This window comes from Miscanthus floridulus, chromosome 19 (assembly GCF_019320115.1).
Source record: "Miscanthus floridulus cultivar M001 chromosome 19, ASM1932011v1, whole genome shotgun sequence".
NCBI classification, from domain to species: Eukaryota; Viridiplantae; Streptophyta; class Magnoliopsida; order Poales; family Poaceae; genus Miscanthus; species Miscanthus floridulus.
This window is the reverse complement of record NC_089598.1, coordinates 72,161,108-72,233,196: the sequence shown is the minus strand read 5'-3', so window position 1 is coordinate 72,233,196 and position 72,089 is coordinate 72,161,108. Positions and strand designations below refer to the sequence as shown.

At 42.5% G+C, this 72,089-nt stretch overlaps 1 protein-coding gene and 1 long non-coding RNA gene across 9 annotated transcripts; one reads left to right on the top strand and one right to left on the bottom strand.

Moving 5' to 3' along the window:
* Positions 1–35,301: 35,301 nt before the first annotated feature.
* On the top strand, positions 35,302–37,233 carry LOC136525290 (uncharacterized). 2 transcript variants are annotated; one of them, XR_010776479.1, is made up of 3 exons: positions 35,302–35,712; positions 36,746–36,826; positions 36,976–37,233. It is a non-coding gene; the product is annotated as an uncharacterized lncRNA (long non-coding RNA). The 2 variants fall into 2 exon arrangements; XR_010776478.1 differs by having other exon boundaries at positions 36,968–37,233.
* A 6,878-nt stretch (positions 37,234–44,111) lies between these two features.
* Positions 44,112–59,765, bottom strand: LOC136528000 (uncharacterized). 7 transcript variants are annotated; one of them, XR_010776961.1, is made up of 4 exons: positions 58,516–59,765; positions 52,554–52,775; positions 52,418–52,487; positions 44,113–44,493 (listed from the first exon to the last, which is right to left on the bottom strand). XR_010776961.1 is itself a non-coding variant. In XM_066520878.1 (2 exons), exon 1 carries the CDS (start codon positions 59,685–59,687, stop codon positions 58,536–58,538), a length of 1,152 nt encoding a protein of 383 aa, XP_066376975.1. In that variant the 5' UTR covers positions 59,688–59,765; the 3' UTR covers positions 44,112–44,493; positions 58,516–58,535. The 7 variants fall into 7 exon arrangements, 3 of the variants coding, with proteins under 3 accessions (XP_066376975.1, XP_066376974.1, XP_066376973.1); XR_010776962.1 differs by having other exon boundaries at positions 52,418–52,480; XR_010776960.1 differs by having other exon boundaries at positions 52,418–52,775.
* Positions 59,766–72,089: the final 12,324 nt, after the last annotated feature.

The following is a 72,089-nucleotide window of genomic DNA, read 5'->3' as shown; positions in this document are numbered from 1 at the left end:
CCAGTTCACACCGGACGCGTCCGGTCGTTGAGTTCGTCGTTAATACCAAACACGTTCGGTCACCATACCGGATGCGTCCGATCACTCTGTGACCAGCACAACTAACTCCTTTTCAACTCTATCTTCTTCACCCTTGCTCAAATGTGCCAACCTCCAAGTGTATCACCTTATGCACATGTGTATTAGCATATTTTCACAAACATTTTCAAGGTTGTTAGCACTCTGCTAGATCCTAAATGCATATGCAATGTGATGAGGACATCACTCCATCGGATGTACCCGCTGATCCTCCAACCGTCATGCAAGGTCCAATGACCCGGGCTCAAATGCGTCAACTCAATTTAGAGGTGAGCTCGTTCTTAAGCGATCCTTTTTGTACTTTTGAGAATAGACTACTACCTAATAATGTTATCTTGCTTAGGAACATTGGAGAGGGTCATGAGGGACTTAGAGGAAGAGGTGGAGGTATTGATGACTAGCAAGTGATGAATACAGGCCCGATCTTCCGAGAGGTAGCCGGTAAGTTCGATTTGTGGAGATCTCGACGTTGGTGATCCGGCTTCAAATCAGACATGATTCGAACCCTGCAACCATTACACCAATGCTCCATTGGTTATCAACCAAGCACAACTTGATTGACCTCGCCAAGAAGGCTTTTCCTGCAAGCGAATCGAAGAGCACAAGCAAGAAGGTAAAACACGCAATCTGAAATTGCAAATATGAATGACGCGAATATCAATAAAGGATTCAAGAACTCGGTTCCAAAGGACTAATCGACACAGTGGAGGAGATCAAGAACGGGGGCCCTAGATCACTGTAAAAGGATTTGTCACCACAGTTACAATGAACGATTCAGTTCCTCGATGGAAAACTAAACTCTAAACAAAACCCAATTGTGTAGCAGCGGTGGTGGCTGTGTTTATAGTTTAAGACTCGACCTAGGGTTGGGGACGGCCAGGGGTTGGGCGCCCACAACTTGGGCTTAAGGCCCGACACGATACATGGCCAAGTTGGCCCAAATAGGTGATGCAGCACCTTGCCATGGTCACACAGAATGATCCACGAACCTTCTGGATCTGGGACCAGATCCAAAACGACAGCGTCGTTGTCCCCTTTCCAACGCATCCAAGAACGGCCTGTTTCGATGTCGTATGAGGAAGTTATGACCAAAATAGTGACGACGTGTCTGCTGAATCCGAGGACGACGTGGCAGCTGAGTTGGAAACGAATTGCAACTTGGGGAAGACCATGGCGTCAATGTGTCCAGCATGGCGATGTCCTCATCATCCTCCCCTTCTCGAATTGGAGTCGTCCTCGACTCCATCTTGGTGATGTCCTCATCATCCCCTCCTTGTAGAATTGGAGTCGTCCTCGACTCCATCTCATCATCAGCAAACTCCTACAAAAGGTTAGTGACAGCAGGCAATGCACCAGACATAAAAGGTTGACAAAACATAGTATAACATGGTGCATCAGGATTATCACATAACTCAGCAGTAGCAGGAGTTGTAGCAAGAAAAGCACCTCCTTTTAACTTAATCCCATTATTGTTAGCAATGTCTGTTGGAGGTTTATTTTTGATCTCATTAGCATGTTTAATAATATCCGTAGGAGACAAAGGCAGCAATGTAATTTTCTTGTCCTTATGTATGATAGTGTATGTATTAGTTCTACCATGGTGTAAAGCATCATTATCAAATTCCCATGGGCGACCTAACAAAATGGAACAAGCTTGCATAGGGACAACATCAAAATCAGCAGTATCATGATAAGAGCCTGTGAAAAAGCTAATGCATGCTGATTTAGTTACCTTAGTCTTACCACTATTATTGAACCATTGAAGTTTATATGGATATGAATGTTGTCGTGTGGTCAAGCCAAGCTTGTCAACCAAATCTAAACTCACCAAGTTGTTGCAACTCCCGCTATCAATGATAAGTGAGAACACGACAACCCTGCACAATGAGATACATGTGGAACAAATTGTGGCGTTGGATCTTCATCTCTTCTTCATGTCCCACACGTGTACTCAACACACGCTGCACAAGAAGGCTAGGGTAGTTCGCGGCAGCAGCCACGGAGTCAATGGTGATGGCCTCCTTGTCTTGATCGCCCTCGGTGGGATCTGCATCAATGTTAGCAGCAAGGGCTAAATCATCTTCAACATCACTTAGCACTTACATATCCATCCTCGGTAGCAATGAAAGCGCGACGACTGGGGCATTCCTTCATGACATGTCCCATGCCTTTGCATCGGTGGCAAATGATTTTAGAGCTGGACAAGGAGGAGCTAGTAGAAGCACCCTGGAGTGCCACCTTTCTTCAGCTGTGGAAACTACACATTAGACAATTTACTTACCCCGGAAGAAAATAGAGGTGTAGATGGCTGTGGTGCAATAGGAAGCTTGGGCGTCTCCGGCTCGGAACGCTGCTGAAAATTCCTCCCATTGTTAGACCTGAAAAGCTGGTGTTGTTTGCGTCCCTGTACTTCTCGTTCTGCCTTAATAGCAAGATGATACAATTGGGAAAAATTGTGCCATTCTTTGTAATCAAGTATGTTCTGTATATCATGGTTTAAACCACCAAAAAATCTAGCACTAGCATCATGATCATCTTCATTTATACCACAACGTGCTAAACCAATAAGCAATTCTTGATAGTATGCTTCTACTCCTTTATCACCTTGTTTTAAAGTTTGTAGTTTCAAACGTAAATCACGTTGGTAATAAGGAGGAACAAAACAAGATGTCATATGTTGCTTTAAAACATTCCAAGTTTGCGGCACAGCAGCAGCATTATTGGCATTGCAAAGATCACTCCACCAGAACAAAGCAAAATTAGTAAACTCACTAGTAGCAAGTCTAACTCTATGCTCAGCAGGAATATTATGAGAATCAAATTTTTGTTGAACAGCAAGCTCCCAATCTAAATATGCCTCTGGATCAACATTACCAGCAAAAGGTGGACTAAATTTAATTTTAGCAAAAGGATCATTATTACCATGATTATTACCTGCCATACCGCGACGATTGAAGTTGAGGCGGCGACGGGCACCACCGTCAGCATACGCATCTTCATCACCAAAAGCATCTGCATCTTCATCATCAGCACGATAAGGTGGAGGGCGTTGCTCAAGCTGTTCAATGCGAGTGACCAGATTGTTCATGTTGCGCGTCAGCTCGGTCATAAGATTGCGTTGTTCAGTCATGAACGTTGCAAGCTCACCCTTGGACACGCACTCATTGAAGTCCATCGGAGTTCCTGCCATGGTTAGAAGATAGAAAAAGACAACACCAAAGTATTATCCCTATCAACTAAAAGGAAACAAGTGATGGTGATGGTGGTGAAAGTGGAATGCAAAATCACAAGCGGCTTACCACCGTCTTGCCTGTATTCTTACCAACGCCAAACAGGAGCAAAACCAAAGTGGTGAAGCAATCTGTTGTTGAGCGTGGGTAACAGTTGCAAGATAAACCTTGTTGACAGAAGAATATGTGGACCTATGGGTAGGCACACAATATGACAGCAAGGATTAGCAATTAACGAGTGCAGAGTAATGATTGTTCAATCCGGATCCAAAGTACAAATCACAGGTGCTGGCTAAGACGTGTCGAGACGTAGCGCAACAAGGTGAAAACAAACGACGATCGAAAGAACTCACAGAACAAGCAAATAGCCCGAATTTCTCCTTTTTCCTGAATTTTTCCCGGATTTTTCCAAAAGGCACTAGTAGGAAACAAACTTTTTTTTCACTATTTTTTTTATACTTTTCTCCAAACAAGGATCACAAAAGATGCAACCACAAAAATTGGCACCTACAACTGAGGTGGAATGTGGTCTACAGAAATTCAGCACGTTCTCTGAAAAGCGTGCAAAAACTTTGACAATTTTTTTCTATATTTTCCTGAATTTTTTTGGCAATTCTGATGAAACCAAACAGGGCGAAGCCGAGTTTGGGTCGGGTCCAAATGGTGTCAAGAAGCTGCACAAAAAATTTCAGATTTTTCTGATAAACGAGCGAAAAGTTATGCCTGTTTTACCGAAGGTATCTCAAGGTATGTTTTCCGGGAGGCACAACACGGCGGCGGCACTTAGGGCAAAGCGTCCCTAAACTCTAACACTGATCACAGCAATAGGTATTCGCCTGATGATGTAAGGAGGGCTACGATGCAGGCAAAATAAGAGTGGCTGGCAACCTATCTAGGGTTTGCGCGGCGGCGAGAAGTTACACAAGGCGGCTAGCGGGGCAAGTCGAGTAATGTGGTGGCTTCGACTTGTTGTTTGGGAACGGTGGATGGGATAGCGGCGGAAAACAAAATCACAGCAATGGGCGATTGAACTATGACCACGAACACAATCCTAAACCAGCAACAAGACTCGACCACGGACACAAACTCAACAACACGAATCTGAAACGAAATTGCAAAGGCACAAAGGGCGATAGGACCGCGGAAATTGAAATATTTTTGGGCTTTTTGTGGACTCTAGGTAATGAACAAATATGAATCTAAGGCAAACGAGATTATACCTCGCGGTAAACCTAAAATATCTGATACCAATTGATGAATACAGGCCCGATCTTCCGAGAGGTAGCCGGTAAGTTTGATTTGTGGAGATCTCAACGTTGGTGATCCGGCTTCAAATCAGACACGATTCGAACCCTGCAACCATTACACCACTGCTCCGTTGGTTATCAACCAAGCACAACTTGATTGACCTCACCAAGGCTTTTCCTGCAAGCGAATCGAAGAGCACAAGCAAGAAGGTAAAACACGCAATCTGAAATTGCAAATATGAATGACGCGAATATTAATAAAGGATTCAAGAACTCGGTTCCAAAGGACTAATCGACACAGTGGAGGAGATCAAGAACGGGGGCCCTAGATCACTGTAAAAGGATTTGTCACCACAGTTACAATGAACGATTCAGTTCCTCGATGGAAAACTAAACTCTAAACAAAACCCAATTGTGTAGCAGCGGTGGCGCCTGTGTTTATAGTTTAAGACTCGACCTAGGGTTGGGGACAGCCAGGGGTTGGGCGCCCACAACTTGGGCTTAAGGCCCGACACGATACATGGCCAAGTTGGCCCAAATAGGTGACGCAGCACCTTGCCATGGTCACATAGAATGATCCATGGACCTTTTGGAGCTGGGACCAGATCCAAAACGACGGCGTCGTCGTCCCCTTTCCAACGCATCCAAGAACGGCCCGTTTCGATGTCGTATGAGGAAGTTATGACCAAAACAGTGACGACGTGTCTGTTGAATCCGAGGACAACGTGGCAGCTGAGTTGGAAATGAATTGCAACTTGGGGAAGACCATGGCGTCGATGTGTCCAGCGTGGTGATCTCCTCATCAGCAAGGATGTTCAACAGAAACCGGATGCTCAGTCCAACATGATTTCGAGTCTGCCTCGGCCTCCAGGATCAGTCTGCCTTAAACTGGTCACCCAGGACGCATCCGGACTCTGTTTTTGACGATCTACATATGGTTGGAAAGCTAATTTGATAAGGAAGCCAATCCAAGTGGTCTCACATCAAAAATCCCTTCAAAATCAATGGAAATCATTGAAACAAGTCAGCATCCAGAATCTGCTAGGGTGCTGCGACACCGTCTTTTGGTCCGATGGACCGTGTATCGTGTTTGGGCCCATTAGGGGGCACGTCTAGGGGTCTTGCACAAACCTAGAGTCTTCATAAACAGCCGCCACCCCTCTATTAGGGTTTGGGTCTTGCTTAGATTAATCTGTCAAGAATAGTTTCGCCGTTCATTGGTTTGTGAGACCCTAACTTCGTGATATTAATCATTCATCTACAATTTGGTTGCTTTCTTTCTTGTTCTTGCTTGTATTCTTCGTTGCGTAGGCAAGGATTAGCCTTCTTGGTGAGGTCAACCAGATACGTGTCTTGATTGATAACCATAGGAGTTGTGGTGCTAAGATTGCAGGGTTCGATCTTTTGATCTGAAGCCAGATCGGTGTGTCATTCTCTGCCACAACGATAGTTACCTGTACCTAACGGAAGATCGGGATCCCCATTCCCATTACAATGAGATAAAGCATCTAGTGGCACTTTGATATCCGCATTTCGATACGAGTTTCACCTCTCTTAATAGTATGGCTATCGAACCTAAATGTGATCACACTCACCAAGTGTCTCGATCACTAAAACAAAATGGCTCCTACCATTTATACCTTTGCCTTGAGCCTTTTGTTTTTCTCTTTCTTCTTTTCAAGTCCAAGCACTTGATCATCACCATGGCATCACCATCATCATGTCATGATCTTCATTTGCTTCACCACTTGGAATATGCTACCTATCTCATAATCACTTTGATAAACTAGGTTAGCACTTAGGGTTTCATCAATTCACCAAAACCAAACTAGAGCTTTCAATCTCCCCCTTTTTGGTAATTGATGACAACCCTTTCACAAAGATATGAATTGAAATTCATTTGAATCCATGTTGCTTGCCCAAGCATATTTATCATGTGTAAAAGGATATGGACAAGTTTCATGAATCCCATATGGTAGCAATTGCTCCCCCTACAATATGTGCTAAGAGTTTGGATTGTAGCTTGCACATATGCTTAGATAGGAAATATAGGAGACAATGTGTACCAAATGATGCTAAGGTATAAAAGATGTACCTTTGAAGCGTGTTACCAATAGGAGTGCACCAACATACCATCCTTAGCACCATGGTTAGCTCGATACCACTTGGAAATGAAATCACTAGATAACATATGCATGCTAGTTTTTTATTTCATCATTCAAACCTACAACTAGTATACACCACACAAGCATGGATATTGAAATTTAAAACTTGTGCCATGCAAGCAAACATATGAAATGCACATTTAAATGCACCATACAAGTTCATGAGCTTGCTCCCCCTACTTGTGTGCTCAAAATTTTAATTGATCCCTTTCCTTTGTCATATCTCTCCCCCTATGTCAAGTTCTCCCCCTTTGTTGTCTTTTCATTATCTTAGTACACTAATATCTTTGATTTTCTCCCCATGTACTAATATCTTTGTTTTTCTCCCCCTTTGTCATCAATGACCACAAAGGTTCAAAATGTAGATATATTGAGATTATCAATGTCAATCAATGGGGTGAGGATCATTTTCCCAAATTTGGTCCAATCTAGAATACTTGCCAAAGACATTTAACTTGGTTTGATCCAAGGACAAGCTTCTTCACACCTCCAAATAAGGGTTATCTTGTACCATGTTGAGTTAAACACTTAGAGCTCATTTTCTAGATCAAACACTAGGTTTACAAGCCCACAAACATGTCATATGCTACCACTAGACCAAAATAAGCATAGAAGCAATAGTGGTACCATACAGTCATCAAATTCATTTGATTTTCATGAATGAGCCTATTAAATATGAAAGATGTCTAGATGCACTAAACAAGTCCTTAGCAAGGATGTATGCCATGCCAATCAACTTTTACCTTGAATTGCTCAAAGGAGAGGCATGTCACATGAGTGGGGGATGCATCAATACATATTTGAGAAATCCAATATGTTCAACTCACTCCTTAGCTTGCAAAACCTTTTCTCATCCAATGGCTTGGTGAATATATCGGCAAGTTGATCTTCGGTGCCTACACTCTCAATGCAAATGTCCCCTTTTTGTTGGTGATCTCTTATGAAATGGTGGCGGACATCAATGTGCTTTATTCTTGCATGTTGAACCAGATTGTTGGTTAGCTTGATTGCACTCTCATTGTCACATAGCAATGGCACTTTCTTGAACTTGATTCCAAAGTCATTCAAGGTGGCCCTCATCCAAAGTATTTGTGCACACAACTACTGGTGGATATGTATTCGGCTTCAGCGGTTGATAATGCAACACTATTTTATTTCTTTGATGACCATGAAACAAGTGATCTTCCCAACAATTGACATGTGCCCGAGGTGCTCTTCCTTTCAACCTTGCATCCCGCATAATCTGAGTTGGAGTAACCAACTAGCTCAAACTTTGCTCCTTTGGGATACCACAAACCAACATTTTGTGTATGCTTCAAGTACCTCAATATTCTTTTTGTAGCCTTCAAATGACTTTCTCTTGGTGAGGCTTGAAATCTTGCACACATGCATACACTAAATATGACATCCCTCCTGGATGTGGTCACATAGAGTAGGCTTCCAATCATAGACTGATACAATTTTTGATCCACCATATTGCCACTTGCATCACTATCCAAGTTGCCATTTGTTCCCATTGGTGTAGTAATGGCTTTGCTATCATTCATGCCAAACTTCTTGATCATGTCCTTGATATACTTGCCTTAACTCATAAATGTACCATTCTTCAATTGCTTGATTTGAAGACCAAGGAAGTAACTTAACTCTCCAATCATGGACATCTCAAACTCATTAGCCATCATCTTTCCAAATTCTTCACAAAAGTCTTGATTGGTTGATCCAAATATGATGTCATCAACATAGATTTGCAACACAAATAAATCTTTTCCAATCTTCTTGATGAAAAGAGTGGTGTCAACCTTCCCCATCATAAACCCTTTAGAGAGTAGGAAGTCCCTCAATCTCTTATACCATGCTCTAGGTGCTTGCTTCAAGCCATACAATGCCACCTTCAACTTGTACACATGGTTGGGCTTCTCATCACTTTCAAAACCGGGAGGTTGCTCAACATATACTTCTTCATTGATGTAACCACTGAGAAATGCACTCCTAACATCCATTTGATAGAGCTTGATGTTGTGGGCACAAGCATAGGCTAGTAAGATTCTAATTGCTTCCAATCTAGCAACTAGGGCATATATTTCTTCAAAGTCAAGACCTTCAACTTGTGTATAGCCTTGTGCTACCAATCTTGCTTTGTTCCTTACCACTATCCCATCTTGATCTTGCTTGTTCCTAAAGACCCATTTGGTTCCAATCCCATTGTGTCCCTTTGGTCTCTCTACTAATTCCCATACTTGATTTCTTGTGAAGTTATTCAATTCTTCATGCATAGCATTCACCCAATCAACACCCTTTAATGCTTCATCTATCTTCTTTGGTTCAATGGATGATACAAATGAGAAATGCTCACAAAATAAAGCCAATCTTGATCTTGTTTGTACACCTCTAGAAATATCACCAATTATAGTGTCCAATGGATGATCCCTTGCAATATTTGTTGGTTGGAGCATTGGAACTTGATTGCTTTCACTTGCTTGATCATTAGGTTGAGATGATGTACTAGCCACTTGATTTTGTTCATTGTCATGAGTGTCACTTGCACTAGCTTTATTTGTATCATCTTGCACATTTGAGTTAGAGAGCACTTGCACTTGATCATCTTCATCATCATCCACTTGCCTAGGCATCAATTCACCAGCATCCATGTTCTTCATGGCATTTGAAAGTTGAATGCCTCTAACATCTTCCAAGTTCTCATTCTCTTCTTGTGAACCCTTGGTTTCATCAAATTCAACATCATGAACTTCCTCAAGAGTACCACTTTCCAAATTCTGAACTCTATATGCTTTGCTAGTGGTTGAGTATCCAAATAGGAATCCTTCATCACATTTCTTGCCAAACCTGCCCAATCTAGTGCCCTTCTTCAAGATATAGCATTTGCAGCCAAAGACCCTAAAATATGCAATGTTGGGCTTTCTACCATTCAAGAGCTCATATGGTGTCTTCTCTTTCAATGGGTGACAATAGAGACGGTTGCTACAATAGCAAGCCGTGTTGATAGCTTTGGCCCAAAAAGATTGACTCACATTGTACTCACTAAGCATAGACCTTGCCATATCAATGAGTGTCCTATTCTTCCTCTCAACAAGGACATTTGATTGTGGAGTGTACTTGGCTAAGAATTGATGTCTAATTCCAAATTCATCACACAACTTATCAATTCTAGTGTTCTTGAACTCACTACCATTGTCACTTCTAACTCTCTTGATGGTTGTTTCAAACTCATTGTGAATGCCTTTGACAAATGATTTGAATGTTGCAAACACATCACTTTTGTCCACTAGAAAAAATACCCAAGTGTATCTAGTGTAATCATCCACTATCACAAAGTCATATTTGTTACCACAAATGCTAGTGTATTGTGTTGGCCCAAACAAATCCATGTGCAATAACTCAAATGCTTTACTAGTGCTCATCATGCTTTTCTTAGGATGGGTGTTTCCAACTTGTTTGCTGGCTTGACAAGAGCTACAAAGCTTATCCTTCTCAAACACAACATCTTTCAAGCCTCTAACCAAGTCATGCTTAACCAATCTATTCAATTGTTTCATTCCAACTTGACTAATCCTTCTATGCCATAACCAACCCATGCTAGACTTAGTGAACAAACATGTAGATAATTTAGCTTCACTAGCATTGAAATCAACCAAGTATAGATTCTTATATCTAAAGCCTTTGAAGATCAAATTAGAGCCATCTACACTTATGATCTCTACATCATCTACCCCAAATATGCATTTGAATCTAAGATCACACAATTGAGCCATGGATAGCAAGTTGAAGTTCAAGCTCTCTACTAGCAACATATTAGAAATGCTCACGGAGTGGACTGGACACTGGTCACATGGTGACCGGATGTTGGGGTCCTGCATCCGGTCAGTGGCAGCAGAGAATGCACAGGCGTCGGTCTTTGATCGGACACTGGCGCTAAAAGTGATCGAACGCTGGCAGGGTGCATTTGGTCAGGCTGACGTACAGTGACATAGGTGACATAGAGAAGTTGGAGAAGGACCGGACGCTGATGTTGTGTCCGATCGTGACTGACCAGACGCGTCCGGTCGGGACTGGATGCTTACTGGAAACGACCGGACGCTGGTGTTGGTGCGTCCGGTCACTTTGAGCAGCTATGTCTAGGCATCACTTGACCATTGAGATCGAGCAACTATGTTTCAACGATGGTGACATGTGGCGAGCATCCATTGACCGGATGCTAAGGTCCTGCGTCCGGTCGATATGACCGGCGCGTCTGGTCAACCCAAAAAACACCTAGTGAGGGGGTAACAGCTAGTTTTGCCTATGGGGCTATAAATAGAAGATGGTCTCGGCCATGGCTGGGGTTGAGCACCTCGGGGAACTTTATGTCCATGCTTGAGAGTGATTCGGAGCCCTCCATCTCACATATGCTTGATAGTGATCATCCTATTATGTGAGAGAGCGATTCTAGTGCGATTGCATCATGAGGTTGCATCGAGTGGCACTAGGTGATCGAGTTGCAAGCCAGTGGTGCTTGTTACTCTTGGAGGTTGCCACCTCCTAGATAGCTTGGTGGTGGTCTCCATCGAAGCCCACAAGAAGCTTGTGCGGTGCTCTGGAGAAGAGCTTTGTGAGGGGCATTGTGCTCGCCCCGCGGCAGCCACGAAGAGCAACTCTAGTTGAGCATGTCATTGAGCTACCCTCACTTTTGGGGTAGGTTCTTGTGGTGCCCGACGTACGGGCTTGGCAGGTGATGCCAATTAGCTACCGAACCACCAAGTGAGTGGTCAACACAACAGGGATGTAGCGTGTTGGCAAGCACGTGAACCTCAGGAGAAAACCACCATGTCAACCTTGTTCTTCCTGTTGGTTTGCAATCCCTTTACACAAGCTTGTGATTACTTTTATATACATTGTGCTTGTGTAGTTGCTCTTGTAATTAGTTAGCTTGTGTAGCTCACTAGTTACCTTCTTGCTTGTGTAGCATAGAAGTAGATCCCTTGTGTGGCTAATTTGGTTTGTGTAACCTTGTTAGTCACATTGCTTAGTTGGTGTAGCTAAGTATTTGTGCTCTCTAATTTGGCATTGGTTGCCTTGTTATTGAGCATTGCTAGTGAGCTTAGTTGGCTTTGTGCTTTTGCTTACTAGCATGTGTAGGAGCTCTCATTGCTTGAAGTACTAGTGGCATAGGTTTGTGTGACCTTGCTCCTAGAATTAGTTAGGTGAGCTCTAGCTAGCCCGGCACCTTTGTTGCTTAATTAGGATCTTAGCGAGGTGCTAGAGAACATAGATAGAAGGGTGTAGTCTTGACTATACCAATAGTTTTAATGCCAAAGTGTTCTTTAGCATCTTCTAGCATGTCAAATAGTTCATCCTTAGTACGTTCATCATCATCACTATCACTATCATTTTCATTTTCATTTTCATTATCATGTTCTTCATCACTTCCATCATCACAAATTTGTACCTTAGTGGCCTTAGTCATGAAGCATGATGGAGTGTCGAAGAGAGAAGGCTTCTCTTTGATAGCAATGCTTGCAAGTGCCTTCTTCTTGGTGGTCTTGTCATCCTCACTATCATCATCATCACTTGAGGAAGCATCACTATCCCAAGTGGCCACATATGAACCACCCTTCTTCTTCTTGAAGGTCATCTTGTCCTTCTTCTCTTTCTTTTCCTTCTTGTCCTTCTTCTTGTTCTTCTTGTCATCATCTTTGTCACTATTGTATGGACATTGAGCAACAAGATGATCTTTGCTTCCACAATTGAAGCATCTTCTTGACTCTTCCTTGTTCTTGGATGAAGACTTCTTTCTTCTAGCACGGTAGCCCTTCTTCATCATGAACTTGCCAAATCTCTTGACAAAGAGAGCCATCTTCTCATCATCATCATCATCCCATGAGCCATCATCTTCACTTGATGTATCTTGCTTTGCCTTGCCCTTGGATGATGTGGCCTTGAATGCCACACTGTTCTTTTTCTCATCCTTCTTCTCATCTTTCTTCTCCTTCTTTTCTTCCTTCTCATCATCATCTCTATATGTATCATTGGTCATTATATCTCCCAACACTTGGTCTGGTGTCATGGTGTCCAAACCACTCCTCACTAGAATAGTGACCAATGTGCCGAATCTTGAAGGCAAACATCTCAAGAACTTGTGGGAGAAGTCCTTGTCCTTTACCTCTTCTCCAAGTGCTTTGAGATCATTGACAAACACTTGAAGCCTATGGAACATCTCTGGCACACTCTCATCCTCCTTCATCTTGAAGCTTGCAAACTTCTCTTTGAGAATGTATGCCTTTGCACCCTTCATGGCTTGAGTGCCCTCAAATGATTCCTCCAATTTTTTCCATGCCTCGTGAGCTCTCTCAATATTCTTGATTTGCTCAAATGTTCTCTCATCTAAAGCATCATGGATGGCACTAAGAGCAATGTCATTATTTTGGAGTAGCATCTCTTCGGCGGGGGTGGGAGCCTCTTCATCCTCAATCTCAATTTTGGTCTCCACCACCTTCCAAACCTTCCTATTGATTGACATGATATAAGTTGTCATCTTAGCTTTCCAATAGGGATAATTTGAGCCATCAAATTGGGGTGGCTTCTTGGTGTTGTTGATTTGGGCCATTTTTACACCGAAGGTTGTTAAGCCTCAAACCACGGTGACCTTGGCTCTAATACCACTTGAAAGGTCCTAATGGCTAGAGTGGGGTGAATAGCCTATTAAAATTTTCTACAACAACACTTAGCAAACCGGTTAGACAATTATGAGGCGAAGCAAGTATTGCGCTAGCCTACTAAAATTGCAAGCCACCTACCACAATTCTAGTTTATATAGTTTCTATCCACACAATAGCTATGTCACTACACTAAGTTTGTGCGCTCTCAAAGCTAACTAAAGAGCCACACTAACCAAACTAACAAACTCTCACAACTAGCTACACTTAAAGAGCTTGACAACTTGTTTGCGGTGTTGTAAAGAGAGTGAGAAAGATAGTTATACCGTCATGTCGAGGAGTGAACCAATCAATCACAAGGATGAATACCAATAAACACCAATCACCTCAGAATCAAATGATGACACAATGATTTTTTACCGAGGTTCACTTGCTTGCCGGCAAGCTAGTCCTCGTTGTGGCGATTCACTCACTTGGAGGTTCACGTGCTAATTGGTATCACACACCAAACCCTCAATAGGGTGTCGCACAACCAACACAAGATGAGGATCACACAAGCCACGAGCAATTCACTAGAGTATCTTTTGGCTCTCTGTCGGGGAAATGTTAAGAACCACTCACAATCACCACAATCGTAGCCAAAGACAATCACCAACCTCCGCTCGATGATCCTCGCTGCTCCAAGCCGTCTAGGTGGTGGCAACCACCAAGAGTAACAAATGAGTCCCATAGCGAAACACAAACACCAAGTGCCTCTAGATGCAAACACTCAAGCAATGCACTTGGATTATCTCCCAATCTCACAAAGATATTGAATCTATGATGGAGATGAGTGGGAGGCTTTGGCTAAGCTCACAAGGTTGCTATGTCAATGCAAAATGGCCAAGAGAGTGAGCTTGAGCTAGCCATGGGGCTTAAATAGAAGCCCCCCATAAAATAGAGTCATTGGCTCAGTTATTGGGCTGACTGCGCATCGACCGGACATGCTGCTCGAGTGCACCGAATGCACCATTCATGAATACCAAACGCATCCAGTTGCTCCCAGATCACCACGTGTCCAGTTCAAATCATAGTATCCATTGCTGCCCACACTTACATGCGATCAGACGTTCAGACCAGACGTTGAAATAGAAATGATCGGACGCTAAGCCGCAATGTCCGGTCGAGTCTAGAGAGTACCCGGGGCCGACCAGATGCGTCTGGTGACTCCAGACCGGACACAGAAGACACAGCGTCTGGTCGAGTCTAGTAAGCACCATGGTCCGACCGGACGCGTCCGGTCACTTCAGATCGGACGCTCCCAGTGTTCGGTCGACTTTTTACTGAACATTGACTTTGCAGATTCACACCGGACGCATCTAGTGTGGCGGACATGTCCGGTCGCTGAGTTTGTTGTTAATACCGGACACATCCGGTCACCATACCGGATGCGTCCGATCACTCTGTGACCAGCGCAACTAACTCCTTTTCCACTCTATCTTCTTCACCCTTGCTCAAATGTGCCAACCTCCAAGTGTATCACCTTGTGCACATGTGTGTTAGCATATTTTCACAAACAATTTCAAGGGTGTTAGCACTCCACTAGATCCTAAATGCATATGCAATGAGTTAAAGCATCTAGTGGCACTTTGATAACCGCATTTCAATACGAGTTTCATCCCTCTTAATAGTACGGCTATCGAACCTAAATGTGATCACACTCACCAAGTGTCTCGGTCACTAAAACAAAATAGCTCCTACCATTTATAGCTTTGTCTTGAGTCTTTTATTTTTCTCTTTCTTCTTTTCAAGTCCAAGCACTTGATCATCACCATCATCATGTCATGATCTTCACTTACTTCACCACTTGGAATGTGCTACCTATCTCATAATCACTTTGATAAACTAGGTTAACACTTAGTGTTTCATCAATTCACCAAAACCAAACTAGAGCTTTCACACTTTTTTTAGTTCTAGTAACACTTCTACATTATGGTAGAGCACAGTATGGAACAAAGGAACACATGGTTTGTAACACTTGTTTATATATATTGTAACATATTTAGATTAGGAAACAAATATTTGTTTCGCCTATATATGTGGCACACGGATTATTATAGAATCACACAAACATGACACATTGCAAAATCACATAAACCACAAATTTCAATAATCATAACAAGATCCACATATAGTAGGATGATTTCAAACATAGTGCTTGTTCATATTAAATCATAGTATTTGCACATAACGATATGGCTCTAGAGAGCAAACACACATAGTCCATACTAGAAAGAAAAATTCAAGAACTAGCTAGGATTCATAAAGTCCATTGCTTCTTCTTCCATTATTCTTTGTACACATCGATGTAGGAATTCAACCATTAATTATTTGAACCTGCAAAGAAAATGTAAGTTGTAATATTACAAATTAGACCACATATGTACAATGATGTAAGTTAAGAAAGCTAGTTTGAACATACAAACATCGAAGGCCAGGCAATTGAGACTCCTTTGGCTTGAGCATCACCAATATTGTTGTACCCAAGCCTAGGCCTCACTAATGGCTCATCTTTTGCTATAGCATGATCGATACGCACTTTGTAGAATTGACTTCCTGTCTTAACTCCACCAATAATGGCTTCTAGATCAGTGCTCAAGTGAGTTGCATAGGCCACATTAGCCTTATTAGGATATTTTGAAGTCATTAGTAGCACCATGGACCCAACCTACATTAATTTGACATATTCTTTTAGTGACCAACAACCCTTGGTTGTACATCAAGATCATGCAATTAGAAAAGTGTATTATGTTCATCTACCTTCATTACAGAAAGTTGTTTAGGTGCTTGACGCTTGTTGCATGTAACCCTATCATGAGCCACCTCCTGGTGTGCAATGGTCGTAGTCTCTCTAGGCCCTCCATGATGACCCTTACACATATAAAATGAAGTATGAAATATTAAGACAAAAATTCCTCTATAAATACATCAAAGTGTGGTTCATATATACCTTTTGTTTTTTTGTTGTTTTACTTGTGGTGGATAAAAGTAGACTGTCATTATCACTATATTTAGACTCACATGTTTCTTTATTCTAGTAAAGAGAAAAAAGATAGTAGCATGAGTTAATATAAAAAAATCCTTTGTGAATAAAATAGTATTAAATTCATAAGAAAGTGACTTTACCAATTCATCCCTGTGTTCAAGGAATCCATCATTCTGGTTGGGTGCAACACAGTGAACTCTCTAAAAACTTGAAACAATATTAAAGCCAAAAAACTAAATTAGGTGAAAACATGGAAAATAGAGCAAATACCTTTCTTTTAGAAAGCACCGCTTGAATCTAAGAATTGTTATGATCACTCTTAGCACAATTTTCCTAGAAAAGAAATAAAGTTTGAGTAACACATTTCAATACGAAGTTACAAATTAAAATGTACATTGTTACCATTGTTGCTTCTTGGTTCTCATAGTGCCTTTGATTGTTTTTTAGTTCTTCAATAACTTTGTCTTGCATTCTATAATGCTCTTTGAGTTGCCGTATTTCCTCCAACATGTGAGTGTCTACATCAGATGATGAGTCATCTTGTGAAACTATATTAATGTCCTTAAAATGGTGTGTCCTTCGACCATAAACTTGTTTAGGAACTGGAAGCAATCCCATGCCGTGCACTTGTCCAGCTTTCTTTTCTCCCAACACCCGATGTAATGCATCAGCTTCCCATGCAACTGTTCCCTCACTATTTTGTGCTAACTCTGGTTTTATGTCTAGGAGATTTTCCAGTTGAACCTACAAGCAAGAAATCCACACATTAGAAAACAAAAATAATTTTATATTTGCAAAAATTCTCATGTGCATGTAGCATACCACTGGTTCATTTACCTTTGCTCTATGTGGCTGTTTTTTTAGGATTAGTTTGCCTCTGAAAAATAGCAGTAAAGGAAAAGTAAGAAGAATCATATATAATTTTTTTAAACAAAAGATGACTCACCATGTCCTCAGACCAACGAGCATAACTCTTTGTACCGCCGGTATGTGTTGTCTTCTTCAGTTGACAACTTATTTTGTTCTTCTCACTTAAAGGTCTACAAGAAAAGTAAATTAATAGATAATGAACCATTATACATATAAAAATCAATAATGGTATAGATAGTGATAGTAAAAAAACCCAAATAGCGTCAATAATGGTATCTTACTTGTCCTTCGCTGGACTTCCAATATTTTACTAGGGCCTTCCATTGATCTTCATCGATATCATCTGGACAATGCTTGTTCAAAATAGACTTTTTCTTCTTTTGATTAAATAGTGACTTTTTTAATGTTGCCTTGTATTTTCTCCAATCTCTTCCAATTGATTTCAATATCCATTTCTCACATGAATGAGGATATAAGAACTTTGTCTAAAATAAGAAAGTCACTGATGAATGAATTTGACTTCATGACATGATAACAAGCATATATATACTTAATCTTATAAAAATATTATTTCTTGTAAAATTTAGCTAACCTAGATGAATTGAATTATGGTTTTTACATTGTTTTTCTTAACTTCTCTCCAATCTTTGGCACCAACAGGACAATAACCACCATTTCTTGCTATGGTGCCCAAAAATTGTCCTAAAAGGCCACCTTCTTTTCCATTGGGTTGTCCAAGCATATTACATCTTACTACTATCCAATCTCCTCCAAGTAGATCCCAAACATGTGTTAAAATGGTCCCCTTTTGTTTATCAGGTACTTCATCGCCATCACCTATTAAAAATAGAATGATAGTGATAGTAATTGGTTAAGATGCAGTCCATATGAATGAGATTGATCTAACTACATTTGTACCTGATGTGTTCTAGTTCTCATCATCATGCAGCTCAACCTTGTTAGCATATAGTGCTTCAGTATGCATTACATTTAATCCTTTCTTTTTTTTGTACCTTCTCTTCCTGCTAAACAAATGTTGGGGACATGAACACGTGTTTATAGTAAATATAATAAACAATATATAATCTTTTTATTAAACAACTAGATATTTGTATTAGATTATCAAAATTGTATTTATTAAGTCACATACCACGTTGGGGTTGGATATGCTAATCTCGGATGAAAATAAATCATTGACAACTAACATGACTTGGAATAGTTGTCCTTGAATAATCAGATATACATAGAAAAGTAAATTATATGTTCATTCTAATATCTTTATTTTTTTTTGTTTAGATTTGGATGGTTCTTTGTTGGACTTGGTAGGTGCTAAAGTGGCCGGTCTCTGCCTCATCACAAACAAATTAACCGTCTTTTCGCTCTCACACTCGTTGAGCATTTCCATCACATCAGAATCTTGTTGTATTACAACCAAGCTATCTTTTCTCTTGTAGTATAGATAGTCAACTGATGTGTACCCAGAATCCTCGATCAGATCAATCAAGTCGAAAAAGCATATCTCATCTCTATCCATTTCCATTTGCACATGTTTATGTCTTTCAGCTTTCCCATCGCATTCCAGATTTATGGTCCAATTATCCACCGCCATGGTAGCACAATCTAAATAAAATATAACACCAATAGAAAAATAAGAATAAAGCATAGGATAATTCACAAATAAGAATCAAGTATAACCAAATAGTAACAATTTGACTAAAGTGCATATTTATAATGTTATTTGAACTTGGAGCTTGAGAACAAGTAAAGTGCTATGGTTCAGATACGATGGTCTAGAGCATGACACATATATACGAACAAAAAATAGTTCAAAAGGTTCTTTACATTAAATAAGATATAAAATTAACATGTATGATAATTTATTTTTCCTAACATTTAGGAGGGAAAAATCACTGTTATTGTTTTGCTTGATTGAAAATTAACTTTATATATAGTAGTGTCCAAGTAGCTTGAATTAAATAAACGGGCTGACATATCATGACACTAGCGAAACAATCAAGCACTAAGTCGTATACAAAGACTGAGTAGAACTAAAATAGAGGTCATAAATAAAATGTGAAAAGCCTGCCCTTTGTTTTGTCCCATTTCAACCATGCACAAAAAACTAACCTAAGAAGCTAGCGAGTATTGAATAAATAATTACTAAAAGCATGAAAACAGAAATTATTAAAAGATGGATTCACTGCATCATGATAGGACATTTCACAAAAGCATACTAAACTGCTGCTCAGAGTATTCTATAACATGAATGACAAAATGCTAGCACTTTGCCCTTGCCTATGCGAGCAAATAAAAGCTGCAACTCCGTGAGCAGATAAGCTACCGATGCACGCACATTGAAAATTTGCAAGAAAGGAAATGCATATAGGTCTAAAAACTTTAAATCCAGTCACGGAGGGAGTGCGGGGAAGAGAATGTAGTAGTAACTTGGGGATGGCACGGTCGGAGGTTGGAGATGCGTCACTGCAGCTGGCGCCGGTGCAGCACATGTTGCTCGCCGCGGCCGCGACGGGCGGTGCGCGGCACACAGGCTCGCTCCCAATCTCTAGTCTTTTCACCTTCGTGGATAGTAGGGGCACAACTTCACAGAGTGGAAGAGGACCAATGGATGGCGGTGGTCGGGCCACTCAGACGGAAGCGCGGCGCCAGAACCAGTTGCGGTGGGGTGCGGGCTGGCGGCCGATTGGAAAATGAAAGAACCCTAACGCAGAGAAGTGAGTCTCAGGTCCAGCAAATTTAGCCCTAGATTGGGCGCGAGCTTTAGGCGCGTTTTTGGTGGATCAAAATTTTTCGTCCCGCGCATGGCCTTGTGTCCAGTGAACGGCCTGTTTAGTTTTCTTTTCTCCTTTTCTTTTTTTTTTGCCCAACCGGTATTTTTTTTACAGCACTGCCAACGTGAGAAGGAGCGGATATGGCAACGGCACAAACCCGCTGGGTTGTACCATTCCAAACTCATGTCCACGAAAATAAAATCTGCCTGTAAAAGCCCTCTAATTAAACGTAGGTATTATTAGGATCGTTTTATTGTAGTTCCATGAAATAATTATAATAACATCTCAATATGGTTAGGAAATTCTATGGACGGGCATGGCAACATATTTTAGGCCCATAAGTTTTTTGTCAAAAAATTAATTTTATATTTTAATAAAGTGGTAGCCTATATTATTCACAAATGGACAGATCTCTCACACAGTTACATATTACTCTTACTACGTGAGATATATATCCTTTTGTGAACAATGAGTAGTACCTCTTTGTTAAAATTGCTTGAAATTTTTTGGAGTGATTGTACCCATAATCCTATTGCATATACAAGTTTGCAGAATTTTCTAAGAAAATATAGATATTACTACGATTATCTATGGTAATTCCACAAAATAATTGCTAAAATATCTAAATATGGTTAGGAAATTCTACGGCTAGTATGACAACATATTTTGGACCCATAACGTTTCCATAAATATTTTAGTTTGTGTTTAATGAAGTGGGAGTCAATATTATTCACAAATAGACACATCCCTCACACATTTACATATTACTTCTACTATGTGGGAGATATATCCATTTGTAAATAATGTGCAGTACCACTTTGTTAAAATCATTTGAAAATTTTCAATAATTATACACCAAATATATTTCTACGTAACTTTTTTTGAACCTTATTAGGGGTACACACGGTTCACTTTAGAATTTGTTTAGGTAGACACACATAAATTCATTTAAACTACAGAAAATAGTGAATCGTTTTCAAAATTTCTGAAACCTCGTATTTTCTTAACTTGTAGTAAATGTTAGGTTTTGTCAAAATTTGAGGTTCATACAAGTTCAAACTTGATGTGAGGCGTGCAAGCTTCAAAGTTTGACTTGAGTTACATTAAAATAGGTTTAAAGTGTCCATTTTGTGTACGATGTATAGACTCCCTCTATTAAAATCATTTGAAATTTTACAGCAAGCATATACATAAAAAAACATGATTCCATGCAAATTCCTAGATTTTTTAGACCACTTTTAGGCATTATTAGAGTTATTTTGTGGTAACCTAGAGATAGAAGGTCGAATTATCCCTACACAACAATTGAAATTTTCATCTATCTCCATGACGCATACAGTTACATATTACTATGTCAAGAATGTGCACGATCTGATCTGGTATGGAATGAACTTATAATCTGATGATCGAGTTGATTCCATGATTATAATTTCATAACCCTAGCACCCATTCCCAGATGTATTCATTTGTGAGGTGTGAAATATGCTTTGTTATATTCATTTTTTTAATACTATACACAAAAAGTACATATTGTCATGCAAGTTTGAACAATTTCTATCCAATTTAGATATGATTATATGAATTTTACTATATTTCCATGGTTGACTTATTATAAAAAATATTTACTCTGAAAGTAAACACCAACATCTAGATGGTGTGATGGTAGCTATGCTTGGTGCGTGAGCGGTGGGTCTAAGTTCCAAATTCCATAGTCATAATTTTTTATCTTTTTTTCATTTTCCAATTGTTTTAATAGTTAATTTCACATACAAAGAACCCTGTTTGCATGAACAATCTCAAATGCCAACATAGTGTACTGGTAAGCCCTTCTTTCAAGAAAGAAGGGTCCTTAGTTCAAGTCCAACCAATTCTTTTTTAGCTATTTTTACACTTTCTTAGTCTGTTTTTTATCATTTCCTAATTTTATTAATAGTTCATTTAAATATAAAGATTTTACTATGTGTCACACCCAATTTTAAGGATAAAATTGAATGCACAAAACTTATGTGTGCTCAGGGATCAATCACACACACAAGCTGACAAATTACATAAAGTATCATCATGGTGTCTCTTACATCAAATTCATAATATAACATATTCTTACATCACACAGCGGAATATAAAAAGATAACTCTCTCGGGGGCTTCATCACAGGGAAGGTCAACTGGTTGACCACAAGCCTAAAAATCCTCAGGGAAATCCTCATACCCGTTGTCATCTGTTACCCATCCGGGATTTTTATCTAAATAAAGAAAATAAACAAGTGTAAGTACATCCCGTACTTAACAAGTTAACATGGGGTTATGAAGCTCAAAAGGTTGACGCTGGTTCACTGCAGTTAGCATTTTTAGTACGACAAGCTTTTATTATCAGATATTATCAAGTTATGCTTAAGCTCCCAGTTAATCCCATAAGAACATATATCAGGGTCAAGTGTACCATATATCATCATAGAATAACTTAAATGATCATCAACAAGTAACTAGTTATTCTGTGAGTTTTCCGGGCCGCTCGTGACCGTGAGCACGGCTGTTATAACAGTTTGTTACCCTCTACAGAGGTGGTGCACATTCACCGCGAGTCGTGATTCCCATATGCCCGGGTTAATTACTCCCATGTCACTGCCAAGGTGAGAGGGTAGGGTACACTATGAAGCCATTTCATAGGTTTCTCTAACAAGTTAGGGCCGCTAGGTTTCCTTGGCAGGCAGATGTAGGAACCCCCCTTTCCTATGGCACATATCCATCGCGGCTATACTCATAGGAACAGAGGCAGCCCTATACCCAACGTGGCAAGCCCCATTTGCGCCAAAAAGGTAACCTCTAACTAGATAGAAAAGGTCCTATTACTGAGCTAAAGTCAGAGCCATATGACTCTCCCGGTTGCACTATCAGTCCCAGCTTTTGCCGACAGATAAGTCCTTATGGAAGGCCGAGAGCAACATGATCAAAGGTCATTTGCACCTTCACCCTATGGAACAGTTGTTATAAATCATGTTAAACTCTTAGTTCCATAGAATCATTCATCATCATGTAAATCAAGTTCAGTTAGAGCACTAGTAATCTACCCATATGCAATTAACCCATAGCAGACAAGGAATAGGATAATCAATCACTAGGATGTCCTTACGGGTATCAAAATTAGACACATGCAAATGAGTAATTGATTAAATTGAAATAGGACATCAAGGTAGGCCCATGCTATACTTGCCTTGGTTCACAAACTCTTGCTGGTCCTACTGGTCGTCGAAGAATTCTTGGTCTCCAACGTTCTCCTCACCGTCTGAACGCGACCAACACGGCAACATACAACATTCCCAAAAGCATTCATGCAAAGCAAACATTCCTATCATTAGAACAGTACACCAACAGTATAGAAAACAAGATAAAATGTTTGTGAAAATAATCTACGTCTCGCTACGATCACGTCAACGCGAAGTTCACGAAAAACGGAGCTAAAATGCGAAAGTTATGATTTAAACGGGATTTCCTATAGCAATATATTTAATTAAATCTAACCATGAAATTAAAAGTTCCAAACTTGACTAACAGTGATTCTAACATGTAGATTATGAAATTACGAAGCTAACGCGATTTGAACGGATCAATTCGGAGCTAAAACGACAATTTTATAAGCAAAACAGTTCAAATGGCATTTCTGTAAATACTGAAAAACGTATTTTAGACTAAAGCAGTGAACTTTACGCTTTCAAAATGAGAATGCGTAATCGGGGAAATACGCTTTGGACTGCGGGTTAGGACTTAGAAAATTACAGGGTCTCTTTAGCAAATTGACCCCCAAAGGGGTATCGGCCAATCAGAGCCGTCGGATTAGAAATGAACGGCCAGAAAAGAATCTGGGGGAGAGAGAAAAAAAAAGGGTGGCTGGAACAGTAGCTCCAGGCGGCCAGGCGCCATGGCCGATGGCGAAGTCTCGCCGGCGAGCTCGGTTATGGGGCTAGGATTCACGAAACGAAGAACCGAGAGCACCGGGGTTAGCGGGGGGAGTAGGGGGTCGCGGCCAGGCCCAAGAAGTGGCCGGAGGGGAAGGCCGAGGCGGTGGTCGCCATGGTCGGCGGCCGGAGATCCTCGGCGCATGCGGCTACGGTGCTAGAAGCCAAGAAACGCGAAAATAATGGCATAGGAAGATAGAGTGGAGCAAGGGGGTTCTCACAGCGGGGAAAAACAATGTCGACGGCGGCTTGGGGACGGTTGTCCGCGCAGATGGGCGGACGACGGTCGGCGGAGCTCCTCCGTGCAGCGGTTGCGACCTCTGTGGCATGGGCGAGGGCGAAAACGGAGTGGGGAGAGGCAGCAGGGGGGCGGCTCGGGTACGGGCTCTGATTTAAAGAGGCCAGGCACGGGGAGGGGCGCTCCCACGATGCATGACGTGGGCACGGGTGGCGGTTGCGGCTGACGCGTGGGCGGGCGGTTCTGAGACGCATGGGAGGAAGGGGGAGGAGCTGACAGGCGGGGCCCGAGCATCAGTGACAGGGGAAAGGAGGCGCGGCAGTTGCTGCAAAGCCGTTCGGCTGGGCTAGGCCGGCGGTACTGGGCCATCGCGGAGCGCAAAGGGGGAGGCCGAGCTGGGCTGCGGGGTGCATTGCGCGAGCTAGGCCGCAGGAGGGAGCTAGGCTGGCGCGGTGAGGAGAGAAGGCCTGCGGGCCGAAAATAGAGAAGGAGAGGAAGAGGAAAATGATTCTTTTTTTTACAATTTTCCAAATCCATTTTTAAATTCAAATTTCAATTCTCTTTGAAATCTTTAATAAATTCCAAACATTCACAAAATAATATGCAGCAGCATGTATGCATCACTTGTAGCTAATCTTATATTTGATTTTAGTTTTATAAAATTATTATTTTCCTACATTTGTATGCACACATAATTGCGTAAATAAATCAATTTAGCTATTTTAAAAGAGTGCAAATTTTAGGATGTTACAATTCTACCCCCCTTAAGATGAATCTTGTCCTCGAGATTCGGGTGATTGCTTACTCAAACAGTTGGGGATAAGTCTTTCTCAGATCCTCTTCTCTTTCCCAAGTAGCTTCATCCTCTGTATACCGATTCCACTGCACCTTGCACATCTTTATGATTCGGCTTCTCATAACTCTTTCGGCAGTTTCCAAGATCTTTATCGGATACTCTTCATAAGTAAGATCCTCCTTAACAGCAAGTTCTTCCAAAGGAATTTGCTCTTCTGGTACCCTCAAACACTTCTTCAATTGGGAAACATGGAACACTGTCGTGCACACCTGACAAACTCTCAGGCAGTTCCAACTGATAAGCTACTTCTCCACGTCTCTCTAGGATCTTAAAAGGTCCTATATACCTTAGTGCTAACTTTCCCTTCATATTGAATCTTCTCACACTTCTCATTGGTGATACCTTCAAGTACACATAATCACCAATTTTGAAAGTCAGCTCTCTTCTGCGAATATCAGCGTAACTCTTCTGTTGGGACTGAGCTACTCTCAAATTGTCTCTAATCATTCTCACTTGTTCTTCCACGTCTCTAAGGACATCGGGTCCAAACACTTGACTTTCTCCAGTATGATTCTAGAATAAAGGCGTCCTACATTTACGTCCACACAACGCCTCGAAAGGTGCCATCTTGAGACTCTTCTGATAACTATTGTTGTACGAGAACTCTACGTATGGCAGACTTTTATCCCAACTATCACCATACTGTAATGCACAAGCTCTCAACATATCTTCCAAAATCTGGTTGATCCTTTTGGTCTGTCCATCAGTTTGCAGGGTGGTAAGCAGAATTGAAATTCAACTTTGTCCCCAAAGATCTATGTACTTTATGCCAGAATTGCGATGTAAACTGAGTGCCTCTATCCGACACAATTTTCTTGGGAACACCATGTAAGCACACTATTCTTTCCATGTACAACTCTGCTAGTCTTGCACCCAGTATAGGTAGTCTTGACTGGTAAAAAGTGGGCAACCTTGGTGAGTCGATCCACTATTACCCATATTGAATCATAGCCTCTTTGAGTGCGGGGCAATCCTACGATAAAATCCATACCAACTTCTTCCCATTTCCATTCAGGAATCTTCATTGGTTGTAGTAACCCTGCAGGTCTTTGATGCTCAGCTTTCACTCTTTGACAAGTGTCACACAAAGCCACATATTCTGCCACATCTCTCTTCAAACCATACCACCAATACTTCTCCTTGAGATCCAAATACATCTTGGTACTTCCGGGATGTATAGAATAAGCAGACTCATGGGCCTCTTGCAGAATTGCATCACGGATAGCCTTCACTTCAGGTACACATATCCTTTTTTCGAACCAAAGAGTACCATTCTCATCCATTCTGAATCCGGGTGCCTTTCCAAGCACTACATTCTCTGCTATCTCCTTAAGTTTTTCATCCTCCAATTGACCTTTGCGTATCTCTTGCTCCAATGTAGGCTCTATCACCAATTCCATTGCATTAGTGACAAGGCTCAAGTTGAGATACTCCATTTCAGCACACAACTCTGCTGACATAGATGTCATCTGAAGTCCATTGGCATAGCTCTTTCTGCTAAGTGCATCCGCTACGACGTTTGCCTTTCCCGGGTGATAATGCACTTCCAAATCATAGTCTTTGATCAATTCCAACCAACGACGTTGTCTCAGATTCAGATCTGATTGGGTAAAGATATACTTCAAACTCTTATGATCAGTATAGATATCACTCTTATGTCCAATTAGATAATGTCTCTAGATCTTCAAAGCATGAACCACAGCTGCCAATTCCAAGTCATGAGTAGGATAATTCAACTCATGCTTCCTTAGTTGTCTAGATGCATATGCCACCACTCTTCCTTCTTGCATAAGCACACACCCAAGGCCCAAACGGGATGCATCACAATATATAGAGAAGTTCTTGCTTAAATCTGGCAAAATTAATACTGGAGCTGTAGTCAATCTCTTCTTTAGCTCCTCAAAGTTTGCCTGGCATCTATCCGACCATATATACTTAGCATTCTTTTCCAACAGAGCTGTCATAGGCTTGGCTAGCTTGGAAAAACCTTCAATGAACCTTCTGTAGTATCCAGCCAATCCCAAAAAGCTTCGAATCTCACTTACAGTTGTTGGTGGTTTCCAATTCAGTACATCTTGCACTTTGCCTGGATCCACTGCTATTCCACCATTGGAGACTACATGACCCAGAAAAGAGACTTCCTTCAACCAAAACTCACACTTGCTCCGCTTAGCGTACAACTTATGCTCTCTAAGCTTTTGCAAGACCAACCTTATATGTTCAGCATGTTCTTCTTCAGTCTTGGAGAATATTAGTATGTCATCTATGAATACCACCACAAATTTATCCAGAAATTCCATGAACACCTTATTCATCAGATACATGAAGTATGCAGGTGCATTGGTCAATCCAAAAGACATAATGGTGTACTCGTATAATCCATACCGTGTAGTGAATGCTGTCTTGGGTATGTCCGAGTTTCGAATCTTAAGCTGATGATACCCTGAGCGGAGATCAATCTTGGAGAACACATGGGCTCCTCTCAACTGATCAAACAAATCATCAATCCTAGGCAAAGGGTATTTATTCTTGATTGTAACCTCATTAAGTGAGCGGTAATCCACACATATCCGTTGACTACCATCCTTCTTATCCACAAAGATCACAGGTGCCCCCCATGGGGAAGAACTGGGGCGTATGAAACCTTTTTCTTGCAACTCTTTTAGTTGTTTCTTAAGCTCTTCTAATTCATTAACTCCCATTCTATATGGACGTTTAGCTATTGGTGCAGTTCTAGGTAATAATTCAATAATGAATTCAATGTCTCGGTCAGGTGGCATACCTGGCAAGTCATCGGGGAAGACATCCTGGAAACTCCTCCACGACACGATCTTGTTCATTGACTTCACCATCTAGCTGGTTCACTATGGCTGTAGGCTGAGCTTGCACTACCACTTCTACACTAGATTCTATCTCCATTGAGTGATGTCACAACCACAGATTTCTCCTGACACTAAATCACTGCCCGGTGTTGTTTCATCCAATCCATTCCCAGAATAAGATCAATTCCCGCTGTTCTCAACACAATAGGCTTCACTTTGAAGTCTACCCCCCTTAAGGAAATGCTAGTTGAGGGGCTCCAATAAGAAGCGGGCATACTACCTCCCGGGGAATTTACTAGTATGGGGTTTTTCATGGCACACAAAGGTATGCTATGCATTCTAACAAAAGCTTGGGAGATAAAAGAATGTGAAGCACCAGAATCAAAAAGTACGGTAGCAGAGATAGAGTTGACGCTGAACGTACCCAACATGACCTCAGGCGTCTCCTGAGCTGCATCAGATGACACATAGTTCACCTTCGCAGTGTGAGGTGGTCGGGCATTGAACTTCTGATTGCTGGTCTGGTTCTGAGGTGCTTGTTGGTTCTGCTTCTTAGGGCACTGATGAGCATAGTGACCTACTTCTCCACAGCGATAGCAGGCGTTGGGATTGTTGGGTGCACCACTCTTCATAGGAGCATTGTTGGGCACTCCCTGGCGTGTTGCAGGATTGCTGGTCTGTTGCGGGGGACGCTGATTTCCAAACTGTTGCTGGTACTGAGGGCGTTGCTGGAACTAGTTCCGCTGAGGATACTGACCACGGTTTCCCTGGTGAGTTGGTCCTTGATTCCTCTACTGGAAACCTTGCTGGGGATAAGCACATGGGCGAGTGTTGCTTCCAGAAGCTTGCCCTTGGAGCCTTCTCTTCTTAGCTTCCATCTCCTTGCGCTTATCGTCAATCACGATAGCGCGATTCACCAAAGACTGGAAGTTAGGGTAGGTATTAGACATCAGCTGGAGCTGCAGTCCATCATAGAGTCCCTTGAGGAAATGGCGTTGCTTATCCTTGTCGTCCGCTACATCATTTGGAGCATAGCGTGATAGTTGTGCAAACTTGTCTCGATACTCCGCCACAGTCATGGATCCTTGCTTGAGGGACCTGAATTCTTCTTGCTTCAGTTCCACTAGTCCATCGGGAATATGGTATGACCGGAAATTATCCTTGAATTCCTGCTAGGTGATAGCAGGAGCATTGTTGGGACGTCCAAACTAGAATGATTCCCACCAATACTGAGCAGCTCCTTGGAGTTGCCCAGAAGCGTACAACACCTTCTCAAGGTCAGTTGCATTGTGCTATGTTCAGTTGTTTCTCCACTAGCACGCAACCAATCATCTGCCTCCATAGGATCTGAGGCATGGGTGAACATCGGTGGACGACCTTTCATAAACTCTCCACGCTTATCTCTGACCTAAATAGGCGGTTGTCCTCTTGTAGGTTCATTGTCCAAGCGCTGCATCATAGCTTGCATCAGCTGCGCTTGTATTCCCAATATTTGTTCCATGGTCACAGGTGGCGGTGGTGGTGGATTTATGAGAGCATCACATCCACGACCACGACCTCTGCCTCTTCCTCCTCTTGCGGCCATCTGTTTTCCAACAAATGTGCAAAATTTAGAGATTTTCCAATTATAGAGAGCTTACAAAAGATAAGAAACAATGCTGAGAATTTTCTGGACAAGATTCAAATTCAGCAGTTCAGTAAAACTGTTATAACTCGAGTTTCAGAGATCCAACAGAGGTGCACCAAGATTTGTTAGAAATCTTAGGAGATCAGCTACAACTTTTATTTAGATCACTTTTACAGATTCTGACACACACATGGTCAAAAATAGAGTTAAACCGAAACTATTCTGGGTTCCAGACAGTGCAGGAACATCAACTCGTGTCAGCTAGATCTCACAAACCTGAACAGCTATTGACATGATTCTAGAGACATTTGAAAGATACAGAAGTCTAGTTATCTCCACAAAAATTTCAGAATTTTTGACAGCCCAGATTTCGAGATACCAGATAAAGAACACAGGCTGCTCCAGAAATCAGCACAGCAGAGATAAGGTAAAGCGAGACATCTGCATTAAGATTTCATTCTAAACTTAAAGTTCCAATCTAAGGAAGTTGTGGACATGCCCACAAACTTCCAGCAATCAAACAAATACCAAATCAACCAAGTTCACAAATTAAACATCTAATCATCCAAGTTCACAAGACCAAACAAAACTAAATATGAAACACGAACTAACGACGTGGTAATCTAGATCAAGGCACCTAACACCTATGGAGCGGTGTCAATCATGGTGAAGGACTGGCTGCTTCTTCTTGTAGATCGAAGGCTGCCCAAGTTGTGCTCGAAGTTCATCCACTTGCTTCTGGAGGCGTCTCTAAGCCCTCTGAGATGCACGCAGTTCTCCTTTGACTTCCTCATCCACTCCCTGCATAGCGTGGACATGCTGCACCATTGCTTCCTAGAGTTGGGTCACTCTCTGGTGGAGCCAAAACCTGCCAAACACCCTCATGATCATTTCGAGGAAGGAACCTGAAGCGATCCTCCCTCATGGCCTCAAAGCGACGCCCATGGTAGTGGATGTAGGCGTTCTGTGCTGCATCCTCCATGCCATCCAAGGCATGGGCTCTCCTGGCAGGGACACAGTGGACAGTCTCCACCTCATGTCCATTCTTGATGTCGTTCCAAGCGGTGACCACCAGCTCTACCTTCCAGAAGGTAGCCTCCAATGGATGCTGGTACTCGGCACAGTGGTAGCTGATGGAGGCGTGCAAGTCGGGGTAGTAGTCGTCCAGCACGTGAGTGAGGAGGGTGTGGTAGTAGGCTATCTCTGGGGCTGGCTTGAAGTAGTACTTGCACTTCCAGCCAATCTCCTCATCCACCACGGGAACAGCTGGGGATGGTGCAGGTGTAGGGGAAGTAGCCGTCGACTCCTCAGGTGTAGCTACGATAGGATAGACCGGCGCGGACAACTAGAGTAGGAGCAGGTGCAGGCGTCGGGGTAGCCATCTTCTCGTCGTCGGAGATGATCACAATCTCCTTCTCCACCTGTGGAGCATGTGGGGTGAACAGGGCACGATAGCCAGCAGTGCTGAGGCGAGCAGTCTTCGGATTATGAGACATCAATAGATTTAAAGTGAGATAGAATTAGAAGCAACAATTTTAAATAATAGATTAAGGTATGAAAAGCATAAATGTTTTAATAAAATAACAAGAATAAGACAGTAAGCAAGAAACTAGAGGAGCAAGGATGCTAAAATGATCGTTTTTTTAATTAGGCTTGCGTCGTACAGTCAACACGGCTCTGATACCAATTTGTCCCACCCAATTTTAAGGATAAAATTGAATGCACAAAACTCATGTGTGCCCAGAGATCAATCACACACAAAAGCTAACAAATTACATAAAGTATCATCATGGTGTCTCTTACATCAAATTCATAATATAACATATTCTTACATCACACAGCGGAATATAAAAAGATAACTCTCTCGGGGGCTTCATCATAGGGAAGGTCAACTGGTTGACCACAAGCCTAAAAATCCTCAGGGAAATCCTCATACCCATTGTCATCTGTTACCCATCCGGGATTTTTATCCAAATAAAGAAAATAAACAAGCGTAAGTACATCCTGTACTTAACAAGTTAACATGGGGTTATGAAGCTCAAAAGGTTGATGCTGGTTCACTGCAGTTAGCATTTTTAGTACGACAAGCTTTTATTATCAGATATTATCAAGTTATGCTTAAGCTCCCAGTTAATCCCATAAGAACATATATCAGGGTCAAGTGTACCATATATCATCATAGATCAATTTAAATGATCATCAACAAGTAGCCAGTTATTCTATGAGTTTTCCGGGCCGCTCGTGACTATGAGCACGGCTGTTATAACAGTTTGTTACCCTCTGCAGAGGTGGTGCACATTCACCGCAAGTCGTGATTCCCATATGCTCGGGTTAATTACTCCCATGTCACTGCCAAGGTGAGCGGGCAGGGTACACTATGAAGCCATTTCATAGGTTTCTCTAATAAGTTAGGGCCGCTAGGTTTCCTTGGCAGGCAGATGTAAGAACCCCCCTTTCCTATGGCACATATCCATCACGGCTATACTCATAGGAACAGAGGCAGCCCTATACCCAACATGGCAAGCCCCATTTGTGCCAAAAAGGTAACCTCTAACTAGCTAGAAAAGGTCCTATTGCTGAGCTAAAGTCAGAGCCATATGACTCTCCCAATTGCACTGTCAGTCCTAGATTTTGCCGACAGATAAGTCCTTATGGAGGGCCGAAGCAACATGATCAAAGGTCATTTGCACCTTCGCCCTATGGAACAGTTGTTATAAATCATGTATAAACTCTTAGTTCCATAGAATCATTCATCATCATGTAGATCAAGTTCAGTTAGAGCACTAGCAATCTACTCATATGCAATTAACCCATAGGAGACAAGGAACAGGATAATCAATCACTAGGATGTCCTTACGGGTATCAAAATTAGACACATGCAAATGAGTAATTGATTAAAGTGAAATAGGACATCAAGGTAGGCCCATGCTATACTTGCCTTGGTTCACTAAACTCTTGCTGGTCCTGCTGGTCGTCGAAGAATTCTTGGTCTCCAACTGTTCTCCTCACCGTCTGAACGCGACCAACACGGCAACATACAACATTCCCAAAAGCATTCATGCAAAGCAAACATTCCTATCATTAGAACAGTACACCAACAGTATAGAAAACAAGATAAAATGTTTGTGAAAATAATCTACGTCTCGCTACGATCACGTCAACGCGAAGTTCACGAAAAACGGAGCTAAAATGCGAAAGTTATGATTTAAACGGGATTTCCTATAGCAATATATTTAATTAAATCTAACCATGAAATTAAAAAGTTCCAAACTTGACTAATAGTGATTCTAACATGTAGATTATGAAATTACGAAGCTAACGCGATTTGAACGGATCAATTCGGAGCTAAAACTGACAATTTTATAAGCAAAACAGTTCAAATGGCATTTCTGTAAATACTGAAAACGTATTTTAGACTAAAGCAGTGAACTTTACGCTTTCAAAACGAGAATGCGTAATGGGGGAAATACGCTTTGGACTGCGGGTTAGGACTTAGAAAATTACAGGGTCTCTTTAGCAAATTGACCCCCGAAGGGGTATCGGCCAATCAGAGCCGTCGGATTAGAAATGAACGGCCAGAAACGAATCCGGGGGAGAGAGAAAAAAAAGGGTGGCCGGAACAGTAGCTCCAGGCGGCGCCATGGCCGACGGCAAAGTCTCGCCGGCGAGCTCGGTTATGGGGCTAGGATTCACGAAATGAAGAACCGAGAGCACCGGGGTTAGCGGGGGGAGTAGGGGGTCGCGGCCAGGCCCAAGAAGTGGCCGGAGGGGAAGGCCGAGGCGGCGGTCGCCATGGCCGGCGGCCGGAGATCCTCGGCGCATGCGGCTACGGCGCTAGAAGCCAAGAAACGCGAAAATAATGGCACGGGAAGATAGAGTGGAGCAAGGGGGTTCTCACAGCGGGGAAAAACGATGTCGACGGCGGCTTGGGGACGGTTGTCCGCGCGGACGGGCGGACGACAGTCGGCGGAGCTCCTCCGTGTAGCGGTTGCGACCTTCGTGGCGTGGGCGAGGGCGAAAACGGAGTGGGGAGAGGCAGCAGGGGGGGCGGCTCGGGTGCAGGCTCCGATTTAAAGAGGCCAGGCGCGGGGAGGGGAGCTCCCACGACGCACGACGTGGGGGCGGGCGGCGGTTGCCGCTGACGCGCGTGCGGGCGGTTCTGAGACGCACGGGAGGAAGGGGGAGGAGCTGACAGGTGGGGCCCGGGCGTCAGCGACAGGGGAAAGTAGGCGCGGCAGTTGCTGCAAAGCCGTTCGGCTAGGCTAGGCCGGCGGTACTGGGCCAGCGTGGAGCGCAAAGGGGGAGGCCGAGCTGGGCTGCGGGGTGCATCGCGCGAGCTGGGCCGCGGGAGGGAGCTGGGCTGGCGCGGTGAGGAGAGAAGGCCTACAGGCCGAAAATAGAGAAGGAGAGGAAGAGGAAGAGGAAAATGATTCTTTTTTTTTCTACAATTTTCCAAATCTATTTTTAAATTCAAATTTTAATTCTCTTTGAAATCTTTAATAAATTTCAAACATTCACAAAATGATATGCAACAGCATGTATGCATCACTTGTAGCTAATCTTATATTTGATTTTAGTTTTATAAAATTATTATTTTCCTACATTTGTATGCACACATAATTGCGTAAATAAATCAATTTAGCTATTTTAAAAGAGTGTAAATTTTAGGATGTTACACTATGCATGGACCAACATAAAATCAAACATAATCTAGTGGTAAGTCTACTCCTTTGACACGTCCAATTTGGGGGAAATTGATTTGAGGAAATATGAGTGGGGACTAGCTTTGACACGGCCTCTCCCATGCCGCTCTTTTTTAATCATACTTGTTTGCGTCGGGAAATTCTGCGATCCCGCCTTCTCCTACGCCGCTTTATTTTTTCAATCCATCTTCCGCTGTTTCCGAAACTAGGTGCGCACATAGCTGAAACACATATGGATCAATTTTTTGTGCGAGGATGTACAGATCAAATTAGTTTGGCGTGGGAGAAAACATGCAAGATGAATGTACTGCACGTTTGAGCATAACTTTAAGGAAAATAAATTCTTTTAATTTTCATCAAGCAGAAATTTTATAGGAAATATTATAAATTTCATATTAATTAACTAATTTTTATAGATAAAAAGGAAACATGAAAATTTTTCATGTTCCAAACGGGGTCTTAGAGTATGTCTTAGCTGAAAAATATTTTTTTCACCGTACCATTAGCACGTAATGCTTACAAGGTGGATTAACTTTGTAATATTAATAATATATACCAATTAAATCTATTTAAAAGATAAGAACATGGAAAATAGTATTCTTTATATTCCAAAATGTAAGTCGTTACTATGTTTCTAGACATAATTTATATCTAGGTACGTAATAGAAGCTATGTATCTAGAAAAGTCAGATCGACTTACAATTTAAAAAGGAGGGATTATTAATTTTAATATTTATACTCATATATTGATCCCTATTTATAAAATGACTTTCTTCTACAAAAATTTAACAAGGCACAGAGGATTCAACCTAAACATCTATCTAAGTTTGTCTAGAAAAATGAAAAAAAAAACATAAAGTAACTTGGTATTGAACTCAAGACAATCATATATAACCTTGAGCGCACAGTACCAGGAGGACTACAACCCAAATCTAATTACAGCCAACGATAAATATATAAGTGCTATATGATTTGGATAATATAAATGGGGATAATTTCGGATATAAAGCTATCCCCGCGGGAACAAGATATGGAGTCACGAATTTGGTTGGACGGCGGAAATCTTGGCGCGCCAACAGAAATCCTTCTCCTATGCAGCCACGTCCAATCCAATCTCTACGCCACTAGCCCCTAAAATCACGGCCTCTAAACTGTTCCTTCCTGAAAGCTTTTCTTCCTCCTCCGATTCAATCTATTTTGCTTCTTTGTTGTGCTGGTATGCTGCCATGGCCGTAAACCTCAGAGATTCAATCAACGACAGATAAAGGGTGTTTTGCCGTGAAGGCAAAAATAGAGGAAACAGATCGTTCTCCCCTTCCTATCCCTACACCTTCCTCCCTCTCTTTTTGAATTAAATATCTTTGCTGCTCTAATTGTCTTCTCGTCTAGTGTGCAGCGTGGTGATCACATATTGGGCAGGTAATCGGTGTTGGCATAAACACAAACACAGAGGAAGTCAGGTTTCCTTCTACCCTTCATCCCCCTCTCTGTACATACAGTAAATTAATTTTTCTCTGCAATTGTCTTTGGAAGGAGAGACGGCGCTTTTGACTTTTGACACTATCTGAACTGTAAATATTAGGCCAGTCTAACAGTGCACATAAGGGTCTATTCATGGCTGCGAATTTGATTTTAAAGTCAAGATGGATGCAATTAATTAGATAGCCCAATGGTTAATGACTAACCTAGGGTTATGGCATATTATTTACGGGGTGTTCGGCTGATCCAGTTTGGAAAATGTGGACGGCTGATTTCGGCTGATTCAATAGTATTCTGTGAGAGAGAACAAGCTGAAACAAGTTGAGACTAGACAAGGAGAACATGCTATGGATGAAAGGAGAACATGCTATGGATGAAAGGTGTTCGTTTGGATTTTTAGTCAGTCTAAAACTTCTGAACTCTCATGTGTACTTTGCCTTACTAGTGAAACAATTGATATGCCACATAGGTAAGATTGGTGAAATTACAAGACAGTGCAAAAAAGAAGCGGAGAAGATGGGTCTTTGGATTCAGTTATGTTTCTTTAATGGATGTGCTATAATTCTATCTGTTTTGCATAGGGAAACAATTGATATTCTCATGTCTTGCAGCAAAAGTATCGCAAGATTATTCCAATCACATTTAATTAATTGGAGGGAGGGAGGTGGAGGAGGGAGAGGGAGGGGAATTTAGTTAGCCATTTGTTTATATCCAAAATACAACTATCTTTCTAAATAACATCTAGTAGTGAGGTTGTCTTTTCTTCCTATCAAAGTAATTCGAAGTTTTTCCTAAAAATCGAACACTTAAGCCATTTGCATGTGTTGCATTTGAAATGAAATTATTTATTGGAAGATCGGCACTAAAGCAAGTATCTTATTGTTTAAAAAGGGAAGATTTCAAGAGGACCAGCACACATGGACTATCAAATGATAGCGAGTTTTGGCAAAGTTCTATATATGCTTTACGCACCACAATAACGTTAGGATCCTTAACCATGTTTTTTTATTATAGGATTCAATGGGTGTATGACTGGACAAGAGAAGCACTGGAAGCAATTTTCCAGTGTTGATACAGATTCTAGCTTCAATTCAGGTCAGTCACTACAACTATATTAACATAATTATTTATAATTAGTCTGATGCAACGTATATTGAAATTGTCTTGGTTTTATATCCTTTATCATTTTTCTGAATATAGTATATCAACATTCTTAGATTATTTTCCTTTTTCTAGTATTGCAGGTTACTATTGTTTGTGGCGCCCCTAGTCATCTTGTTACATAGCCAGAGTATGCTGGATGCTTGGTCAAGAAGTTGGAGAGCATATATGACTGATTTTTAATTCTCAAACTCTCTATGAATTCATATGTTATATGTAAAATGATGATAATGATGCTTGGTCCTATTCTAGATATCACCTCAAACACACCTTCGATGCGGTTTCCATATCACCTAATTCTGTTGTGAAGGCATTTTTTAAAAATTGCTTCAAATATTGTTCTTAAGGTGTACACAGATACCTTCTTTTGTGGCCTTTTTTGGCATTTTAGAACATTGTCTATGTTCACGTACTGTATGATGATTACTTATTTGATTTAACTACACTGTTTTGCTACCATGTCTGCTGGTATTTATTGTATTTTTTTAAATAACCAAGTAAGGTTGGTTGACCTAGTAGATCAGAAAAGTATGTAGTTGAAGAATATTTCATTTGAAATTCAAGGATGGATTGTGGTTATACAAGAATAAATGTTTGAGGTGGGATTGCGACTGAGTTGAAATGATAAGACAAATTTTCTTTTCTCAGTACTCGAAAGAAGCAAAGGGAATGTATTTCTTTGCAAGGCTTTTTGTTAGACTCAGAATGAAGAAATGTTTTCACTTGGATTTTGAATATAGAAAGCAAAATCATGTGAAAATGAGTTATAATATGATTGGTTTTCTTAATGACCAAAAATATTAAATTTTACATCACTTTATATGGTTGTAGAGTCGAGATAAGTAGTGGGTTCAACCAATAGAATCATAAGAATTGTAATATTCTCCAATTTAATTTTAGGTAGTTTTCTATTTTTTAGTTTTCCCTGTCATACATTTTTCTCTTGTAATATCACTCCATCCATAGCGTCTTGAGCGAATAGTTTGAAAGTAGGCTTTAGCATCTGCACAACCTTTTTAAGCGCCTACTTGTTGCTTAGGTATCATTTAGGATGACGATGTGATTGTCTATCATCCATGATGATACCTAGTGCGATCTTCTTATCTGCCATGAATTTATAGGTCAACATATATTTGTTTCTTTGTAACACTTTAGTTGAAACATTATTTTGTGCTACCGTAGGGTACGTATTTCTCGCACATTTAAAATGTTCCGCTTATGTGTTATAATATAGTGCCACTTTTGTAACATTTTACTAGGAACATTAATTTTGTGTTACTATAATCATCGTTAGTAACACATTTTCATAAAACAAACGCGTTGTGTTACAAACCTAGTTTGTAACACATTGGTTTGTGTTACTATCAAATTTTTCTAGAACACTTCGATAAATGTGTTACAAGAATGTGTTACAATATCTATGTTTTGTAGTAGTGCTCGGACGCCGCCCTAGGCACCGTCCACCCCCGCCACTCCTTCCCCACCCTTCCTAATCCCAATCCTGGCGACTTACCTCCTCCTTGTAACACCCCTGGTGTTACACACCTGCTATTTAGCAATAGTTTAAGACTTAATAAAACTTGATAAATAAGTTTTTCTATGCTTGGTGATCAACTCTTGCATGAAATGATAAAATACATGTTTGTTGAATCATTTTTATGAATAAAATCATTATGTGTGTTGATTAACCAACCTTGCTTGTGTGCTTAAACTCATGTAAATAAACTTTTGAACAGAAGTTGTTTAGCGTTTACGTTTGAAAAATGTGGAGAAAATGATTAAAAAATGCCAAAAACATTAGCTTGTTTAATTTACGTAATAGCTTTTTGACAACTAAATAAATAATTGTTTTTAATATACTTAAAATTTTGTCAATATGAAAACCTTAGTATAAGTTATGTTCTTGGTGGTAGAGTACTTGTTTGTACCTAGTTTGCATATGGATAAGATTAAATAGTGCTTTAAAGTTTGAATACAAAGCAAATTCGGTAAGGGACTTGGAATATTTAAGTCTGATAAATGCTGACGAACCCAACTTTGATCTCCCATGTCTCCACATCCATTCACTGTTTTACCCGGGACACTTAAACAATGTTGTAGCTCTTTCACCCAAGATTAAATGTTGTTACAGTTTCTTGGTCCGATTACAAACAGAAGCTGGCGAATAACTGAGTCCAAATCCAAACCCAGTAAGGCCGTGTTTCGAACGCGGAAGTTTTTTTTTTTCTGTTCCTGTGTTTTTTTTAAATAAATTGATTTCTTTAAAATTTCTGCGTAAACAGGTCTTTTCGCGCCATTCTCTCTGCTGGCTGCGGTCACCGCGTGGGCAGACCACGCGGCTCGTCCCTGCCATGCTCACCGTAACCCTGCTGCGCTGCCCGCCTGGCCACGCGCTGCTGCTCGCCTAACCCCGTGCTGCTGCCCAACTGGCTCCGCGCTGCTGCGCTCCCGCGCACGCGCGTCACCAGCCTTGACCGCGCGGTGCCGTCCTGTGCGACGCTGACCGCTGGATCGAGCGTCATGGCCAGCGGTTCCATAAAATCCATGGCCGCGGCTGTCTCTCTCTCGCCCGGCTCCCGTCCGCCATGGACGCTGGCTCGAGCTTCGGCCACCGCCGCCCGTTCCCCTTGCTCCAAGCCTCCCCCGAGCACAACCCACACCTCCACCAGCTCCGCGACCCTCTCCTCTCCCCCACGCACACGCTCATCCGGGCCGGCATCGCCAGTAACCCGCCGCTGCCGCCAGCCGCGCGCCGACCGTCGCGCCCACCGCGGTGCCCCTGTCGGCCACCGCGGGGCGAGGCGCGGCCACCCCATGCGCGGCTGGGCCCGGCCACGCCCCCACGCCACCACCCCGCCTCCGAAGCACGCCAGCCCGGCCTAATCGGCCCCATCCCCGACCGGCGTTGTGCGTGCTCTGCTCCGTGTTCGTGTAAGGATGAGAATAATAGAATAGAAACAAATCTAGGGTCCCCATTGTAAATCCCATGACCCGGATGAACAGTTTTCATAGAGTGTTTGGACTGCGGGTTGGTTAGAAGAAAATCTAGGGGTTTTAGCACAAAGGCAATGTTTAGCCGATGAGATAACGAAATGATATCCACCTAATATTGTATTCTAGCCCTCCATTCTTTATACCTCATTTAATCTTAGTCATTCGTCTATTTTTCTTTCCTAATCCAATCTCTCGTAACCCATTTGCCAAACGCCACCGAAGTGTTTGTCCTTATATAGCTTTTCTTTTTCTTTTATATTTTAATTGGTTGAAACTTCTAAAATGCATATTAATTCGTAGAAAAATCCTAAAATGGCAAATCCTATTGTTTTGAACTCTTATGAGTAGATCTATGCAGTAGATGTATAATATGACATGTTTTAGTTTAAAGTTTTTGCTGTTGGTTTTCCTCTATGCTTTTTAGGTCTAAAATTCATATCTGCAGTAATATTGCTTCAATTGATATGAAAAGTTTGTGGTAGGCTAACCGTGTGATGTTTGATGTGTGGTAAAAGTTTCATGTTCATTGGATGTCGTATAACTGAGTTATTTATTTAACTTGTTTGGTGCTTAATAAATGGTTTATAAATAATAAAAGTGTGTAAAAATATAAAATAGGTTTCCATTGCCTTTGTATCATGTTTTTATGTAAAAATGAACACTTAAGATTGTTAGGTGTTTACAGAAAATGTTGATCTATAAGTTTATCTTGTTCTCACATGATTTATTGCAATAAAAACTTGTTTTTATTGTAATAATTAATCTACTAAACCTGAACATATAATTTTTTAATTGTAGCCCTGTTTTGTTATAATCTATCACCCATAAAAATCTCAGCTTCAAACTAAATGTTTACCACACCACCTTTTTTAGAAATGAATGTCTTAATATATAAGAGATTAATGGAAACTAAATAGTAATATAAATATATTTTTATGTTGTTGTTTTTTTCTCGCTTGCTGTTAGTTGGTTGGTGCTCACCATGTTAGTAGTGATTTGAAGCTTGGTATGGTTATGGTTATATATGTGTTGCATTTCTTTATTATATAGATGTTTAATTAAACTTTTGAATGATAATAGAAGTTCATTTATACATGAATTCCTTGATCTTGGTGATGCCCTCTTTGCTTGTGACAAAATTAAGTGTTTCCTAGTAGCGTTAAGAGTGGTTGGGCTGTAGATATGACTTATGTGTGTGCTATCTTGATAAAATGCATCGTGTGTGCTTTCTTTACATTCACGTATTTGCATCGTTGCATCTCATTTAGGTGCGCTAGATGATGGGCACGTGGACGTGATATTGGAGCCGAACCAGAAGACGATGTATTAGTGAATGGATCATGAGATGGAAATGCTAATTTATTTATATTGTTGTTTATCTAGGCAAGCTCGGTGCATGATCCATATTTTATATATTCATCGTATATAAACGTTTGTGCATTACGTTGCAGGAGTTTTATGGAAACCATATGCATAAAATCTATCATATGAGTCCTACTAGTTGCAGGTTCGTGTAGTTGCTATGCTTAGGACCCATCGATAGAGTGAGCGACCTGCCATTGCTCACAATAGGTTAATTATTACTCTCATGAAAATTGGTGGAAAGTAATTGGTGACCGGGCAGGAAACAGGAAAGGTTGTTAGGGATATTGGTGGGTGCAGCGGGATGGGTCTTGTGGCTGCAGGGCTTTTGTCTTGGTTGCATGGTTTTCCACCTAAGTCGATTAAGGACCGTCTATTGCTGTGGATGGTGTCAAGTTTTGAATGTTCTCATCACATACTTGCTTCGTGGGAGCGGGAAGGCTCGTGCACCATTCTTGTCATGGGTTCCGACTCTTTCCAAGCCAACTTGTATGGAGGCAGGGACAGGTGGAGTTCCAAGTGTGCCAAACTGCCGCATAGGTCCAAGGGTTGGGACTTGGAGTCCGAGTTTGGGCAAGGACCTATACCCTGTGATAGGATTGGGAAGGGTTAGTCTTGTATGTGTTTTTGGGTTCAGACGAGGCGTGTGTTTGGGGTACCCAGCTGGGATATATATCAGTTCACCAATCGCCGTTTCTTTTGAGATGATACTTACTTGATTGTGGTTTGGCACCGTAGCAAGAACTGAAACATGAACGAGGACTTAAAATAATTCTGATTGCTTACCACATGCTTGAAAGTAGTAAAGGTGCTTACCTATGATGGTTAGCTAATAAAATAATCATGAGTGATAAAACTTTGAATATAAGGATGCAATATTAGTAATGCTTCCTGCAAGTTCAACAAACCAGCAAACCAAATAAGCATTGCATATCTTTGGAGTCATTTCATTTTCTCGTATCGGGTAAGTCTTGCTGAATACACTCGAGTACTCAAGGTTTTATTCCTCCTGTTGCAGGTAACAGGTAGAAGCTAGAGCTAACTCTTGTCCGTGGATACCTCCTGGTGGGCTCAGCGAGAATTCCTTTTACGCTATGATCATAGTTTTTATTTATAACCATCGTCAAATGTTTTATAAAGAAAAGACTCTTACAACTCTGCTATCACATCTTGTATAATTGTTTATCATGTTAAATGCTTAGACATATCTTTGAATAAATATTTATTTTCACTACAACTTGAATCATATTTTATTTTCTGCTGCAAGTCTTGTAAACCTGTAAAGTATCAACTCTTATTCATGTTACACTATAATTATTCTTTCGGCTGCCGTATAAAACATGTTTTTGTAATAACTCTGATTTTATGTAATTCTGTGATTTATGAAATTGTTAAGAATGTTGTAAGCTTTATTCACTTGTTTATAATTATGATAAAAAATATAGATTTTTGAGTTCTCCCATTGGGTGTACTCGACAAAACTATTAGATTTAGTGTGCTTCTCTGGGTACTTAGTGTCTAATGAAAGACAAGTACTCTTGGAAGTGGATTAAATTAGGCCGTTCTGCCACACTCCTCCCTGTCGCCGCCACCTTGGACGCCATTGTGGCCGCCGGTGACCTGATCACCGGCCGCCCACTCCTAATAGCAATCCTGGTGACTTACCTCAGCTTCCTGTTGCCGGCACTGCCCACCGGCTGTCCGACCCCGCCCGCTCGGCGGCCAAGCTCGCCAACCGTTGAATCGTCAACAACACTTATTCGGCTATCACCTCTGGGCCCCTCCCTTTCTAAGGCCGCTGGTATTGGTGGTGGCGGCAGCGGCGCACAAGGCTCGTGGAGGTGGCGTTTGGAGGAACGGACACCCAAATAATATCATTACCATAATTTATTTACCGATATAGAATAAACAAAAGTCTCGGGTTCGAGTCGCGGTCTCCTCGCATTGCACAGGCGAGGGTAAAACTGTAAAACTTGCCACTGACATCCTTCCCCAGACCCCGCACAGAACGAGAGCTCTCTGCACTAGGTACGCCCCCTTTTTAGAGAATAAACAAAAGTCTTATCTGCTGGTTTTGTGGATACGAGCATGGTTCTGTACTATTCGAACCATAAACTGCTAGATATATAACCGACATGCAATTATAATTTAAAGCCATCCCCAATCTAATTGTCATGATCCGTTCGTTCCCATTGTATAATTATTAATTATTAATATTATGAGCATTTTAACATTTTAAACTCAATTTTAAAAAGTTGTATACAAAATTCTGCATTTTCTGGGCTATGTAATTTTCGTGCTGACAGTTCAGCCCTCACCGCGGGATGGTCCGTGAATACATTGATTCAGACTCCTTCAGTCTGAAATAGTGCACATACATAATTATAGAGCCCAGACTATGGTCCCGTTTAAATCCGTGCTTGCATCTCAAATAGCAGATTCAGCGCTAAACAGCATCCATTTCAGACTCGCGCCTCTTATCACACAATCTAAGGAAATCAGCCAAACCATAAAAAAAAACAGATGTGGTAACTTTATGATTTTGATGGTTTTCTGGTACATGAAGCTTTTCCGTGCTCAGTACGTGACAAAGAGTATTCCTTTCACACAATACCCAGAACTCGAGGTTTAAATGCCAATGACCAAATGAGGTTAACTCTGTAACAATGTCCCATGCTCCATCCTAATCAGCCTTACGCTCAGAAAGTTTTCAGGAAGTTGCATTAATCCATTTATGTATGCAAGCCTAAACTCTTCATGGCGTCGAGTACTCATGAGAGTCATGAAAGAAAGATAAAACAAAAATGCTAACTCATTGTTAAACATGAAACATCCAAACCAGATAGAGCCTCTGCAAGTCCAAACCAGATAGAGCCTCTGCAAGAACATTATTCATGAGGGCAGTAGAAGAGAATAAAAATTGGTTCTGGATATGCCGATAGGCAAAAAAGAAAAAAAAATGTCAAGCGCTAGACATAATTACAAAAGTCCAGGTAAATGAGAGGTGATGGTTAACATGACTATCAACAAATTTGAAAGTAACTATCTTTATCCAAAATTTAACAAAAAATAACTGGATCTACCATCATGAGAAAAATCCATTGCAATTTTGTACATGAAAGGGAACATAGTTCACAAACATTTTACAGTACATAAATCCAGCCCTCCTCTTCATGCTCCTTTGCCCTCCTTGAACATTCAGCCCACTTTGTGCAGCCTTGCGAGAGCATCAATTAAGCTATGAGCTGAAAAGGTATTGATATATGTATCAGAAAATTCAAATGATAAATAAATTCAGACCAACTCACTACAAACTGGCAGCAGTGCTGAATCAGCAAGGAAATTCTAATAAACTTGCTCAAGTTTTTCAAGTGGTTCAGCATGCACAAAAAGGACAAAATATCTTTCTACCTATGAAGTATAATCAGAAACACAGCTTTATGAAAATATAGCAACAATCCACATAGCCACACTGAGATTTTTTTTTGGGGGGGTGGGGGGGTGTTGGTGTCAAAGACCATTGACATCAAATCATCCTGAGCAAACTCATACATAAATGATGGGTCTTTCTTCTTTATTCATATATATGTTGGCAGCCGCCTCCTGCATGCTTGAAGCAGGAACTCTTGGCCTAGGCGATTTGGACGGTGACACCAAACCAGTGGCATGGGTAGTTATGCATCCACGTGGCGAGTGGGCGCAGTCGGTCTCTATTTCAAACCCCCTCATCACATCAGCTCCAGTTGCCCACGAAACAGGCGCCGCCAGTTATGAGGCGGCACATGACGTGGATTCTTGGTGAGCCAAACAGCAAGGAAGGTGCACAGGGAGGTGCTTCATCTGCCCCAGCTGTTCCAACCCATCAGCCCTCATCATTCCGCATGGGTCACACAGTGGAGATGCACTTGTGGCAGTTGTGGTGGCTGACATCATTACTGCAATGCCTGGCCATGAAGACCCTCCTCGCATATATGGTTTGCGAGTACATGATCAGCACACCATCGCTACTCATCTTGTATAGTCATTTGATATTTCAACTTATTTGATGGGTATGTGCCCTTCATTGCTGCAAAAAGAGGCACGGGGCAATGTTGCCACTGTTGGGTGCAAATGGATGGTTGTGGTGAAGCCAGGAAGGGCTCAACCTGACCAAAGGGCAAAATGGTCAATTCATATGGGTTGAGAGTGGAAAAGATAATCAAAACACTAGAAAAGGTCGAAACGGCAAATTTGCAAGGGTGGCAATGTTTTGGGTGCTAAGAGCATCTCCAGCAGTCCCCCAATCCCACTCCTCCGCCCTGTTCGCTTGGCTTATAAGTCGTACTTTTTCAGCCAACGAACAGTATTTTTCTCTCACAACAAATCAGCCAATAGTACTTTCAATCATGGTTTATTAGCCAAGCGAACAGGGTACTCATCCCCATAAAACTGTCATATTGGGGGAGATGGGTCACTTTTTCTTCTCCAGCAGTCCCCCAATAACACCCCCCCCCCCCTTTTTTGGTGGCCACCAAAAAACACCCCATCTCCCCTCAAATAGAGGGGGAGTTGCATCTCCCCCAAAAGCTGGGGCCCACAGCTAACTATCATCTTCTTCCCCATCACTGCTCGTGGTTTGCGGTGGCAGCCATGAGAGCGCTCCCCGCCGTCGATCCAGCGCATGGCCCAGTCAGACTTGAAGCGGGAGGCGAGGTTCTCGAGCACGATGCCGTCGGAGGCAGCGAAGAAGGCGAGCACGAGGGAGATGAAGTGGCCCTCGTCGGGGGACAACGCCTCGTCTCAGTGCTGGGTGTTGGCAGAGAGGTCAACCTCCTTCGCCGTCCAGAAGGACGCCACCAGCGTTGGCGCGGAAGGCATCGTCGGAGGCGTGCTGACCCGTCGGAGCCGTGCCGCGCCTCGACCTGCTGGATCCAGCAGCACCACTCCTGGATCTGGCGCCTCTCCACCTCCGCGCGGGATCTGGTGCCTGCGGGACCTCGTCGCCGGCGACGGCGGACGCTCCCACAGCGGCCATGGCCATGTCGCGAGTCGAGAGGAGCACGGAGGGAAGAGGAAAGGGACGGAAAAACATAAACTGACAGGTAGGGCCCACTGTATTGGTGATGAGTATTGGGGAACTGCTGGAGCAACACCACCAATAAAACCCAAAAGCAATATTGGTGGCCACCAATACAGCTATATTGGGGGAGATGGATTGGGGGACTGCTGAAGATGGTCTAAGCAATCAAGAAATACATTTTGGGTGGCAAATGTGAGAAGTCCACTGTTTTGGCCTTTTGGGCGCCAAGAATCAAATTGGTTGTCAAGGGCGTTGGGGTTCAAGGAGGAAGGACCTTGTCTACGAAGCTCGTAGTCTCGATCGGTAATGGGACGAGGTTTTTCCCCTCGGCACCCTATGTTCAAGAAGGGAGATTAGGAGTGGAGATAATTGTTAAAGTCTCATACCAGATGGTAAATAGGCCCTGGGCCACTAACAAACCAGAGATGGTAATCTCCTAAACTCAAGCCGTGGCTGATAGCCTGCCTAACCAAAACGCCTACATTGCGCGCGGCACGCTCGACGCGCTCCCGGCAGCGTCCCTGCGCATGTACTGCTTGCCCCCACATGACATTGGCCCATTAGGCAAGACACACCTTATTGTGGCCGTGCCCGAACTTCTCGTTACAGTTGTAACACAGCCCCAAGCGACAGCGTTCCTCCATCTCAGACGGGAAGAGGCGCTTCACCTGATGCCCCTCCATGCTGGTGGTGGGGGCAGCGCCAGCTGGGTTGGAGGCGTGGGTGGCAGAAGGTCTTCTTGTGATGCTCACAAGGCTCAGAAGAGCTGCCCTTCACTGCGTTGGTCTCTTGAGAAGCTGTTAAAACAGTGAGGTACTGATGCAGAAGTTGACATGGAACTAAGACATGTCTCTTCAGCAATCAAGGCAAACAACACATCAGCAATGGATGTAGTCGTAGGAGCATTCAACAACTGCTTACAAATGGGCCCAAAATCAGACCTCAATCCATGACAAAACTGATATGAGGAATTTCTCAATGAACTTGTTCTTCTTTTTTTTGAACCAGGGGTGATTGAATCCCCACCTGAATATATATTGATATATATCAACAGCCTCGTTTTTGGGGAAAAACGAGGCAAAACCCCTTCGTCTGGTTAATTTTGGAAAACCGGACTAAAACCAATACAGCAACCCCAGCACCAAGGTGAGGTTGTGGCACATCCATGAGTATAAAACTTGTTCTTTTTAGCACAACAGCTAGAACACCCTTGCTCACACTTAGGAACCATGGGGACAAAAGGTCCCATCACGCAATCAAAAGGCGGTGTAGTACTCTATGGACATCTCATTCTGCTGAAGGTCATGAAGTCCTTGCATCAGTGTAAGCAGAAGAGCGCCACTATTCTAAACATATCACCCCTACAAATAGTCCCACATCTGCTTAGCGGACTCATGGTGCTCAAGACTCGTTATCAAAAGAGGCATCAATGTATATGCAAGACCATGGCCCCTTAATATAGTTTTGACAGAAAATGCCCACTCTTGATAGTTAGACGGACCATTAAGCTTCATAGGGAAGACAATGAGATTGGGCTATGACATGATTATCTGGAGAAGGCAACACTCAACCGGCCTGTTCGCTGGTTGGTTTCTGGGCTGATAAGCCCGGCTAGTGCTGGTTTGTTGTGAGAGGAAAACACTGTTGGCTGGCTGATAAGCCCTGGCTGAAACCAACAAGCAAACAGGCTGAACAACAGCAGTAGAGCAGAGCAGACCCGCATAGGACAGCATAGAACAGAACACCAAGCAATAGAACGCTGCAGAACAGAGCATGGACAGAACACACCACTGCTGGGGAATATCGAGGAAGGCGAGCAGGCGGTTGAAGGCCGGACAAACGTTGGCACGCGCAACGATTCGCGCGAGCGGATAAGTGAGTCACGACGATTCGCGGGCGGAGGAGCGAGTCACGGGCGGAGTTATAGGCCACGGGGAAGCAGCAAACCGCGACAACGGGCCGCGTGGATGGACTGGGAAGCGCAGACGGACGGGAAGCATGGTGATTCCGCGAAGACGAAGAGCCCAGCTACGCTGGTAATGGGGACAATGACGGGTCACACGGGGCGAAGGAACACACGAACGGGCCACGCAGACAACCGGTACGGGATAAGGGGCGCGGACGATGCGTAGTCGCGCGTGGAGTAGCGCAGAAGATCAACGAACGGGCCGCGCAAGAGGCAACGACAGGCGGCCAGTGACGGGCCACACCGAGAAAAAAATGGATCATGAGTGGACTAGATTAGATGAGTCTAACCCTAACCCTAATCCATGGCTTTGGTACCATGTTACTGACCTCAGGATTTGAGAAGATAGAGAGAGCCACATGGGCCATATGGGTCTACATTTGATGGGCCTTCATACACTAAACATTTTTTTAGACAATTGCGGTCAGTGACCCTTAACCCCGACCCATGATCCAATCAACCCAAGTTTCTGGTGATTGTGTATCATAGTTTTTTTATTTAATCTGTTGTTTGAATCCATTCTTTAACTCCGCCTATGTTGTCTCAATATAGCAGGTCCCAAGCCCTGGTAAAGGAGGAGGGTTGTGTTAGACGTGGCGAGCCAACGTTAAATCTAGCCATTCTAATGGAGATGAAACCCGAAAAAAAAATCGTTGGGACGTAACCCTCTTAGCGACGCGCCATATCGGAACCCGGGTATGACGTTAAATGAGCAAGGGCCGGGTCGTCACCCCCGTGACGCGCCGTGTCGCGATCTAGGCACGGTGTCAAGTGATCAAGGATCGGGTCGTCGCATCCTTAGTGGCGCGCTACATCGGCGCCCGGGTGTAGTGAAAAATGAGCAAGGGTCTTCACATTTGATTCGACGGGTGCGAAGGGTAAGGAAGCTAGTCGAACCAACTAGGATCTGTTTAGGCAGTTGAAATGTAGGGTCACTTACAGGTAAGTTAAGAGAATTAGTTGATACCACGAGTAGGAGGCATGTAAATATATTATGCGTTCAAGAGACTAAATGGAAGGGTCAGAAGGCGAAGGAGGTGGACAATACAGGTTTCAAGCTTTGGTACACAGGGACAGTTGCGAATAGAAATGGAGTAGAAGTTTTAATTGATAAGAGCCTCAAGAATAGTGTGGTGGGAGTGAGAAGGCAAAGAGATAGGATTATCTTAGTCAAGCTTGTCATTGGTGATATGGTCCTGAACGTAATTAGTGCGCATGCCCCCCAAGTAGGCCTCGACGAGAGTGCTAAGAGACAGTTCTGGAAAGACTTAGATGGCCTGATTAGAGCTATACCCAGTAGTAAGAAGCTTTTTATAGGAGATCTTAATGGGCATGTAGGTACTACAAGCGCAAGTTTCGAGGCAGTTCATGGAGGTTTTGGGTATGGTAGTAGGAATTAGGAGGGAGAGGAAGTTCTAGACTTCGCGGTTGCTATTGACCTGATGATAGCCAACACTTTCTTTAGAAAGAGAGAATCTCATCTAGTGACCTTCAGTAGCGGACAACACTCTAGCCAGATTGATTTTGTCCTCACAAGAAGAAAGGACAAACGAGCATGCTTAGGTTGCAAGGTGATACCAGGGGAGTGTGTTGTTTCTCAACATAAGCTTTTGGTGGCAGACTTTCATTTTCAGGTGCGCGACCATAGGGATAAACAAGCTAAGATTGAAAGAACAAAATGGTGAAAACTGAAAGGGGAGACGTCAGAGGTATTCAGGGAAAAGGTTATCAAAGAGGGCTCTTGGAAGGAAGAAGAAGACATAAACAACATGTGGGAGAAGATGGCAACCAACATTCGGAAGGTGGCCTCAGAGATGTGTGGAGTAACCAAAAGAAGCGGAGGCGAGGCTAAAGATACTTGGTGGTGGAACGAGGAAGTCCAAAAGGCTATTAAGGAGAAAAAAGAGTGTTATAGACGCTTGTACCATGACAGGAGTGTGGACAACATAGAAAAGTACAAAGTGGCAAAGAAGACTGCAAAGCGAGCTGTAAGTGTGACAAAGGGTAGAGCGTACGAGGATCTTTACCAACGTTTGAGTACGAAGGAAGGAGAAAGGACATTTATAGGATGACTAAAGTTCGTGAGAGAAAGAGAAGGGACTTCAACCAAGTTAAGTGCATTAAGGATGAAAGGGAGCATCTCTTTGTGAAGGAGGATGAGATCCGACATCGATGGCAAGAGTATTTTGACAAATTGTTCAATGGTGAGAATACGGACACAACCTTTCAGTTGGATGACTCTTTTGATGACACCAATAGGCATTTTGTGCGGAGAATCTAAGAATCTGAGGTCAGAGAGGCGTTGAAAAGGATGAAAGGAGGTAAGGCGATAGGACCAGATGGTATCCCAATCAAGGTGTAGAGATGTCTCGGGGACATAGCTATTGGACTACATCAAGGGTCAGCTTTGAGCCCTTATTTGTTTGCCTTAGTAATGGATGAGGTCACAAGGGACATACAAGGAGACATCCCTTGGTGTATGCTTTTCGCGGACGATGTAGTGCTAGTTGATGAAAACCGAATAGGAGTGAATCAGAAACTGGAGTAATGGCGGGAGACTTTGGAGTCCAAAGGTTTTAGACTCAGTAGAACTAAAACTGAGTATATGAGATGTGACTTCGGCACTACTATTCGGAAGAAGGAAGATATTAGTTTGGAATGTCAAGTAGTGCCTAAGAAGGATACCTTTCGAAATTTAGAATCAATGCTACAGAGAGACAGGGATATTGATGAAGATGTTAGCCATAGAATCAAAACAGGGTGGATGAAGTGGCAGCAAGCATCTGGTGTCCTATGTGACAAAAGGATACCACAGAAGCTAAAAGGCAAGTTTTATAGGACGGCGATTAGACCTGCTATGTTGTATGGTGCAGAATGTTGACCTACGAAAAGACGACATGTTCAACAGATAAGTGTCGCGGAAATGCGTATGTTGCGTTGGATTTGCGGTCATACAAGAAGGGATCGAGTTCGGAACGATGATATACGTGATAGATTAGGGGTAGCACCAATTGAAGAGAAGCTTGTCCAACACCGGTTGAGATGGTTTGGACATGTCCAACAGAGATCTCCAGAGGCACCGGTGCGTAGTGAAATCCTAGGCTAGGATAGTAACGTGAAGAAAGGCAGAGGAAGACCGAAGTTGACTTGGGTAGAGGCAATAAAAGAAGACTTGAAAGGATGGAATATACCCAAAGACTTAGCCTTAGATAGGAGTGCTTGAAAGACAATTATTCACGTGCCTGAACCTTGATTGCTTCTGCTAGGTTTCAACTCTAGCCTACCCCAACTTGTTTGGGACTTAAGGGCTTTGTTGTTGTTGTTGTTGTTTGAATCCATTCTTTCTTCACATTTAGAAGCACATTTTTTTTTCAATGTTTCGTTTTGAGCGGAAAATACAGCAGGGGAGGCCCTCACTGTAAGCTTTATTTAACAAAAATAAAAGAACAACACTGTACAAAATTTGCAACTTTTCGTGGACTTTGATAAATGTAATGTGCCCCCAATTACAAATCAATTTTACATGATTATAACTGTAAGGTTCGTCCTTATTCTTTTTGTTTCAACGCCAATTCTAAGAACTATAACTACATCTACAACACTAAAATAAAAAAACTTGGAATCAAAAGAATCTAAATAAATTGGCAAAGATAAGATACAAATATTGTACATACTAAAATTTCCTAGCAACCCATAGACTTTTGAAGTCACCAAAACACCAACAAGATTAACATGGATATCCAAAAGCTAAATAGCCTGCCTCTAGCAAATCTAATAACTTTGACATTGTTCCCTGTTTTTAAATACATGACACTTACAACAAGGTTGTCCTAAATGTCATATATTTCAAAATGGAGTCTAGTTAATTAGTAACAAAGAAAGAGGTTCATAAACAATTCATGTGAACTAAAATATAAATATAATAAAACTCATGGAATAACCAAGTTGCTCAAACAACAGTTTGCATGTGAAGCGACATGTTTATTTCATTGTTATGGAATTAAACCACATTCACAACAATGTGTCTGTTATTCATCTCCATATCTAATAGAACAAGAAGGCATTCATTCTTATTCAACATTAAATGGCCATTTCTAACTCGTGGATTTATTAAATCCCTGCAACTATGGTAATCAAATATTACCTTTGGAGCACGCGAAACTGATTGCAATCTGTGAACAGAAGTAAAGGACTTCCTTGCAATTTACTACACGCTTAAAATGGAACAGAAGTTAATCCTCGAAATTAGAGCGCTCTGAAACCAGAATTCCAATGCTTACCAGGTTCATCTCAGCTCATAATTCCACAGAAGCCTCATCAGATTCTTCAATAATGTGAAGCTGTTGCAGCATGTAATCAGGAAAAACCAGCAACTACATGGCTGCTGAGCTGTTTTAAAAGTACTGCTGCTGTTGGTTCCATGTGATCATCACAAACAAAAGTTACTATGTTCATTTTTCTAGTTTCTGGCTGCGATGCCATCTCCTGTTGCCAACAATAACCTGTTGTACAATAGTAACTTTCATTGATATGACCGCTGTAATTGTTAAAAGGAAAAAGAGTGAAGGTTACTATCTTCTGACAAATGTTTGCAAGTTTGACAATATGGTCTAATAATTTGCAGCAGTGCATGCAGTACAATGCTTACTACATCGAAAAATTTGATTGAACATCTTAAAATATAATTGATCACACACAAAAATAAAAAGACAGCAAAAGATGCCTCAATGACATTGCAAATAATGCATTGTTGTTAGTGTTTGAGAAGATTCATACAATTAAAACATTTCAATGCTCAGTCAATCTAGGAATCTCCAAGGAGACTTTTGCCGCTAAACTTCAGGTTGGTGATCAGATTGTCATATCTCAAGAGGATAAACAGGATGCTGTTCTGGATTTCTATGATAATCTGCTAGGTTCGACTGAAGACAGAGACTATACAATAGACCTTGCTGCCCTCCATATACAGCAACATGATCTTGCGTCCCATGATGAGCCATTCTCGGAAGAGGAAGCATGGGAAAGCCCCGGGGCCAGATGGGTTCACGGGCCATTTTTTAGGTCCTGTTGGGACATTATAAAAGGTGATGTGCTGCAGGCTCTTTCAGCTATTGAGTGTGGTCATGTTTTCAGATTGAAACTCCTCAACATAGCTTTCATAACTCTGTTACCCATTAAAAGGCGGATGCCATGCAAGTTAAAGACTACAGACCGATTAGCCTTGTATACAGCTTTGTGAAGTTGGTGACAAAAATCCTGGCCAACCGATTAGCTCCTTTGTTTACCAGTTACAAATCAAAGTGCTTTTGTGTGAGGAAGGAATATTCACGATAACTTCTTAATTGTCCAACAAATGGCTAGGAGCCTGCACAAAAAGGAGCCACACATCCACCTGAAGTTAGACATTTCTAAGGCTTCTGACTCAGTTTCTTGATCTTCTTGTTGGAAGTATTACAACAAATGGGTTTTTGTTAGTGCTGGATGAATCTCATATGTCTGCTGTTATCTACCTCCTCGACACAGATTATTTTGAATGGAGAGCCTGGGGAATCTATATCTCATCTTTGAGGACTTTGTCAGGGAGATCCTTTGTCCCCAATGTTGTTTATCCTTGTTATGGATGTTCTTAATTCCCTGCCTCCCTGGTGAACCATGCTGCTAAAATGAATCTGCTGCAACCACTTGCTGTCCAAGGAGCCAAGCACAGGGTTTCTTTCTATGCAGATGATGCAGTAGTATTCCTTTGGTCTTCAAGTGTTGATCACTTGATCACCATACTATCATGCTGGTGCTACAAATTTTTGGCCATGCCTTGGGTCTCAAGACTAACTTGACAAAAAGTTGAGTGACACCCATTCAAACCCATTCAATGTTCAGAGAAGGATTTAGTTCTCACCTCCAATAATTTGTTATGTGTTTCCCTTGCACTTACCTTGGCCTATCGCTCACAATACGTAAACCTACAAAGTCCGATCTGTTGCCACTAGTGGATAAGGTCGCTGATCATCTTCCAGGTTGGAAGTCCTCTCTCATGAACAGGGCTGGAAGATTAATCATGGTAGGTGCCGTGTTGACAGACACTACTATCCATTACTTGATTGCTTTGGATTTGCCAAAATGGGTGTTTAAAGCAATTGACAGGAAGCGAAGAGGGTTTCTTTGGAAAGGTCAGGAGCAGGCCAATGGTGGAAATTGTCTAGTTTCTTGGGAAAAGATTCACCGCCCTTTGCAGTATGGCAGGCTGAGTAGGGGATCTGCGTATCAAGTGGCTGTGGGCTATAAAAAACAGACAATTCGCGACTTTGGGCGGATTACCTATCCAAGTTCAGCAGAATGGCCAAGCCCTTTTTGGCGTCGCTGTTGTCTGTATATTGGGCCTTGGAGAATCTATAAAATTCTGGAAAGATCGTTGGCTACAAGGAAATACTATGGCTGAGCTTGCCCCCAACCTGTACAGTCCGGTTCCTAAAAGGATAATAAAGGCTAGGACATTTGCTCAGGCCCTCAACAATTATTGATGGGTGAAAGACATTAGAGGTGCTCTATCTGTCTAGGTCTTGGTCGAATATTTGCAGGTCCGGGATTTGGTTGATGGAGTATTTTTGAAGCAATGTACACCTGACCACTTTCGTTGGAAGTTGACACAATCCAGCACCTACTGTAGCAAGTCAGCCTAAGCTGTTTTTTCCTTGGAGAAGGATTTGGAGGAGTTGGGCTCCACTAAAATACAGATTCTTCATCTGGCTAGCAATCAACAACTGTTGCTGGACGGTTGATCGACTGGCCAAACACAGGTTGCCGCACCCGTCAGCCCGCCCCTTATGTCTTGTCATTTGACCAGGTCCACCACTTGTGTCATGATCTTGATGAACTAATCCACCTATCACAAAATTTGTTTATTCATGTAGCCATCAGCATGGAACTATTATGGTCATGTTGTTAATCCCTTGCCTTTGTTTAGCCACTTCTTTGATGCTTGCGAACCAACAGAAGGAAGTAATGTTTCATCAAGATCGCAAAGGGAAAGAGAAGCTATAGTTATTGTCCCAGCAAATTAGGTGGTGGTGTGGGCAATGGGCAAGAATACTCCCTTCGTTTCAAAATATTTGTTCATGGCCATGAGAGTAACCGATCCACAATATTTGCTCACTAAGGATATCCAGAATGTAATTATAGTAGTATTTCTGCTCCCCACCCCTAACTAGATACCCTAATGTAAGATAAATGAATGTATTTTAACATATAACATATAATAGGGGTAGGGGTATGGATGGTCATCCTACATTGATTTTCCTTTTGGAACTATAGTATATGTCCCTAGATCCATGCACGAAATATTAGAACAGAGGGACTAAGTTGCAAGGTTGTTGATAAATTGCAAGACTAGGCATGAGTTAGTAAAAGGCTAAACACTCCCTTAGTGGACTGCAGTGGCAAAAATAGCAAAGAAAGCTGGTACCGTGACCTACATGAGGAAAGAACTAGATGGGGAAAGAACTAGATGGCCTAAGTGACAATGTGATATTGTCTTAATGGCCTTTCATGAATTAATAAATATTTGGTGAGAAGCTTTTTATAGGAGGAGATCTTAATGGGCATGTAGGTACTACAAGCGCAGGTTTCGAGGCAGTTCATGGAGGTTTTGGGTATGGTAGTAGGAATCAGGAGGGGGAGGAAGTTCTAGACTTCGCGGTAGCTTTTGACCTGATGATAGCCAACACTTTCTTTAGAAAGAGAGAATCTCATCTAGTGACCTTCAGTAGCGGACAACACTCTAGCCAGATTAACTTTGTCCTCACAAGAAGAAAGGACAAACGAGCATGCTTGGGTTGCAAGGTGATACCAAGGGAGTGTGTTGTTTCTCAACATAAGCTTTTGGTGGCAGACTTTCGTTTTCAGGTGCGTGCCCGTAGGGATAAACAAGCTAAGATTGAAAGACCAAAGTGGTGGAAATTGAAAGGGGAGACATCAGAGGTATTCAGGGAAATTGTTATCAAAGAGGGCTCTTGGAAGGAAGAAGAGGACATAAACAACATGTGGGAGAAGATGGCAACCAATATTCAGAAGGTGGCATCAGAGGTGTGTGGAGTAACCAAAAGAAGTGGAGGCGAGGCTAAAGATACTTGGTGGTGGAATGAGAAAGTCCAAAGGGCTATTAAGGAGAAAAAAGAGTGTTATAGACACTTGTACCATGACAGGAGGGTGGACAACATAGAGAAGTACAAGGTGGCAAAGAAGACTGCAAAGCGAGCTATAAGTGTGGCAAAGGGTAGAGCGTACGAAGATCTTTACCAACGTTTGAGTACGAAGGAAGGAGAGAAGGACATTTATAGGATGGCTAAGGTTCGTGAGAGAAAGACAAGGGACTTCAACCAAGTTAAGTGCATTAAGGATGAAAGGGAGCATCTCTTGGTGAAGGAGGATGAGATCCGACATCAATGGCAAGAGTATTTTGACAAATTGTTCAATGGTGAGAATACGGACACAATCTTTCAGTTAGATGACTCTTTTGATGACACCAATAGGCCCTTTGTGCGGAGAATCCAAGAATCTGATGTCAGAGAGGCGTTGAAAAGGATGAAAGAAGGCAAGGCGATCGGACCGGATGGTATTCCAATCGTGGTGTGGAGATGCCTCGGGGACATAGTTATAATATGGCTAACCAAGCTGTTCAACCATATTTTTCGATCGAACAAGATGCCTGATGAGTGAAGGAGAAGTATATTGGTACCGATCTATAAGAATAAAGGGGATATTCAAAGTTGTACTAATTATCGGGGAATTAAGTTGATGAGTCATACTATGAAGCTATAGAAAAGAGTTATCGAGCATCGCTTGAGAGCAATAACGCGGGTCTCTATGAACCAATTTAGTTTCATACCCGGAAGGTCAACCATAGAAGCCATTTTCTTAATAAAACAAGTTATGGAGCGGTACAGGGAGAAGAAGAAGGACCTACACATGGTTTTTATTGACTTGGAGAAGGCTTATGATAAAATACCAAGGAATGTTATGTGGTGGGCTTTGGACAAACATAAAGTCCCAACGAAGTACATCGGGCTCATTAAGGACATGTACAACAATGTTGTGACTAGAGTTCGAACAAGTGATGGAGACACAGATGATTTCCCGATTAGGATAGGACTACATCAAGGGTCAGCTTTTAGCCCTTATTTGTTTGTCTTAGTAATGGATAAGGTCACAAAGGACATACAAGGAGACATCCCTTGGTGTATGCTTTTCGCGGACGATGTAGTGTTAGTTGATGAAAGCCGAACAGGAGTGAATCAGAAACTGGAGTTATGGCAAGAGACTTTGGAGTCCAAAAGTTTTAGACTCAGTAGAACTAAAACTGAGTATATAAGATGTGACTTCGGCACTACTATTCGGGAGAAGAAAGATATTAGTTTGAAAGGTCAGGTAGTGCTTAGGAAGGATACGTTTCGATATTTAGGATCAATGCTACAGAGAGACGGGGATATTGATGAAGATGTTAGCCATAGAATCAAAGCAGGGTGGATGAAGTGGCGGCAAGTATCTGGTGTCCTATGTGACAAAAGTGTACCACAAAAGCTAAAAGACATGTTTTATAGGACGACAATTAGACCTGCTATATTGTATGGTGCAGAATGTTGGCCTACGAAAAGACGACATGTTCAACAGATAAGTGTCGCGAAAATGCGTATGTTGCGTTGGATTTACGGTCATACAAGAAGGGATCGAGTTCGGAACGATGATATACGTGATAGATTAGGGGTAGCACTAATTGAAAAAAATCATGTCCAACACCGGTTGAGATGGTTTGAACATGTCCAACGGAGACCTCCAGAGACACCGGTGCATAGTGAAACCTAAACCAGGATAGTAACATGAAGAGAGGCAGAGGAAGACCGAAGTTGACTTAGGTAGAGGCAATAAAAGGAGACTTGAAATGATGGAATATACCCAAAGACTTAACCTTAGATAGGAGTGCTTGAAGACAGCTATTCACGTGCCTGAACCTTGATTGCTTCTGCTGGGTTTCAACTCTAGCCTACCTCAACTTATTTGGGACTTAAAGGCTTATTTGTTATTGTTGTAACATCATCTAACTCGGATGACATTTCCCAATGGCATTTTGCATCTTCGACATCTTTGCAATGGCATATAACTAGCATTTACTTGGGCAACATGAAGTTGCACTGGATGTTGTGCTTCAATAGCAGAATGACATAAAAGGCATTTGTTAAAAGAAATTAGTACCTCAGAATGGCACAAGCAGTCTATTTCATAGGAGCCACCCCATTACCACCATGATCAGCATCTATGTCCATCCCATCACACATGTTCCGGTTCTCAACATATCCATCTTTTGCCAACTTGCTTGAGCTCCTTTTGATATACTTCTTATAGGGATCCACCAAATCATCCTGCTGTGTAATCACATGAGGGCCTTTTCTTTTAGCTTTCATGCTCTCCTCAGCGTGTTTACCTTTCACACATTCCAGCGCAAGAACCACTGTGACAGAGGAATCAGAACTCCTAAGGCACTTTAAAACCCTGTTGCAACCTGGTTCTTCTTCTTCATCAAGCTGAGCCATCATATTGGTTATGCAAATCTCCTGATTTATGTTGCAAATCCTACCACCAACCCCATCATTCTTCCCCTTGCCTGGCTCGGCAGAGCCACCACCAGCTGAATTACCCGAACGTGAAATCCTCTGTGATCCATTCATTGCCAGGTGTAGCTGCAAAGCTAACTCTTCGTCCAGCAGAACCGGAACACCACTGTTCCTCCCCACCAGCCCACTGCTGCCAACAGCGTTGTTACCCCGCTTAGAAGCCAACTTCACCTCCGCAGCCTTCCTCAGAGCGTTCTCCCCAGCAACGGAGGTACGATCCCAGAAGCAAGCCTCCAGATTCAGCCCCAAATTGAAGCCCCCGTTCTTCGATCTCACGGTGGGGCAGCAATCGACGCAGAGGAAATCCTCCACATCGACCGGCTGGATCACGGTCGTGCGGTGTTCGGCGGGGATACAGGATCGGTGGACACAGCGCTTGCAGCGGCGGCAGACGACGGCGGAGTCCTCGGGCGGCAGGTTGTCGAGGGAGAGGCAGTAGGAGCATACAGCGGCGGAGCGGACGAGGGAGAGGCATTCGGCGCAGAGGAGGACGACGCGCCATAGGGAGCTGAGTGGACGGACCGGGCGGCGCTTGGACCTGGCCCCCGGCTGGGGCGTTGGGAAGCGGACGCCGCAGCAGTGGCACAGGCTGAGATCGGGCAGGCCACGCGCGGGCGCTGGCGGCGCAGGTGGTGGCAGGGGCGGGCGAGGGGCCGCGGCGCGGCGGCGCGGGCGGTGCTTAGAAAGGAGGCGCGACGGCGGGGCGGGGTGATCGGCGTCGGAGGCAAGTGCGTTGGGTGCGTCCTGCACCATGGGTGACACCGTGACAGGGTGAGGTTAGGGTTTGAGAGTGGCGTGGTCCGAAATGGGCTTTCGGGGAGCGGTGGGTTTGATTTGAGAGTCTTTCTAACGTGCCATTAAAAAAAGTTTCAAATTTAGATGTACCACCGAGGGTCTGTTTGATGATATCTATCTCGTATAAAAAAAATTCCTTCCCTATTTATTCACATCGAAAGTTTAAATCTTCGTATTTATTCACTTTTAACATTTTCTTCTCTTCCTGGCATTTCCGTCAGGGTGTTAACTTGAGGAGAAAGGATAATTTTGTCCTCCTTTCTTTTCTTGGACGTCATTTTCTTTCAGTGTTTTTTTGTCATTTTAAGATATTTTGACACCATATTTTTTCTGCTAGCACTATTTTTTTCGTTCTCATTTTGTTATCGTTCCATTTAAATATCCTCTCTTAAAATGACAAAAAAATACGCTGACAAAAAAAATGGGTGCCTAATAAGCATACTAACTTAAAAAAAACAAAGGAGGGACAAGATTATCCTTTTCCCTTAGAGTTAACACCATTACTTGCCCAAACTAATGAAAGTGTTAGTCAGGGAACAAAAATTTTAACAGAAGAGAAAGTTTTCTTTATGTCAGACTTTTTGATACACCTGACTAGTTACGAGTTAGGTCTAAGGGCCTGTTTGGTATATCTTATCGTCTAGCTTCACAAAGTTTTTTTCAGCTTCTCCTACCAAATAGATATTTTCAAATAGCTTCTCATTAGAAGCCGTTTTTTTCCTCTCTGTAGGGTCGAGATGACCGACTAGAAGAGAGTTAATAGTCTTTTCTAAAATTAATCGCGTCGGCTAACCGTAATAGATACGGAATTAAAATTATCGGTCTAGCCAAGACTACACCCCTCTATCTAAGTTATCAAGTACCTTGAAAAAATCCTAAACAAGCAACTAAAGTGCTGGGCTAGCTAGAGCCCACCTAACCAATTCTAGGAGCAAGGTCACACAAACCTATGTCACTAGTACTTCAAACACGGAGGAGCTCCTACGTAACTAGTAAGCAAAAGCACAAAACTCCTAAGCTCACTAGCAATGTTCAATAATAAGACAACTAATGCTAAATTAGAGAGCGCAAATTACTTAGCTACACAAACTAAGCAATGTGACTAACAAGGTTGCTAAAACCAAATTAGCCACGCAAGGGAGCTACTTCTATGCTACACAAGTAAAAAGGTAACTAGCAAGCTACAAAAGTAAACTAATTACAAGAGCAACTACACAAGCGCAATGTATATGAAAGTAAATACAAACTTGTGTAACAGGGATGCAAACCAACGGGATGACAAGGATGACACGACGATTTCCCTCTCGAGGTTCACGTGCTTGCCAACGCGCTAGTCCCCATTGTGTCGATCGCTCACTTGGCGGTTCGGCGGCTAATTGGCATCACCCGCCAAGCCCACACGTTGAGCACTGCAAGAATCTACCCACAAGTGAGGGTAGCTCAATGACACTTTGCTAGAGTTGCTCTTCGTGGCTCCCGCGCGGTGAGCACAATCTCCCTCACAAATCACTTCTCCAGAGCATCGCACAATTTTCTTTGCGTGCTTCGACAGAGAGCAGCACCAAGCCATCTAGGAGGTGGCAACCTCTAGGAGTAACAAGCATCACCGACTTGCAATACGATCACCTAGTGCCACTCAATGCAATCTCTCAATGCAATCGCACTAGAATCACTCACTCGCAATGGATTCGCAATCTAGCAAGCACAAGTGAGTTGGAGGGCTCCCAAGCACTCTCAAGCATGGACACAAAGTCCCCTTAGGTGCTCAACCTCAGCCATGGCCGAGACACCCCTCTATTTATAGCCCAAAGGCCAAATATAGCCGTTATACTTTTTCTACGCATCGATTGGACACCCAAGCGCAGAGACCAGACACGTCCGGTTGCATGCGTTTGATCGCTCCAATGCTGTCATGTGTCACAACCGTTTAAAAATCGTCGTTGCCGCCCAACGGCTCTCTTCGCGCACGCTCACACACCTGATCGGACGCGCATGCAAGTCATGACCGAACTCACGACAGACAGAGTTCGGTCTTGGTCCAAAACCACACCGACGGCTCCCAGACATGATCGGACACGTCCGGTCACTCATGATCGGATGCGCCACTGCGCCTGCTCCATCTCAGCTCAAGGACAACGCGCCACGTCACAAGGACCTGACATTGAACAATGAATTGCCAGCGTTCAGTCCTTCTCCCTTTCAGCGTCCGATCGAGTCTGCTCCTCTACCTGTGCCTCAGGTCACATGATCGGACACGTCCAGTCATCCCAGACCCAGCGTTCGGTCACCACGACCACTCGTTTCTTTCACTTCACGTGGTGCCTCCTTTCACTTGGTCAACAAAGAAAGCATGCAACCACACACTCCCTCTCTTTGGCTTAGAGTGCATGCAATGCTGGTCTATTTTTACCCTTCTCAAAGTGCATGCAATGAAAGAGAAGCCGAGAGCACACAAGGCTCCCTCTCTCTCTTTGCAATGCATGTGCGCTCTCCTCCATTCACTTTAGCACACTTTTCTTCACCATTTTCATCTCCTTTGTAAATGTGCCAACACCACCAAGTGTTCACCATCTTGTGTATGTGTGTTAGCTTTTCACAAACATTTCCCAAAGGATTAGTCACTCAATTCACTACGCCACTCGATCCTAGTAACGATGCAAAGTTAGATCACTCAAGTGACACTAGATGACCGATATGCAAGCAAGTTTGCCTCTCTTGATAGTACGGCCATCTATCCTAAACCCGGTCATAAAGTTCTTTACACATCTATGACTGGTGAAATGAAATGCCCTACAAATATATCTTTGCCTTTCGCATTCCATTCTATCTCCTCCGATGTTGATGCAACACATGCACCAACCATATCACAAATGATATGATCCACTTTATATCATCACGTGACCTTGTTGGTTCATTGATCTTGACTTCACTTGCTCTTCACCGTTGCTTCGGTCCATCGGCTCCAAGTCATCGCTCAACATGACTTGCAACCGGTCCATCAAGCCAAGCCTTGTCTTGATCTTCTCCACCTTGGTCACATGACTCTTGTCATGTCTCATACGCATTGAGCTCTTTCATCATATGTGTGAGCTTTGCAACATCTTCGAGTCATTTCACCTCCATGGCATATGTTGTTCACACACATGTACCTATGGACTAATCACCTATGTATCTCACATTAAGCAGAATTAGTCCACCTAGGTTGTCACTCAATTACCAAAACCAAACAAGAATCTTTCAATCTCCCCCTTTTTGGTAATTGATGACAACTCTACAAAGACATGGAAATTAAGCTCTTTTGGATTCATGTTTCTTGCCTAAGCAATTTTACCATGTGTAAATGATTTTGGACAGGTACCACAAACCTAAATTGGTAGTATTCGCTCCCCTACATATGTGCTAGAATGTTTGATTTGAAGCTCGCACATATGTATAGATTGGAATTATGGGAGATTAATTACTACCAATGATGCTAGGGTGTAAAGAATTAACCTTTGATGTGTGATACCAATCAAAGTGCACATTTTAACCATCCTTAACACCATGAGTAGCAAGACAACAAATACACTAGAAAACCTATAAGATCAACATTATAAGCAAGGTTCTAGTACCATATGTAGAAGTACAAGTCTAGCTACCATCCTATGCATGCTAGTTATCATATCATCAATCAAATTCTACAACTAGCATACACCACACAAGCATGCATATCAAATTTAAAAACTTATGCAATGCAAGCAAGCACATGAATACACACATATCGAATGCAACCAATCAAAGTTCATGAGCTTGCTCCCCCTACTTGTGTGCTTCTTTTGTCCAAGAATTTTGATCCTTCTCCATTCTTCAATGTTGCTCTCTCTTTGTCCATGTCCAACTACTACTTCTCCCCATGATGCATTTACATATCTTTGTTCCAACTTCTCTCCCTTTGTCATCAATTTCCATAAAAGGTATGCTTCTTATTGATACAAAGGATTGCATTGGGTAGATGGTTGACACTTAAATCTTGCATTTTTTATGGACAACACCACATATGTTAGAATGACACCTCATGTAGGATCTTTGACCTTGATACCAATTGGTGGGGCACCTCCCCCTATGTCATAGCATGGGTCATACACTTGATAAACTTGAGCTCTTGTTTGTGAGGGAACTTGATTTACGTGATGATCACTTAAAGTTGAGGATCACTTGTAAAACCATAATTTGATGTGCTAGATACCACTTGTATGAATGCTACTTGTAACAAGGTGATAATCTAGATATATCATGTGTAAGAACAATCATGGAACCACTTGTAGGATTTGTTAATTATATCCATTTCTTGAACACTTGTCATCTTCATGATCTTCCATGTTAACTTGAACTAGATTGATTTGCCTAAGCTTCCAAGTCCAGTTTGAACCCTCTCTAAGCTTCTTCACACACATTAAGCGGTTATCTTATCGAGGTTGTACTTGTCACTTGTTGGGAATCCAAAATAAATCAAGTACTTGGGTTCACTAGCTCATGAACAAACTCATATACTACCACTAAATTCAACTAATCATTCAAGCAATAGTGGTAGGCTATGAATTTTAAAATTTTCATTTGTTATGCATGATCCTAATAAGAATGTACTATATGCACTAACCATATACTAGTAAGGGATCAAATGATCATGCACATTACAATGATACCTTTGTTATGTTGGAGAAGAGGATAGTCATATAGATTCCAATATATTTCTCCAATAGCAATGTGAAGTTCAATTATAAGCTTGGTGAAGACCAATCATCAATAGAGAAATCCATTCTTCACCCATATGATTTGAAAACCACTAATGATCAAGTGCACTAAATCTTGTTGTGGTTGGTTTGCTTCAACTTTTGATTAATGCTTGCTTGAGAGCACCAATTAGTGAGAAACCACTTGAATTCCAATGATTCGCTCTCTTTTGGGTGTTGCTTGCTTGCTAGATCAACCCTTTGATTCTTCAACTAAGCATCTCAAATGTCCTTTAGATTACCACTTTCATGTTAGTTGTTCACATGTGTTCTTTAGAATGAGTTTTTATTTTCCAATTTCAATGTTTTAGCTTTCTCATTTTCTAAAGACATGGTCATGCTAGCAAGTCTACTCACAAGCTCATCATACGAAACAACATGATCAACCACATTAGCTTTTTGTACCTTTGTGTTACCTTGTGAAATGAAGTAATGTGGTGTAGTGGATGGGCTTGTGTAGCATCACAATCATGGCTCGAGCATGAACCAACATCATCAAGATCATCACCAAGTGTGCTTGAGGTAGAATCATCATGTGCATCACTTGTGGCATCATCAATCTTGTCAAGTGATCTTATAGTGGTATCATCATCATCATCACTTGACCATGAGGTAGAGCAATCTTCCACAATCACCAAATTGTGGTCATACTCGACACACTCATGCACCTCCTCCTTAGGCTCCTCCTTGTTGAACTTGCCATCATCCCATATGGAGGAATCACCGAAGGTGTGCTTGATTGATTCCTATATCTCACGAGTAGTTCCCACATAGTTTATCCTTTTCATCAAATCAAAGCTCAAAGCATCCATTAGATAACAACAAGAATGTGTGAAGGGACCGTGACGCCTAAGAGGGGGGGGGGTGAATTAGGCAACTTAAAATTCTAACTCTAAACTATGGCCTCTTTTTCTAACCCTAGCAAAACCTATGCAAAAGATAAGCTATCTAGATGTGCAACTAAGGTTTTGCTAGTGTGTTGCTATCTCTACCGCAAACGTAGTAAAGTAATCAATGTAAATGCTGAAGCTAAAGAGCAAGGTAGAGATAGGCAAACTCCCATCGACGACTTCGGTATTTTTACCGAGGTATCGAGAAGCGCGCAAGCTTCCCCTTAGTCCTCGTTGGAGCCCCTCGCAAGGAATCCCTCGCAAGGGCCAAGCTCCCGGTCATGTAACTCCATGGATAGCCTCAGGCCTTCCCCATGCGCAAGTGGGTCTCCGATGTGCCTCTCGGCAAGCCTCTCCTGGATGCTCCTCGCCGTTCTCACTATCAAGCTTCTGGCCGAAACGCCGCGGGCCTTGTTCCCTCTGGTACACGATGGCGGCCACACCACAAACGTGGTTAGTGTGATCTCACAAGACTTCAAGCCCCTCCGATGTACAACACTTGTGCTCGCAAGCACGGGGTGGCAAGAGGTATGCAAACCTCACTTAAACACTAGGCAAACACCTAGAGCAAGCACATAAGCGGTGGTCTTATCAACCTAAGCACTTCGCAAAGCACTTATGTTAATCACCTAATAAAACACTAAGCACTATGCATGTGGAGAACACTCAAATGGTGTATCAACACTCTTGGTATGTTTCCTTAGCTCCACACTACTCAAATGGCCGGTTGGGGGTTGTATTTATAAGCCCCACTGAGAAAGTAGCCGTTGGGGTCGAATTCCCGCGAAACTGCTATTGACCGGACGCTGAATCGTCCTGACCGGACGCATCCGGTCATCTCGACCGTTGCAGCCACGAACCACCGATCAGACGCTGCCAGCGTCCGGTCGCCTACCACTGGACGCGTCCGGTCATAGTTTCGCGCACCTGGAACCTCTCTGTACTCGATTAGACACTGTGTTCCTATGTCCGGTCAGTTGCCGCCAGCGTCCGGTCCTTGTGTCCGGTCGCCTGTCTGCCAAGCCATCGGTCCAGCGTCCGATCGCGCTTCTAGCGTCTGGTCCAGCGTCCGGTCGCCTCTGCGAGCTCGTTTCTTCACGATCTTACGTACGGCTTGGTTCCTATCTTCATGCTTGGACTTTGCTTGATATCTTGGGTCTTTTCTTGTGCTCCTAAAGTCTTGCTTAAGGTGTTGATCATCGAATCATTATGTCACCTTTGTCCAAGTCACGTCTTGCACCCTATTGGACTACAAAACAAACACTTGCAAATTCATTAGTCCAATTTAATTGTGTTGGTCATCAAACACCAAAATCCAAAGTAAATGGGACAATGGTCCATTTTCCTTACAATGTGCATCAAGCTCAAAGAGAACTCTTTGAGCTTTGGTTAGACTTCTATGGTCCAAAACATGAGTGAGACCACTAGTGACAATCTACCAAAACTTAGGTCCCTTTGCACGAAAATGATCAAGCATGTGATTTTTCCAATGTGCAAAGTTTGTGCCATAAAAAAATGTGTGTCACAATCATCTAGCCCACTAGACTCCATCCTCTCGGATCAGTGAAGACCACAAATGAGAGATCTAGCTCTGATACAACGTGTAGAGTCGAGATGGCGGACTAGAGGGGGGATGAATAGTCCTTTCTAAAATTAATCACGTCAGCTAACCGTAACAAATACAGAATTAAAACTATCGGTCTAGCCAAGACTACACCCCTCTATCTAAGTTATCAAGCACCTTGAAAATATCCTAAACAAGTAACTAAGGTGTTGTGCTAGCTAGAGCCCACGTAACCAATTCTAGGAGCAAGGTCACACAAACCTATGCCACTAGTACTTCAAGCACGGAGGAGCTCCTACACAACTAGTAAGCAAGAGCACAAAGCTCCTAAGTTGACTAGCAATGCTCAATAACAAGGCAACTAATGCCAAATTAGAGAGCACAAATTACTTAGCTACACAAACTAAACAATATGACTAACAAGGTTACTAAAACCAAATTAGCCACGCAAGGGAGCTACTTCTATGCTACACAAGCAAGAAGGTAACTAGCAAGCTACACAAGCAAACTTGAAATATGTTGTTTGTAATTATAAATGACACTTGAAAACTTAGAGGATAATTATATATATATTAAAGTATCCGTAAGCACATAGATAATATACCATTGTAGCATTTCACCTGAGAGTATGCTAGGTATCGTTATTTATATTTTATTCATAGGGAGGAGCTATGGAGTTGTGTTGCCATAAAGATATTGACAAATGTATATATACTTATGATAAAACCACTCTCATGCTATGGCAGGGGTAAGTCAAATGATAAAAAAATAAGTGTAAAGTAATAATGGTATTCTAGAGATAGAAATAGAGACTCATAAAATGTAGTACAACTAAGTAGGAGATTCGTTAAGAGCAAAATATTACTAAGTCATTCCTTATTTACTAAGTCTTTTGTACACCCAAGTATGTACACTCTCATCTATAGTATAACTTACTTTGGATCTATGCATAAGGAACATTACTAAGGAAGATCAAGAACATAGCTTGTCTTCCTTTGCAACCGCGTTCTACTTGCTCTACAAACGGGGAGTGGACTACAAAGGACTCAACGGGAGTGTCACATCCGTGATCTACCACATGATCCATAGTGTAGAATGCATCTGTAGGCAAACAATATCTAAGCACCATGCTTACATAATGTCTACCACTTAACTCACTCAAGTACTGAGCTAAGAGCTTTGCGAACATATGCATAAATTTATCATCAATCAGAACTATATCAAGCATATAACTAGAGCAAAGTAGGAACATAATAAATAGCAACATAATATTGAAGTAGCACAAAGTCATAAATATAGAGATATAATGGCTATACCAGTCTCTAGACGGTAGATCCAGAATCATGAGCAATAGCCCACACTCTACTTGAACCTTGCTAGCTAGTCTATACTAGAAACTTGAAGAATTGAAGCTCTATTCTCTTCTCTCTAGAAACCCTAATTTCTGGTCTGATCTTGACTTATGGCAGCATGCTTTGGTGGGGGACAGGGGCTGGTTATATAGGCCAGAGCGTCCAATGTGAGCCCTTGGATCAAACCGACTTAAAGGATGACATAGATGCAACCTAGGAGGCGGTGGAGAACCGACATTCGAAGGAGGGGCTCACATGTGGCCCCATAGGGCTGGGCGGCTTACAAGTAGGGGCAGTCGGCCCCACATGTCAGCGCCTCAGCCTCCGCTTTGGTGTGGTGCCTTCTTGAGTCCTCTAGAACCTTCTAGAGTAGTTTTCGCCATGAATAAGCACGATTTAATTTGACGTTTTGATCCCCCTTGATGGTTTTATGAAATAACCCTACTAAAAACATAGATTCACCAAAACTCATAGAAATTGTCAGTTTAAACCCCAAAGTCTATGTTGGTGATCATTTTCATGCATTATTTTAAGTTATTTTGAAGTTTATAATGAAGGATAACTACAGTCAACAGTGGTTCGGTGGCTAATTGGCATCACCCGCCAAGCCCACACATTGGGCACCATAAGAACCTACCCACAAGTGAGGGTAGCTCAATGACATGCTCTACTAGAGTTGCTCTTCGTAGCTCCCACGGAGGTGAGCACAATCCCCCTCACAAATCACTTCTCCGGAGCACCACACAATCTTTTTTGTTTGCTTCGACGGAGACCATCACCAAGCCATCTAGGAGGTGGCAACCTCTAAGAGTAACAAGTACCACCGGCTTGCAACACGATCACCTAGTGCCACTCGATAATGCAATCACACTAGAATCACTTACTCGCAATGGATTTGCAATCTAGCAAGCACAAGTGAGTTGGAGGGCTCCCAAGCACTCTCAAGCATGGACACAAATTCCCCTTAGGTGCTCAACCTCACCCATGGCCGAGAAACCTCTCTATTTATAGTCCAAAGGCCAAATATAGCTATTATACGTTTTCTGCGTAGAGACCGGACACACAAGCACAGAGACCGAACGCGTCTAGTCGCATGTGTTCAATCGCTCCAATGCCACCACGTGTCACAACCGTTTAAAAATAGCCGTTATCGTCCAACGGCTCTCTTGATGCGCGCTCGCCCACCTAATCGGATGCGCAAGCAAGTCATGACTGGACTCATGATAGCCATAGTCTGGTTGTGGTCCAAAACCACACTGAGAGCTCCCAGACACGATCGGACGTGTCCGGTCACTCATGACTGGACGCGCCACTGCGTCCACTCCTCCTTAGCTCAAGGACAATGCGCCACGTCACAATGACCTAACGCTGAATAGTGAATTGCTAGCATCTGGTCCTTCTCCCTTTTAGTGTTCAATCAAGTCTGCTCCTCTGCCTATGTCTTGGGTCACATGACTGGACACATCCGGTCATCCTAGACCCAACGTCCATTCACCACGCCCACTTGTTTCTTTCACTTCACGCGGTGCCTCCTTTCACTTGGTCAACAAAGCAAGCATGCAGCCACACACTCCCTCTCTTTGTCTTAGAGTGCATGCAATGCTGGTGTATTTTTACCCTTCTCAAAGTGCATGCAATGAAAGAGAAGCTGAGGGCACACAAGCTCCCTCTCTCTCTTTGCAATGCATGTGCGCTCTCCTCCATTCACTTTAGCACATTTTTCTTCACCATTTTCATCTCCTTTGTAAATGTGCCAACACCACCAAGTGTTCACCATCTTGTGCATGTGTGTTAGCTTTTCACAAACATTTCCTAAAGGATTAGTCACTCAATTCACCATGCCACTCCATCCTAGTAACGATGCAAAGTTAGATCACTCGAGTGGCACTGGATGACCGATATGCAAACAAGTTTGCCCCTCTTGATAGTATGGCTATCTATCCTAAACCTGGTCATAAACTTCTCTACACACCTATGACCGGTGAATTGAAATGCCCTACAAATATACCTTTGCCTTTTGCATTCCATTCTATCTCCTCCGATGTTGATGCAACACATGCACCAACCATATCACAAATGATATGATCCACTTTATATCATCATGTGACCTTATTGGTTCATTGATCTTGACTTCACTTGCTCTTCACCGTTGCTTCGATTCATCGACGCCAAGTTGTCACTCAACCTAACTTGCAACCGGTCGATCAAGCCAAGCCTTGTCTTGATCTTCTCCACCTTGGTCACATGACTCTTGTCATGTCTCATATGCATTGAGCTCCTTCATCACATGTTTGAGTTTTGCAACATATCCGAGTCATTTTCACCTCCATGGCATATGTTGCTCACACACATGTACTTGTGGGCTAATCACCTGTGTATCTTACATTAAACATAATTAGTCCACCTAGGTTGTAACTCAATTACCAAAACCAAACAAGGACCTTTCACTCTCACATGCACAAAAATCTAGTGAAGCTAAAAACTACTAGCTTGTCTTAGCTCTCTCTCTCTCTCTCTGTTATCTTCCTAGATGATAGGGACTAGATAGCTAGAGGAAGGCGGATCGCTTATAAAATTTCTCTACAAACTCACAACACTAGAGCAAAGTTGATTAATACAATAAATAGCCCAAATAGTGATTACTTTGCACTAGCTTTAATTTTCACCCAATGCAAGCCCCTACGTAAGTCTAGTGGCTTTTGAATTCAACTCTAGAGCACTTCACCACATAGGAGCTACTAAGAACACTAGCTACACTAGAGAGCTACTAACAAAAGCAACTAACAACTAGTTACTAGTACAACTAAACACACTACTCTAGCAAGCCACACAAGCTCCTACCACACAAACAAGCGCAATATATGAATGTAAAGAGCAAGTGTGTAGTATGCAAACCATCAAGGGCGAGAGCTGAACACAAAATTTATCTTCATGGTTCTTGCTAACAAGCAACGTCCACATTGTGGCAAGTCCCCCAGTGACGATTCACGCGCTAACTAGCGTGACAAGATAGACCAACAACTTGGATGCTGCTAGAATCAACCACGTGGTTGAAAGGATCTATAGATAGCTAGAGGGGGGACGAATATCCTAATTAAATTTTCTACAAGCTCACAAACACCAGGCCAAGGTGTTAGTAAGAGAGATGACTCTAATAGCCACTACTTTACCTAACCTATATAATACAACACAGGCCCCCTATACAAGTCTAGTTGCAAGAACAAGTGTGAAGCACTTCACACAACCAAGCACCTAGAGGCTCTACTAAACAGCTAGCTTACACTACCAAAATAAGAGAGCTAGCTACAACAACAACTAGAGAGTTAGAGCTACCAAGCAACAACACAATCACAATATGTGAATTGAAATTGCAAGTGTTTAGAATGCAAACCAATGAGGCAAGTGACACAATGAATTTTTCCCCAAGCTTTGGTTGCTTGCCGGCAACCTATGTCCCCGTTGAGGTGGATCCCAAGTTCACCTCTTCACTTTGATGCCAATAGAACACTAGAGACCTATCAGAGTTATAACCCCGGGGTATCTCGAGGCATCGATTAGATGGCGGGCCGCATAGCTCACAACACAACAACAGACAAAGGCCCAAATGGCTGAGGCCTAGCAAAAGCCAAATAGGTTAGGCCAGGCACTGAGGTCAGGGTTATCCATGACCCCTTCCACCATCCTTGGTCTCACCATGCTCACAAGGCGTACGACCTCTCTCCGCCATGACCTCTGGAAGAGATAGAAAGAGGTCATGCCTTGCTAAGTGAGCCTACCCTGATAGG

Coding starts and splice junctions, on each gene's coding strand:
- LOC136528000 (XM_066520878.1), bottom strand. CDS start 59,687: ATGGTGCAGGACGCACCCAACGCACTTGCCTCCGACGCCGATCACCCC.